Source organism: Rhododendron vialii, chromosome 10a, assembly GCF_030253575.1.
Source record: "Rhododendron vialii isolate Sample 1 chromosome 10a, ASM3025357v1".
NCBI classification, from domain to species: Eukaryota; Viridiplantae; Streptophyta; class Magnoliopsida; order Ericales; family Ericaceae; genus Rhododendron; species Rhododendron vialii.
This window is the reverse complement of record NC_080566.1, coordinates 32065066-32135778: the sequence shown is the minus strand read 5'-3', so window position 1 is coordinate 32135778 and position 70713 is coordinate 32065066. Positions and strand designations below refer to the sequence as shown.

Here is a 70713-nt window from a genome sequence, read left to right as displayed (position 1 = left end):
TTTTTTTTTAACGGCAATATATAATTAAAGGATTTCGTGTTAATGGATATGCTCATGTTGTCATGGCTTATATACCTGTAAAAGAACGCGTATATGACGTACTTGATCGGTGCCTCTATTATACTCTCATTCACATAGGCAGAGTTCGATTCCCCTAAGATAGAGTAAATTAGGTTTAACGAACGACGGAAAAAAAATAACTTGTTCGTCAAATTAAAGAGTGAAATTTTGTTCTCATTACCCTCTTTCTTATTGGTTGAAATGATATAGGTTTCGCATGCGCAATACACCTTTTGATAAGCATGACATTACTTTGTGGCGGGATCCATATATTTTGTAATGAAATCCACACTATTTCAACCAATAGAAATGAAAGTAGTTTGTATGACGTGTACGCCATTCAAACCAAACTAGAGAGATCTTTAAAACTAAAGAGTGGTGCTAGTACCACACCCATTTTCACAACCAAACACATACTCATCACTCACATGAGTGGTGAGTCCTACACACACTACACATTCTTGTGTGTGTATGGGGCCCACCACTTATGTGAGTGTGGGTGTGTGTTTAGGTATAAAAATGAATGCGACACTAGAATTATTGAAAACTAAAACGGTCCCACTAACATGTGCCCCACAGGCATACTTTAAGAATATTTGACTATTTTTTCCCTCCTTGGCTGTCCTTTCTCTCTGCACGCAATAAAAACTTTATTCATTTTAATGGCAAAGGACAATTTAAAAAATACATCAAACATTTATAGCAACGAAAAGTCAAGACTTAGGTTTAGAAGGTTTGGATTGAAAGGTAGGGTGACTTATTTTTTTGTTTTTATTTGAATTTTTTTTGTATTTGTTAATTTTGCATCAAACTTTTGTGACTTATTGATTCGTCTCGACAAAAAGAATCAGAAAAGTAAAAAAAAAATTGATCGAAACTTATAATTTTTTGAATAAAGATCAAAATAAGTCAATAAGACAACTCTTTTTTTACTTATTCTTTTTTTTTTTAATTATGAGTTTCGATCAAATTTTTTTACTTTTCCGATTTCTCTCGCCGAGACGAATCAATAAGTCATAAAAGTTTGATACAAAACTAACAAATGCGGAAAAAAAATTTGAATAGAGACGAAAAAAGAAAGTTACTGTTTTACAAGAACACTACAAAATTGCACTTTAGCTGAAATCAAATTGGAAAAAGTAAGCGAAATACTCCATTTTAAGCAGAGAAGATCATAACAGCATGAATCGAAGAAAGAAACCTTACCTATCACATTTAAGTTGGCTCCAAGTTTAAAATGAATAAAAAAAATCTGCATAAATGAGAAGCTGTTGCTCAGAATAAAAAGAGGTAAAAAATGGGGAAGGTAAAAACTGTAAAATACTAGAAACAAAACTCACCTACCAATTGGGCACCTTCAAATCGCGAAGTTCGAACCATGCTTCCACTTAGGGAGACGTACTAACTGAACTAAGAGCTCATTGGTGATGTGTGAGTGTCGGAGAGACCAAGTGAAGGCAATAAATGGTTTACCCTTGGTATATATTATATTAAGGTGTCGTAGAGTGCACACCCAAGTCATTTTAAAAGATCAATTTGTTAGAGAATTAAACTATTCAAAAGTCCACTGATCATATCCACCCTAGTAGAACCCTTCTTTGTAAGAGCCATTGATAATTTATCACTACGCAATCTGTCTCCAATTCCCTTGAAATTTACAGTGTTGAACTGTTCTTTTGACTCTATTTTTTATTCGGGTGCCTGCACAAGCTTACGCGTAAACTTCATTTTATAGAGTTGATCGCTTCCCAAAATACGAACTTGGAAATGCGCGTACCTATATAAATACCCAAAACATTGCAAACAAAACTCAAGCATCAAATCCACTGACGGAAAAGACTATTTGGCTACACCCCATTTCATTCAGTTCAATTTTAAAGCCATGGGGCATGAGCTTAAATTGGTGACTCTGTTTGTCTTCCTCTCTTTGCTGCTCTCTGTTCCTTCTGCAGAGGCAGCAATCCGGTATCACAGGTGGGAGGTAAAGTATGAGTACAAGTCTCCGGATTGTTACCAGAAGCTAGCAATCACCATCAATGGGCAGACACCGGGACCGACGATTAAGGCCCAGCAAGGCGACAAGATTGTCGTGGAGCTCAAGAACAGCTTGGCGACTGAGAATGTCGCCATTCATTGGCATGGGATTCATCAGGTAAGTTTGATCAGAGAATGGAAAAATACAAGATAATGTTTTGCAGGTTACAGAGTCATCAACTATTGACTTTCCGAGTCAATTTACGTTTACCTGTAAACGATGTTGCGCATGTCAATATTACGAGATTAATCTCCTCTCGGTGGTGAACACGTTTCAAATCAGACCCACCTTTTAAAACGTGTCAGACCCAATTTAATTTTGGCTCAACATTTGCCAAAACTCACTTGCTCAGACCGTTCACTTCAAATGAATGAATCGGAACCTTACATTTCTCATAAAAAAAAATAAATTTTATGGCTCGTATTTAGCATTGGTGTAGTGTAAGATACACGCTTAACATAACTATGCACCCTACAACTTTTTGCGTAGCTTTTTTCGTTCCAATTTTGTGTACCTAGAATTTTTGTCAGTCATTGTAATTTTGTCGAGGCAAGAGTTCCTTCATGTTTGCATAAGCGTGTGAAATGGCTGTAGGGATTAATTCGAAAAAAAAAAAAAAGCTCAAATAAAGGTTCGGAATAGAAATACTGCCAAGAAGATAGATATGATTACAACAGCAGAGAACGAGTTCAACAGAATCAACACTTTTGATTGGAAATTGAAACAAACCCATTCTTGTTTGCAATCTAAGAAGCATGGATACAGATACGGGATATAGATACGATACGGATACGCAGATACGTGTTTTTTCCAAAAAGAAGGATACGATACGTTGGGGGATACGTTGAATATAAAAGTAAATAAAAAACATATTACATATATAATTTACCCCCGTGAGTATCCAAAACGTATCCGAGTGTATCCAATAAGTATCCGCGTGTATCCGAAACATATCGGGATACCAAAAAATAATTCTAAATGCAGAATACTTTAAAAAAAAAACATATCGGATACGTATCCGGAGAGTATCCGAGAGTATCGGTATTCGATACGGATACGATACGTGATACGGAGACCAAAATAGAATATCCGTGTTTCATAGTTTTCAATATTATGTTTATTTTCTACTATATTTTTATACTACAAATTACAAACACAAACTAGTCGTATAATTTCCAGCTCTTGTCATTGACTCTAAACAATGATGTTTAGGATTAACTCATTTACGTTAGTCTTCATTTACAATTCGAAGTCATATTCATTATAATGATCTCATGGGAATCTTCACAGAGATATTGCTGTACTTGGCTCCGTTCCGTTAAGATTCTTATTTTTTAAGTACTTATTATTTTTTTCACTTTACGAAACATATCGTTCTTTCACAACACTCCCTCCGTCCCATTTTTGTAGTCCATTTTCGTTTTTTGTGCCGTTCTTTCAACGCTTATATCTTCCAATATGAATCTCCAAATATATACAATATGGATCTTATTTGATAGTTATCGATTAGATCTACAATACAAAGTTTTCAAAATTATGGAAAACATTGTAGATTGAGAGATATAAGCGTTGAAAGAACGGCACAAAAAACGAAAATGGACAATAAAAATGGGACGGAGGAAGTATATCACATTTAATTCAAAATATAAGTAATTATTTAAAAAATAAATACTTATTTTGCTAATCAAAAAATAAATAAATACTTTTTTTGATTAACGAAACACACCCTTCGTGGCTTCTCAAAGTCCAAAAGTTTTTGTTTTTTGTTTTTTTTCGCATAGGAAGCGGCTCCTCTCAAGCTTTACTCTCCCTAATCACTGTTCAATTTTCACTTTTGTGGGCCCATCCCAGGCTCATAACAATAATTGGAACCGTTCATATCATAGATTTCGTCGATAACTTCAACCTCACCAAAAATCATGTTGACCGGATACCGTTTGATACTTGATCGGCACACATTTACATTGAAAACACGCAAACAAATGGGTTCGAATCCAATGTGAACAATATATTATATTCAATGTAAATTGTGTGCCGATCAAGTATCAAGCAGTATCCGATCAACATGATTTAAATACCAATCCCTCTCCACCCATGATCGGCCAGTTAAATAAGTTTGGATATCAATACAATATGCATATAATGCCAACAACCGTCCACTAGATAGTGAATAATAATATGATATGCATATAATGCTAAATAAGTTTGGATATCAATATACTTTTACGGATATCAACACACTTTTCTCGAGTATCATTACACTTTCTACGTATTATCCACTGCGCGCCCTAAGCGCCGTAGTAAGCATTTTCGTTCTTTGTTTGCAGAGAGGAACACCTTGGTTTGATGGAGTAGCAGGGGTGACTCAATGTCCAATTGTGCCAGGAGACACCTTTGTTTACAAATTTGTGGTAGACAGGGTAAGCTTAAAAACCCACCCTCTGAAACAGAGCTTTTCTATTCCAACATTTTACAATCGACATACTTCTGAATATTTTGCATTTGAAATAATTAATAATCTGCAGCCTGGAACATATTTGTACCACGCACATTACGGCCTGCAAAGAGCTAACGGGTTGAATGGAATGATCCAAGTATCGCTTCCGCCGGGAGTTTCGGAGCCCTATACCTACGATGATGAGAAAAGCATCATTTTAACGGATTGGTACCACAAAAGCACTTTCGAACAAGCCACTGGACTCTTGTCCATACCCTTTGGTTGGGTCGGAGAGCCTCAGGTACAATACCCAGTACTGCACATCTTTCTACAAAAATTGGCTCGATTTGTAGCATTACCGGATACGTTATATATCATGTTGATCCTAACGCGTTTTATTGCTTTGCAGTCGCTTTTGATACAAGGAAAAGGGAGCTTCAATTGCTCAACTCCAGGCATAGAAGCCGGTCTTTGCAATGCCACAAATCCCGAATGCTCTCCCTATGTTATGACCGTGGTTCCAGGGAAGACGTATAAGTTGAGGATTGGTAGCTTGACATCGCTGGAGGCCCTTAGTTTTGAAATCGAGGTAACTAGCAACAGTTTCGTTTGCATATAGTATATAGTAATGACTTCAGAAATTAAACAAGTGACATTTACTCATGAGTACTAATATTAGCTTAGCTTCAAATGTGCAGGGTCATAATATGACTGTTGTGGAAGCAGATGGATCTAATGTGGAGCCATTTGTAGTCAAGAACTTGTTTATTTACTCCGGTGAAACATATTCCGTCCTGATAAAAGCAGATCAGGCCCCTACGAGAAACTACTGGATAGTTTCAAAAGTAGTCGCTCGAAATAGCACAACTCCCAATGGCTTAGCCATTTTCAATTACCACCCAAACAATCCCGCCACAACATCCCCTCCCACGGTTCCACCGGTAGGCCCGGCTTGGAATGACGTGGAGCCACGATTAGCCCAGTGTCAAGCGATCAAGGCCCGACAGGGTTACATCACCCCTCCTCCCCGGAAGTCGGACCGCGTCATAGTCTTGCTAAATACTCAAAACACGATCAATGGTTACATCCGGTGGTCTGTCAATAATGTCTCCTTCAACCTTCCCAATACCCCTTACCTGATCGCGGTCAAGGAGAAACTGCACCATGTTTTCAACCAATCCCCTCCTCCAAACGGCTACGATCATCGACACTACGACATCTTCAATCCCCCGACGAATCCCAATGCCACTACTAGCACCTCGATCTACAAGTTGGAATTCGATTCAACAGTTGATATTGTCATTCAAAATGCCAATGCTTTGTCAGCCAATGACAGCGAGACGCACCCTTGGCATCTGCATGGGCATGATTTCTGGGTCATGGGCTACGGGAAAGGCAAGTTTGACATTCACAAGGACCCCAAGAAGTATAATTTGGTTGATCCGATACTGAAGAACACAGTGTCGGTTCAACCTTACGGGTGGACTGCTCTGAGGTTTCGGGCCAATAACCCGGGAGTTTGGTACTTTCATTGCCACATTGAGTATCACTTGTTTTTGGGTATGGGTGTGGTTTTTGAAGAAGGGGTTGAGAAGCTTGGCAAGTTGCCACCATCTATTTTTGGCTGTGGTGATGCCAAAGTCTCCCCATAGGTCATGATCACGTTGTTAATTGGTTTTGGGCCAGAATGTCTTCAAATTCTAGACAAGCAAAGAATATTTGCTTGTCAAAAAATGTATGCATGACATCACTTTGTGGTGGGATCTACACCATTTCAATCACTAAGGGGAGGGTAACATTCACCCTCTTTTTAGGAGGGTGAACACAAAATTGCACTCGTATCAAGCAAATAGGAATAGGGTAGTGATTTTCGCACTCTTTTTTTATTAGTGCACTCTATTTTTTGTCATTCAGTGAAATTTAATTTTATGTGTAATTTTTTTTCATTAAAAGACAAAAAGTGAAGTATAATTATAGTTATCAAAAAAGGAAATGTGAAAATCATTTCTCATGGAAATACACCTTTATCAATAAGTAGTGTGTACCATTCCGATGAGAAATCATTGTGAGTGAGAATGAGATCTCTATTCTTCTCATTCTCTTGCTTTGCTTTGAGGTAGACTGCTAAGACTAGTTTGGGGAATATATAAAAAAAATAAATGTATTCTTTACTATTCGAAGGTTATTTTTTTTTTTTATCGGCAATTTGTTTTATTAATCTTCGAATTCGAAAATTACAAAGATTAAAAGGACAAGGACAACCGAAAGAAAATATTTCTAACCTAAGGCTGCCCGAGACTCATATGTTGGTAAAATACCAATAAAAATGGGCCAAGCCCAAACCCCCAACAGCACCCCACACCGGGTTCAGATCCCGTCCAATATGTTACCCTCCAGTCCCGTTCAGTTCGGCCTTTTGTGGGTCCTTTCCGGGCCTACAATAATGATCAGAACCGTTCACATTTTAAAGCTCGTCGAGACCAACGACCATACCAAAAATCACGTTGATCAAATACTGTTTGGTATCATTTCAAAATGCATTAATGTTGTCTAAAAAAAAAGGTGAGAAACACAGGATTACAACCCTTCAACAAATTTTTTCGAAACTTAATACATTTTGAAATGATACCAAACGGTATTAGATCAACGTGATTTTTGGTATGGTCGTTGGTCTCAACGAGCTCTAAAATGTGAACGGTTCTGATCATTGTTGTGAACCCAAAAAGAGCCCACAAAAGGCCGAACTGGACCTGACTGGAGGGTAACCCCATACTGGATAGGATCTGACCCCCCCCCCCCCCCCCCTAGAAATAAATAAAAAAATTGTTGGGAAGTCCACTATAGCATATTTGTAACCCACTAAATTCACTTCTAAATTTCATAACCTCTCTAGTCCACTAATTAGGTTTTGGTGAGGCCTTAAGTCCAATTCAATTAAAAAAGGAATTAGTTCAGGACCAAAATACCCTTACCTTTAAAAACTGTTAATCTGATATATCTCACTCCTATAAAATCTCTCATATCCCACTCCTATAAAATCTCCCATATTCACGTTGTTCCCATATCCAAAAGGGAAACAGAGTCCAAACGAGAGAGAGAGAGAGAGAGAGAGAGAGAGAGAGAGAAGATTACCCTTTCCATTCAAATCCCATATTTTTAGCCTATTATCCGTTCTACGTTTGAAATCCCAGCAGTTACGTTGGAATAAAGCGACAGAAGATTCTCCTTTTCTGATACACTGTATATAACGTAATTGTACATATATAACGTTATATACTCATTTATCAGTTCTCATTTAACGTGCGATACTTACATTTTACATTATATACTCATTCATCGGCTCGCATTTAACGTTATATGAGTTTTTGAAATCTTTTTTTATTATAATACAAGAACATATAACATTCCACGTTTACATCTTAACGTACATATATTAACATAAAATGGTATATGTTTTATAATTTTTTTGGAGTTTCGCTGCACAAAAACTCCCATATAACATTATATTTTTACTTTATTGAATTGGTTCGCGCAGCGGCCTCAATGACTTGCTTCGAGTAACAATATATGTTCTTTTTTTGTTGGGAGGTACACAAGTCAGCAGCTTTCATATAATGTCATATGTTCTATTTTTTTGGAGTTTCACAGCATAGAAACTCACATATAACGTTATATGTTTTACTTTATTGAATTGGTCCGCGCAGCGGCTTCATTGACTAACTTCTGATAACCGTATATAAATAATCTTATATATGTTTACAATGCAAAAACAAACAAAGAACTTTATATGTGTATTATTTTGCCACATAAATAAATACACACAAAAAATGTAATAAGTGTGACAAAAAATAAACATATAGCCTTATAACATTATACATGAGATTCTGTCCTTTCTAACTCTAAAAAAAATGGGAAAAAAAAGAAGATGAGATCTTGTAACTTCTTTCCCTTTGTCGCCGTCGCCTTCTTCACGGTCGATTTCACATGTAACTTAATACTCTTCACCCCTTGAACAACTGCACAAATAATAAGTCAGTAAGGCCGCTGCGCGGACCAATTCAATAAAGTAGAACATATAATGATCAGAGTTTGATATAATCATATCTACTCGCAATCAAAACCCTAACTTATATATTATTAACTGTTCAATTGTGCTTTGCTAATGAGTTCCTATATATACCTTGAACTGGACTCAGTTATCAACATTGATATAACCATATATAACCCTATATATTTGTTGAACAGAACATCATATATAATGTCTCACGAGATAGTAGATCGTATATAACGTTATATAAATCAGAAACTATATATACATATATGCAAAAGCGACAGAACATCATATATAATGTCTCACGAGACAGTATATTGTATATAACGTTATATAAATCAGAAACTATATATACATATATGCAAAAGCAACAGAACATCATATAAAATGTCTTACGAGACAGTAGATCATATATAATGTTATATAAATCAGAAACTATATATACATATATGCAAAAGCGACGAAGGGCGACGATCGACGACGAAGGACGACGGCGAGGAGGAGTGCGATGTCAGCGACGAAAGGCGATCGACGACGAAGGAAGTCTGGGACGTGGGTTGATCTCTGTTTTTCGTCCGTTGATCTCGTTGTTGGAGTGACGACGGCAATCGAGTGCTTGACGACGGCGACGGAGACGACGCCGGTATTTGAGTGCTTGAGGAGTTCATCTGTGGTTTCTAATGGGAAATCATCTGGGTTTTGTTCGTCTGGAAAAAAGGGAAAGGGGGGCGGGGGGGGAGGGGGGAGGGGTTTTATAACGGAGGAATCTGAGAAAAAAAGAGGAATGGAGGAAAAAAGGGAGAAAAAAACGGGAATGGAGGAAAAAATGGGATAAAAGATTTTTTGAAAGCAGGGGTATATTAGACTAACCAAGGTTATGAGAAAAAAACGAGAATGGAGGAAAAAATGGGATAAAAGATTTTTTGAAAGCAGGGGTATATTAGACTAACCAGGGTTATTATATCTTTACTAATAGGTTAGTGGACTTAGGGGGTTATAGAATTTAGAAATGGACTTAGTGAGTTTGGAAAGTGGTATAGTGGACCTGGGAAAAATTCTCCCAGAAATAAACCATACACCATCCAAAAGCCCAAATGCACCCTAAATCAACCGCCGACATAGAAAATGCTTCGCCACCACCTCCGGAACCCGGGGAACGAAGGTTGTTGATCAACCTTCAACTTTTCAGATAGGGATTATAAATTTGAAAGGTTGGTTATTTTTTGAAGGTTCTACTAGGGCTTCTAAAACATAATTGAGCCTTCAAATCTCTTAAGTGTTTTATGTATTTGCTACCTCTGCTCGAGATTCTAAGATTAGTTTGAGTAATCTCTTTTCTTGGTGAATAATTTGAGGAATCTCAAACAGGGGAGATGAGTTTGGGCTGGGTCCAAAATAAAACCAAATATGAATAATGAGTTTGGTCTAAATGAATTCTTTTTAAGATAGTCAGCATTATTTGTTTTTGTGATCTTTCATCTAGTTTTTTATCAGAATTCTTGGGATTAATCGTTCGTCTAGACGAGAGGATCAGAAGAGTATAAAAATAAGAACTGAAATTGAAAAAATTGAAATATAATCATTCGTCAAGATGAGAGGGTCGGAAAAAAGTTTAGAAGCTCAAAAAAATATTGGAAAAAGTTTAATTATGATCGACAACAATAAAGTGAGTTTGTTTCAAACTTTATTTGTCTATAGCGAATACTTGCTTTTGCTTGTGTTTGTAGTTTTTACTTCTTAGATTCATCACTTTAAGGTAATTACAAATCCAAAAAAAAAAAGAAAGAAAGAAAAAACTCAATGCAAAAATTCAAAAAAGACGAACAAAATAACAAAACCTAAATTTAGGCCAGATAGGTTTGAATGCTAGAGTAAAAGCCCATGAAAAAGGTGGGCCTGAAACCGGTGATGGGTACGCTTCTAGCCCAACCAGTTTTTTTTTTTTGAAAGCGGCTTTCTGCTGTATACTCCTAATTAGCAAAAGAAAGCTGCTAATAAATAAAGCAATTATTCTGTTCAAAAAAAATAAAGCAATTATTAAAATTTTTTTAGAAGATTAGTTTTTCTTTTATTTGCCTTAGAAATATTAGGAACAAATCATATAACCTCAGAAAGAAGGTGGAAACGAAATGAAAATAGCTCTTTAAGTAAAATTTCTCTACAAGTGAAGCATATATTTATAAGTTTTACGAACAAGAAAAAGACACACATCTTGACCAATCCTGAGAGCTCAGTGTTATTGTTCACTTGCGGGGAGCCTAATTAAAGACAGAGCAAAGCTTCATATGAGCTCACCCCAAATGAGTTGATAACACCTGGGAGGTTACGAACCTGAGACCTTAAGAAAGAGTATAACTTCTAAATCTTAGGTCTTAACCACCAGGCCAACCCCTTGGGGTTTAATGGGATTTGATTAACACTTACATAGATTATTTAATAGTTTAACTAAAACCAAGAAAATAATAAAATGTTGCGCTATTGAATAATCTAAGTCGTTCATCTTATAAGTCTCAATTTCTTTCAACCATGGAAAAAATCAAGTTAATTAAATATCAATAAATCTTGGTTGAACTATGTTTGTTAGATGACAAAGAAAAGATAAAAATTTGTCCGTCTATTTCTATTGTGACAAATACTCTTCTTCATATGCATACTGATGTAAGATCAACTTGAATTTTCGCACAATTGTTAGAAGAGAAACCAATTATAAGAGTCTAGCTGCCTATTTCTCTTGTTATAAATACAGTTCGGTCATGGATATTGATGAAAGAACGACTTGATTTTTTACCTAAATGCCAAACACGTTTGACTTGCAAAATGAACAGCTTAGATCATCATATAGAGCTGTACTACGTCACATGAATGATCATCATTAGAGAATTCTTACCCGTCGTTTGCGCATCTAATGATTTTTAAATTATATTTACAAATTAAGTAATAGTGCTCGTAAAAAGACAACATTGTAAATTTATTTGTTTACTCTTTCACATTTGGAAGGACAATTCTTTAAACTCACATTACAAGAAGACAAAAAAAGAAGAGTGTTGCTACAGGGACCGATTGGGGGGACCGAATTCGGACCGACGGCCGCCGGCGGGCCGTCTCCGGCCACCGGACGGCCGATCTATACACACGAAAAGGGGTGCTCCGATCAAGCACCCTACACACCTCGGATGACGTTGATTCCCGCGTAGGGCCCCTCGGTTTTTTTTTTTAAAATTTTTGGACGGCTCGGATCGGCCGTCCGGTGGCCGGAGACGGCCCGCCGGCGGCCGTCGGTCCGAATTCGGTCCCCCCACAATCGGTCCCTGTAGCATTTTTGAAAAAAGAATTGCGGTTATAAGAAAGGGGTTGTGAAAAATTAAAACCACTACCGATGAAATTGTAAATAAAATCTAACAAGTGGTTATGTCTTTTTTATTTAGCCAGATTACACATCATTAATCTGATAGTACTCTCGTTGACTTCGACTTTACTAATTTTGATAATTTTTAAACTTTTCCTATAAAGAGATAGACTCGAAACGATATCCGTTATGTCAATGACATCAAAGGGTTATTAAAGAAAGATTACATATCATTTAACACATTAATGATAACGATTGGTAGAGATATAAGACAGTATCCAGCTATTTATTAGTATTAGCTTTTATGGTGGTCGAGCAACTTTGAAAATCAGGGGAACCACTTTTCAACTCATTAAATTTCGAGATTAACTAGTTTATTTTACGAATAATCTTGAATAAATTTTTAAAAATCCCAATTCGAGTTAAGCGTTAACTGTTTAGGCCCCGTTCCACTAAGGTTCATATTTTTTAAGTACTTATTATGTTCCATTTTACAAAACAGATCATTCTCTCAAAATACACCATCTTTAGTTCATTAACGGCCCTATTATTTTAAGTAATGAGCTTTTCTTTTCTTTTTTTACAAGCATTGGTTTTTTTTTTTCCCTGAAGGACGTGTACTATAAGAAGTTGATCGTAGAGCATAATGAGTCCTGAATTGGGATTTGGGGGGCTGCTGTTCTGGGGCAAAACAATACCGTCCCGAGCCCAAAACTTGATCTGAAACGTTCACTTGAAAGATCTCATCACGTACTATGGCATTGCAAAAAATCGAATCAATTGAACATCGATAACTTAGTGAACAAATCCTCTGTTTTACATTGCTATTATCAATGTCCAAAATATTAAGCTATACTAAACCCTTCATTTTATGCTCTGGAATTGTCCTGTTAATGTGTGTTACGGGGGGCATAAATTGACCTCGGATTTGGCTGCAAAGAATTTCATTCATTAAAAATTTAAGGTAATAGACCAAAGAATTTCGTTTCGGTTCCATTAATTTAACACGAACTGCTCATCTTTACTCGTCTCAATGATTTATTCATTAAAAAAATTAGATTAATCAGACATCAAAGCTATTGTGCTCACGATCCAAATAAAATGGCTCACCATCATGCAGCAAAATCTTCCCCGCATGGAATGCAAGTCTATATTATTGCAATGAAAGAGCCAACGTCCAAAAGGGTTTGGCCAAATGAGTATGAGAAAGCAAATTAGCATTTGTTCTCCATGAAGTCGTGGGTTCAAATACAATGGAGGCCAAATATTATAAACCTTGAAGCTACTGGAGGGTTTGCCTAGTCTTTTACTTCAGAGTTCCGGAATTGGCCAAGGTGCACGCATGTAAATTGGTCTTGATATCCGGTTATCAAAAGAAAAAGAAGAAGAAGAAAGAGCCAACATCGATCTACAAAATCAATACGAAAAGTGAAAAAATGGTTAATGGTGATTTTTAAAGACGCGGCAGTCATGGTGATGTGTTTGCAATCTTGATGCATTAAATCGAAGATCTATGAGTAATGCAGTATATATAGGTTTTCACCTCTCTCTCTCTCTCTCTCTCTCTCTCTCTCTGAGACACACACACACGTACACTAGAGAGAGAAGAAAGGAATACAAGATGGGTAGGAAGATAGAAATGAAGAAGATAGAGGACATAACAAGATGCCAAGTGACATTTTCAAAGAGAAGAACCAGTCTCATGAAAAAGGCTCGTGAAATCTCAAGCCGTTGCAACGCCGAGGTCGCATTCGTCGCCTTCTCTCCCTCCGGCCGTGTTAGCAAGTTTTCTAGCCAAACGAGGTATACTCTTTGATTAATTTCTTCTTTCGTTTTTTTTTCCCCACTACCACGAGGGTTGGTAGCCATCCTAGTGGCTCATGGCTCACTCCCATTAGATTTGGGTGGTTAGGAGGTCATAGGTTTGAATTGTGCTAACGACGCCCTCTCGAACTTGGTCCTCCTGCGAAACCCGGCTGTGGTTCTGTGGTCCACCAGCCCTTGGTGGGGCAAAAGTTGCTATGGCTCTTTCGTTCTCCGAAGCCCGCCGTGGGTTTGGAGTTCCCATGATCACGCCCAGAAGAAAGTTGATATGCCTGATCGCCCTCTCCTCCACCCTATTGGCTTAGCAAAGTATTATATCGATCTTTTTCCTAATTTTTTGAAGTTGTTTTGAGTTTTTTATCTGCAGGATAGAAGATGTGATTCGTCGTTACTTAAGTTTACCAATCGGCGGGAGATACCCGTACGTAGAAACTATCCAAACTGCTCATCTTGTTCAATACTAACACTCGCGATTATCAAAATTTCAATATTCCTAACTATTTTTCCTGCCGTTGGTTCGTTTTGTCAATTTTTCTCTAAACCGCGATCGCTTGGAACGTGGTCGGGGATGGTGAATCGATCTGATGTAATTTGGCATGCCTAAACAGCCATATAAAGAATGTTCAGGTACTTTAATTCGGTTTCGATTTTTCTAAATTTGCTGTTGCTTTAAAATTCATTACACTTGCTTGATGAGTACAGACTATATATACGGTTGAAAAAAATTCTTGTGATACAAAACGATGAATGGGTACTGGTCCAAATTGAAAATGGTAAAATAAAAAAACACCTGGAGAGTAGAGAATAAATTGTTATCGCGATCGCTCGTAAATTTTTCTTTGAATATCTATCCGCATTTTTTTCAGTGCGTTTGTAGTATTGCTCCGTCATTTTAGTTCAATTCTGTAAGTTATGCAGGAGAAGAAGGAGAAGCTGCGACAATTCGACCACATTAAAGGCGATACCGGCAAGCTACTGTATCTTGATAAACAGTTCTCTCTCTCTCTCTCTCTCTCTCTCTCTCTCTCTCTCTCTCTCTCTCTCTCTCTCTCATTAACTTATTAATTTCAAGAGTTTTAGTAAGATTTTAGTTAGCAAAAAAAAGAGTTTTAAGATTTCCTAGTTAAAATGATTGGGAATGCATCGTCTTTGTTTGACAATCTAGAAAATCAACTCTCATGATTTTTTTTGTCTTTAGGTAAATTATTTTCATTTTTTTCTTCAAAAATTTAGGATATGAAAAAGCACAAAAGTAGGGAACTTTCTCATGAACTTTTGATCCAAGTATTTATCACACTGGAAATAAATAAATACACAAACAAGTTATAATTTTGAATTGGAACTTTTTTCTTTTACTTTATTTACCTTTGTTTGCATCTCTAAGACTAACGGCGTAACAGGTTCTTTGAAAATAGGTCCATAATTCTATATTTGTTCTGCTCCTATCATCGATGCGAATTTTTTTGTGCTTTTTCATGAATTTTGTTGTATTTTTGCTGAATTGGAAAAATCCTTATCTTGCAATATTTGCTGGATTGCTGGTGTGATCTGCTTCCAACTGCATTCCGGAATCGCTGAATCTAGAATTGAAGTAAGTACGTAACTCCTTACAAAAGCACAAACAAAATACCTGTAAAATTGAGACAAACATAATCAGTACAGTATTTTATTTTATTCGTGTACATTTTACTGTAGAATCTCGAGCTACAAATTAAAAAAAGCACGCTTCAATCGCAAATTCTGGAGATCGAAATCAGGTAACGTTTCACAATCTTTTTACTATAGTCACTATTACTTTCTGATATCGATTCGATTTCCGTGTTTTTTTAGGGATTTTGAACCCCTCCCAGAGCAAAATCCCTCTCTACATCAACTCTTGTGGTGCCAGAGGAACCTCAAACAGTCTTTGGAAAGAGTGGTAACAAGAAAGGTAAGACGCGATCAATGCCTATGCACTATCTGAATTACTAATAAAAAGATAAGTTTATCAATATCTCGAGAATTCAACTCCTGCCGTCTTGGGATAAGTCGAGATACACGTAAGCTGAACACTACACAATTAGGAGAATGTTTATACAAAGTTTTTCAACCCCGCTATAATTAATCACCTATTTATCTATCTACTACTTACAAACCAGAATGCATTGATTGGAAGGCATCCTTCATCACAAAGCCACCCCAATGTTCAGGTATACAAGTACAAACAAAGAGGAATCGGGGGATAGTGTTGGTGCACAGCACAGTGTGCACCAGCAGCACAGCACGCCCCCTCGGATCCAACAAAGAGCATTTCCATTCTCTGATTAGCTGAAACTGAAGCCTATATTATAGTACATAATTTCTAACAACAAAATTCCCTATTTTGGGCCTAATTAACATCAGTCTTCATCATCAGGTGGGTTTGGAGAACCGACACAGCACCCCAAATTCGCACGAATATGAAGAAAAGGGTCAGAGTTTGGCTCCAGAAAACCCATCTGCGGGCAAGCTTATGATGCAACTGGATCCCTGGATTAGTCCATACAGGTTTACATGTTATGACCACATTTTTTTAACTTTTTGGTGGAGAAATGTCAAGAACTTCTTTAGAGCAAATAACAGTTATGTAGGAGATAGATTAGCACTACAACAGAACAACAGAAAACACAACTCCTCCTTGAGGACTCTTTTCAAGTTCCGGGGGTGACGGCTTGGATTAGAGGAGCTCAGATTAAATCCAATCTGTTCATGCTGAGATGATGGCTAGATCGGCCGCACTACACGGTGTAGTGCGGCTGGTGCACTATAGCGTTTCCCATTCCCTCTTTTCACTGCTTTCCAATCACTACAGCTTGATAACTCTTTCAACTCTTTTTCTACTGACAGTGCCAAGGTAAGGGAGAGCATAATTCAAAGCCTTGTTGATCAATCAAACAGTATACCAACAAGTATTCAATTACCGGCGGTTCAGGTGACAGTTTCTTCTGGCAAACTTATGATTAGCTAAGCATCTTATAACTAATATAGTCACTAAATCCTACAGTCTTAATATTTGCAAGTACAAAATCATGGCAGCAACCCTCGGAAATCAGTATGTTTCACATATCAGTTCATCAAAACATATACATCTACCTAGTTTATCCTCCATTAGAAACAGATATTATAAATTTGCATATGCTAATTTATATGTGATACCTCGGTATTCGGTTCGATGAACCAACTAATTTGGGACCAATCCCAGATTCTCACCGTCGAAAGCTGGGGCAAAGCTTCTAATGATGTGGCCCAGCATATCCTAATTTATTCATGTAACTTCAAGTCCTTACTCTTTGAGCTTCTTGACTACAGGAAAGGGATATCGGATAGATTGCGCCTTTAGAAGTTCAAAACCATAACCAAACTCATAAATATTGCCATCACGCTGTTCTCTTCATTCTTGGATACGCTTATGCTGACTTGTTCTGTTTATTTATTTTTTTATTAGATTGTGTATGGGCATTAGTAACCATTCACATTAGAAATATGACTTGCATAAGAGTGGGTACGGTAGGATCTAGTGAATTTCCTGCATCTAGTGCGTCTTCTGGGCTTCTTCCCTTTTCACTTTACACTAAATTTGGGCTATTTTGTCAATTCCAATAGAATGCAATCAAATCAAGTATGAGTTAGCGATCTTTCACCTATGCTTGTTCACTGCCTTACCCGTTGCCAGAAATGTTAGCTCATATGTTTCGGGTGTTCGCACGACAAAAGGAGAACTTCAATAGTAAAAAATATGATATATGATCCCAGCGTAGAACGCAGGGTTTCCGAATCGGTCTATTCACCGGGACGAACCGCCCGATATAGTTTGGATTGGCTGGTTTTTGAAATCATTAAACCTAATTCGGACTTCTGTGGTATACTATGCACAATAATGGGGCCATGTTTTTTAAATCAGTCATTTGACACGGAATTATTCCCCAAGATGTTCAAGTAATTACATCGAGATTTCTCACAATTTTTTCTTTGCAGCAGAACTACATGAAGCAGGATCCTACCATATCAATGCCTCAATCGAACTCAAGCACCAAACATGCAAATCTGTTCCCTAGCTACAATCATGTCCCTCATAACAGAAATCTTGAAAGGCATGCTTTTTCCACGTGCTTGTGGTTTATAGTAATTTTCTGTTTCTTTTTTGTTCTAATAAGCCGTGTAAACTAGTGGATCTCTACAATACAATTAGATTTGTTATGTTTCATTTTCAGGAATATACCTCTTGCTGTTAATGGACCTTTCTCAACCTTATCTACCTCCACTCCAAAAGGATTGGATTTCGAATGCTTGGGGTCGCATCAAGCCCAAATTGGGTTGGATCAATGGCAACCTGAAAACGACAGTAATATAAACGAACCTGTGTTTTTCAACCCAAAGCCAACTCTTACCCAACACAAGAATGTGAAACAAGCAGATCAACCAAACTCAGAGAACATCCAAAGCAACAGCAGCAAGAACAATGAAAGTGGTTGTGCAAATGAGCACCAGTCAGTGCAGTCACCACCAAAAGTCCTTGAAGCATCCTTATGTGATAGCCTTCCTCTTGAGGTAAGAATCATAAATACAATCCATAGATAGAAATCAAATAATCTGACATGACAATAGTCTTTTAGGAACAACTGTAGGGTTACTAATTAGTTTCACTTTGGCGTTCAGCAGGATAATGTGGAAGACAATAAGTTGTGGACCAAAGGAATCGAAGAGAGTGGATTGTGGGAATGGGATGACTTGGTGATGGTCGATAATATGAACTTGGATGATCTAGAAAACTTCTTCTGAGTTAATCAGTTTGCCATGGCTCATAACATCTAAGAAACATCATAACAAACCTAGTTTTCTTTAGATTGCTGGTGTGACCTCAAATACAAAGTATATCATCTAATATTCATGATTATTTGATTGTATAAGCAGGATATTATATGAGAAATAATTGATCTCTTGGTTTGAAACTTTTGCTTCAAGGATTATTTTGTATGTTAATTGTGCTTGATTCATTTCTAGGTTTTGTTTTCGATAATAGGATCTGCGGGCCAACTTACCCACACCTCGACCAATCCCAAACCCTGAAATTAAAGACTGGACAAATCTCCGGTGAGCCCAAGGGTTTTTTGTTGGCAGTGAGAGTCGAACCTGCGACCTAAATATTGGTCATTAGTTGTCGTTTGGCATGGTATCTATTGGTCATAAAGCTTTTTGGGTGGTTTAAACATATTCACAATCAATTTAAACCTGACCCACAACCGCCTACAGTTGATTACCTTAACAGTATTACAGTATTACTTCCATTTGTAGGCCACTGATGTAACTTATTTAACACTAGAGCAAATATTTTGACTCTTCCTTTAGCTACCATCAGCTATAAGTATCATTGATCAATTTGTCAAGTCAATCAATATGTCTTGCTACTTAAATCTTAAACCGTATTTTATATGTCCCCATGATATACATATTTACAAGCAAAGATGAATATAAATTGTGCTGCAATTTGGCAACATCAAACTGATGAACATATTAATTAAAAATATATTAAGTTTTGAACTTTAGGAACCACAAAACAGAAAGGAAACCACAGAAAGTGGAGCTTGAAATGCATAGTTCAACCAGCTAGCACCATATTTCAAATAACAATATTGTAGAACCAAAAAGAGAAGAGTTGTAATATTTGTCTAACCGTACTTTACTATAAATCCTGAATGATACAGAATTCGAGCAATATCTCTTGCCTAGTTATCAAGTTTTCAAAAGAATTAACAGTCACACAAAGTTTTAAAAAAAAAAAAGGCATCATCAAACAATTTGAAACAATTTCAGGATCAAGAATATAGTTTCTAGATGATACTAAGGAAATACCTATAACTAAAAGAAAAACAAATCATACCATAAACAACACAAATAGAGAGAAAGGAAACAAGAAAAAAAGATTCCCCAACATTTATCAAAATGTTGCATTAGAGATAAGAATGCTTTATCTCTAATGCAACTGTTTGATAAATGTTGCATTAGAGAAGACTTAATAGAGTTGGTTTATGCATTTAATTCATCAATTTTCCTTTGTCGTCTTTAATTTAATCTTTCAAACCAAATCCAACATATCTGATTGTTTATAAGATCACCTATATCTGGAACTAAGGAAATACCCACAACTAAAAGAAAACAAATCATACCATAAACAACACAAATAGAGAGACAAGAAACAAGAAAAAAAGATTCCCCAACATTTATCAAACAGTTACATTAGAGATAAGAATGCTTTAATTACAGTTTGTCCTTCAAGGAAGAAGACTTAATACAGCTGGTTTATGCATTTAATTGATCGATTTTTCCTTTGTCGTCTTTAATTTTTTCTTTCAAACCAAATCCAGCATAAGTGGTGGTGTTAGCTCTTGTTTCTTTCTTGTTTACAGTTTGAAACTCACTTATGGAGAGCCCTTTTCGGCAAACTTTTTTTTTAAAATGGAAACCATCATCGTTTCATATCTTTCTAGAAAAATCGTTTTGTAAGTTTCAACAATGCTTTTTCCATGTTTATTGACAATTAAAAAAGGTTCCTTTCCCAAAAAAAAAAACTATCAAAAAACAAGTTTCGAAAAGCGTACAGTGCTTTAAATTGTCAAATGAACTTTTGACTTGTTAGGCAGTGAGTGTGTTCCTTTTTATTCCTCAATTTACGTGTCTTTATCAAGAACTAAGGTTTGGACTTTCAATGTCCGATGTATCTTCGATCTCCTAAAACCTTACTACTTCACTTCTTTCTTTTCCTTTTATTTTTGCCATCTTTCATCAAAAGTTCCATGTTAGTAAGTTAAAATCACATCCATTAGTCATGCAGTACTTGAAACTAAGTGTTGCCTTCTCAGAGTCACCACGAGCACACCCGATTGCATAACATTAAGGTTGTATAGCTTGTATCAGAAAGAAAAGAACTTAAGGGGGAAAAAGATAGGATTTAAAAAAGGTGTACAAGTTGTGTTATTTGCAAGTAGTAAATATTTGACACAACAGATTTTTCCCAATTTCCAACTATTATTAGGTAATTTATTGCATGATGATGTTAGCGAGAAGCCGACAATTATATTTAAAAGTACAACAAGCTATAGCCAGAGATACGCGAGAAAGTTGTTTTGTGTCGTGAACGATACCACATATAGCATGCAACAAAATAATCATTTGTCGCCAACAATTTATCTCACTTAGTTTCACTGATGAAGTAGAATATAGGAAAATTAGTACAGCTACAAACATTTAGGATAGACCAAATCAAAAGCACTACTCAGTACTCACAACCAATACAGCGGTCTTTGTTCTTTTGGTACTACGCATATATTGGTCATAAGCTCCATATATTGCTCACCATGCCATCTACTTCACGTAGTTTTTTAACTTTTAAAACAGATAGAAGTAATTACAACTAAGACTAGAAAAGGGTGTCAAAAGTAATCTACAAAACACCAAATTACAATAAAAGATTAAAAAAAACAGAGCAACCATGCAAGAAACACAAGATTTAAATAGGTCAAATTAAAGTAAAATTGACTACCCACTGCAGTTCAAAACAAAAAAACTACCCAACACTACCAGCAAAGATCATGCAGAGGAAACTCATTGTGAAAGACTACCACCTAAAATCCTCTAGCCTGCAAGTATCCCTTACATATGCAAAAGGTCTTACACAACAAATCAAGCAGAAGAAAATCTATCATAATTATTTCGGTCAGACGTAGTAGCCAAGGTTCGGTCCCGAACTCTGAGCTGATCCCTCAACTCAATGCATAAGGAAAAAGTCCACGTCCGTGGTATGCAACTGTCATAAACAATAATTCACTTGATTTTACACTCTTCCACAGCTTATGTTACCTCTTCAGAAAATGCCGCCACCTAACATCACTTAATTCACCTCTAGTACCTGTAAGAGGCCCAAGCTGCCACACGACAATTATAGCTAAACAACAGTGGGTTATAAGCACATCCCAAGTTGCTTATAAGCACAACAGTGGGTTATAAGCACATCACTCTAGTACTAGAGTAATCTCTGTCTCTCTCTCTCTCGGATCCATTCCACCATTTCTTCCATCTCTATTTCTGATCAGAAAAGGTATCATGGTTGGGGAGAAAACCAAGAGAGTGTCAACTAGATCAGGGGCGGGTGAAAGTGCTACAGCCATTAGTGCTAGAAGGTATAGAAAGCTACTCCACCAACCATTAGTTTCATATAAATTGTTTTCCTTCTTTATAGTGTTAAATGTTAATAGCTCTTGAATATAAAAATGAGGAGAGCATCCCCAACTGTTGACATAAGTATGGAAGTTTGTACGTAGATTATCATTCACATTTTCAGGTTAACGAGAAAGAAAGAAATCCAATCTGCACTAGAACACTTGTAAAGAAACAGCTAGATGCAACATCAAAGCAAATCAACAGAGGAGAGAAAAAAAGAGGGAGAAGGTGTACATAAGAATTGATGGAAATTTTGATAGGAAAACTTGTATTACTTCTAAAAAAATTAACTCCACTAATGATGCCAATTATATGAATCTGAATAGCTTCGTATGCATTTACGCAACAAACCAATTAGCTTATTGGCATCTTGTATTTAGCTAGTGTCATGATATTTCTTATATGAAATTCATAGCATTATCTTTACTTTTTACTCAATGTGTCGTGAAATAAAGTTCTGTAATTGAAAATCTTTTATGCAAAGTACAATGCTTCTTATGCACAACATCTTATTCGTTAAATTGCCAGTTTTCCTAGTCCTACTATGTAAAAGTTTCACAATTGTCCTCTAAAAACACAGCTTTAATTACGAAGAGTGAGTAATTAGGCAACACAATGACAAAAAAAACTGAAGTTTAAAAAAAAGACAAAGAAGAAAAGAAAATGTAATCTTAATGAGATAGGTAGCCATTAGTTATGACAATTAAAACGCCTCTGAAAGTGTTTTTGGTTGTTTGTGGATCACCTTGGATGATCACTACTGATAAATTCAGAATCCATTGTGTCATCATTTTATCTGTACCTGAGGGGAAAAACAAAAACAAATGCAGATACGTACAATTTTGTGTTGGTTTTAATTTGATGATTTAACAGTTACTAAGTTGGGTTGGTAATGGAAGATTAACAACTGGGAAAAGTTTGATTAGTTTTCTCAACTTCTAATTCCTATTTCGGGTTCAAAATGCAGAATCACGGAGGAAAGTGATGGTTTAGACACTGAGACTCTCAAGAGGGAGGTAAACTCTCTCCTCTCTCTCCCTCTCCCTCTCTCTCTGTCTATCAATAAATCTATCTATCTAGCGATCGATCAATTGATCTGCACACACACATAGTTGCTTTTCTATTTTAGAAGCAAAGAACTGTCCAAAAAAATTCGCATAACTAATATATAGCATTAACCTCCCATGTATTTTCTCCATCAACTCTTATAAATTTCCTTTTCATGCTTTGTGATCTTCCTCCAACACTCTTTCATGGTTTATAGGCACGAAATTTCGCTAGAAAATATTTCTCAGATGAGCATTTAATGTTTTTTGCAGGAGCTTTTGTACGAGTTTGCACAAAACCCACATTGGCAAGAGAGGGCAAGACTTGCATGGTTCCATGGCTATTTATTTAGCTATTTTCAGTTTAATTTTTCTCTCTCTCTCCATGGCTATTTATTTAGCTAATTCAGTTTAATTTTTTCAAAAAGAAAAATTTACTGTAACTGTATAAATATACTGTTAGGTAACTTTTGTAGTGAACTATTAAGCTAAAAAATGACAAATATTCCTAAATTGCTTGTTGCATCTATTAAAGCATTTGTAAACCAATTCTCTACTCATGCGTAAAAGAAACAATTTCAGGATTTCTCATTTTGAAATATTAGTTTAGAGAGTTTTACTACTTAAAGCTCTTTTTCCCACACATTAGTCTGAGCAACATATTGTAGGTTATGCATACTTTAAGACATCTGTAACTCTAAAACATCAAAATGGAGACTCAAACTACACCATTTGGTCTATAATTTCTATCTAACAAACAGAAGGTATTATTTTGAGATTCTACATTTGGAGACCAATCACAAGTCATTATCAACCCAATTCTCCATTTGAAGAGACTCAAAAATATTCTACTCAAAAAGTGGTTGGAGAGATCTTAAATATTCATACTAAGTCCAATTAAACATCTTCATTCTCTTAAACACTCCACACCACCACATTTACCTCCAAACTATACTTGGCCATTTTTAGAGATAGAAATCGGAACCCACCAGAAGAGATTTAATCTCTCAGTTTGGGATATTTCAAGACTGGTTGAAGATACGCTATTCTACAGAATAAAAAGAACCGTTTTGCATGTACATGTATATGAATTACTTCCATTGTAGATTTTAAGTTGGACAAGTACTGATTAGTACAACTTGTTTCATTGTGCATGTACCTCTCCTTCATCAACTTTCAATGTATTTGGCCTTTGCAAATTTAGGATTGAGGTATGGTGTCAATTGCCTTATTCCACATTGAGCTACAATTCGTTTGGTGTCTGATTATTTCCGCTTAATCTTCTTTCAGTCATTCGAGAAAGAACTTCATCAGGTGAAGCAAAACTTAAAGGCTGTCGAGAAAGCACTGGGGTATCTTTCACTACTCAACTTGAACATAGTTTACTTGGATTTTTTTTTCGTTTACAACAAATTTAAAAAAAATGGCAACTAAATCATGTTCAATGACTATTTTCGTATGAAGAAAAAGGGAATCAATGTTTCAAAATTTCCAAAGTTAGTGGAAACAAAAGTGAAAGGTGTACTTGCAAATATGCACCACCTCCTGCCTCTGTCCTCCCCTCCCCAAATTACAAACCAAGTTTATGAACACAAAGGCATGCCAAACATGTTTAAAAAATGCAACGGAGGCAAACAGAAGTGCACATATCCGAAGACTAGATGTGAGATGTGTCCGAAACTATCCGATGTGTCCACACACGTATGATGATTCCGGACACATTTGTGTCCGGATATGTGAACTTAGGTTTGTGTCTGTGGACTGCAGCATTGTTGAACATGTTTCCCCCTTTCTCCAGCAATTAAATGTATGAAGGGAATTTCAGCCCTAAAATAAGGAATTCTTTTAGTAAAGCTCAATTACCCAATCCATATCCTGTATTAATGGTTTTGGTTCTTAAACTTGGGCAGAAGGAAAAAAAAAAAATCTATTCCTTTTAAGAATTTGTTCTACGAATTTCCCCTTTTAAAGCTCCGTGTACGCAAGTACAAGTAGATACATCTTATATGTCATGTTGTTGTTTATTTGGTTTTGATGGTAAGGGTGCCCAGGCCAGCTTACGTGCACCGTAACTAATCTCCTCCCCGGTCCAGTTAAAGGCAGGCCATCCATGCTTGGACTAGGGAATTCACAAAAATTTACTTTCTTGCGGCTTGACCCCAAGAATTGAAAATTTGAACCCTGGTCAATTGTGTGAGAAGTAAACGCACCAACCAACCAGACTAACCCTTGCTTATATGTCATGTAAATAGCTTCAAACAACGCACCATTCGTAAAGACATAACACAACAAATACCAGTCAATCGAATTGCTCACCCTCCTCATGCCCAAACAATGAAGTTTCGCGCACAAGATTAAAGAAACTTTAGGTATAAATGGGCAGGGGGAAAGAAAAAAGATAGAGGGAACTTCAAAAATCTACCTTTCGATCTACGGAATCCAAATGATTCTCCCAATAACTTTCCAGCCATTAATGACGGTGGAACTTCCTCTTTCAGGAGGAATCCTTGTCTGATTTGGCATGGCTGCGAAGGCAGAGAAACTAGGGTTAGAGAAAATCGGAACGGAAAGGAACACACGCAGAGAGAGAGAGAGAGAGAGAGAGAGAGAGAGAGAGAAGGGAGCAAAACACATAGCACCAGGAAATCGCGGCGGCGGCGGCGGTCGCTCTCGTAGCAAGGCCGGAGAGGCGCGCCAAAAGTATCCGCCTTCCTAATTACGAAAATGACACCGTCCTTTTTTAATTCTATATATTCACCTAATCATATTTTGATAAAAAAACAAGGCGACTATTCGCAGCCTCGTATTTTTTTCCTTCGTCCATTAAAATTTTTTAATTATACTTGACAGTTAGTTACCGAAATTAAGATATATTTTTATCATACAATTTATCGAAACATAATATTTTTTTCAACAACTATTTACCCAAAATGTATGTTCGGCAGTTGTTTTCGACATGTAGTTACCGAAATATAATCTTGTTTTCAACGGCTATTTACCGAAATGTTATGTATGATTTTCAACAATTATTTACCGAAATGTAGTGAACTAAGGAAGAAAATACGGGACCTAACAAAAAAAAAGATAGAAAATACAGTGCTGCAAATAGTCATCCCGAAAACAAACCAAACACATGCATCTCTTCCTTCAATAAATTAATTAAACAAATCATTCATATCATATTCCCCCTATATATACATCCGTCCTTTTTATCATATATTATTCTCTCAAACTATATTCACCCAAAATTAATATGGTCGGCAAACGATCCGTAAAAAGTACTAAAGTGATTTTTTCACTTTCGTATTTTGTGAAGAAAAAATTTTCATTTTGCCCCGTTTTGCTTAACTTTTTCTGTTCTTATTTGAACTTTTTTCGCGCTTGTTCGTTTTGCGCCAAATTTTTTATGACTTTCCTGAAAAGTAAAAAAAAAAATACTTTTATCCGGATATTTTTATCAAGGACCACTTTTAAGTTCAAAAAGTCAATTTTTTGATGTTACAAGTGGTCCTTAATCAAAATATTTGGCTAAAAATAAAAATAAAAATTTTTGTCAAGACAAATCAAAATGTCAAAAAGAATTGACACAAAACTAAAAAGGAGAAAAAAATTCAAACAAGAACAAAATAAGAAAAAACTCAAAAAGCACTTAATAGAAACTCAGGAGCACTTTTAGGAAACTAGCTAGCCTATGGTGAAAGTGGGGTTTGGGTCCTTTTTTTTATTTATATTGTTTTGCCTAAAATATATTATAATTGCTTAGCATTGAAAATTACGCTAATTTTTCGGTTTCAGATGATTTACTACTCTTTATTTAATTCTTTTTTGTTATTCTTGACAAGTTTGAAATGAAACTGTGCAGGAACAAGTCCAAGTAATTCCATGATGCCAAGGAGATGACCAAGAGAGGTGATCATGACCGTTAATCAAACCCAAGTGCTACACTATATGGCTACATCCTATCTACTAGCTTAATGTGTTTCGTTTAAATTTCTACTACTGTATTTTTGTGTGTTTGTAGTACTCTTGTTATCAAGTTTTTTTGCAAAGATGTAATCTTAAATCGTACGTCTATCTAAAAATACTCCTTGATCTAAAGGCAACTATCGTAAGTCTCCTTAGAGAGCAAACTTGTTTAGCTCGAAATATTATGCTTTCATGTTTTTTGGTTTATATGTGCCAATGGCATTGTACTAAATTTTGAATGTATTGTCATTAAAGTCATCTATCTTTTAAAACTATTGCAAAACATGTTAAGAAATTAAGGGTATAAAGCTCAAAATATAATATGGTGATCGAGAAATAATCTACATAGAATCAGTCCTTATAGAATTAGTAATAGATAAATAATCCAACTAATATGACCACAGAGTTATGACATGGCAAATTATTATTTTTTTTTTTTTTGTCGATAATAGTATGGCACTTTCACATTTATCTCTAAATCTTGAAATGAAGTTCATTCCTAAAAATGAAAAAAGAGAATGGCAGTGTTTTTATTTTTTCTAAAACCAAAATTTTACATATATTTTTTTTATTTTCCTCGAAGGAAAATTTTGAAAAATTAAGATTGTGGCCAAAAGCTTAGAGAGGATTCAATAAAGGAAACAAGTCAATTTTTTAGTACTTTTTAAAATTATCGATTCAATTTCAAAATTAATCTCTTTATTTGATTCTTCTAGTAGAAATAAATTCAAGAAACTTAATTTTTAAAAACAAAAACTAGCCAATTAAGTGCATTCACATTTTTCAGGTTGAGTGGAAATAGTGGGGTGGTGGTTATGATAGGTGGTTTTAAATTGATTACTACTTTGTTCATACCAATTATTCAATAGCAAATTAAAAATAGTCATAAATACATTAATTTTTAAAGGGACAATTATAAAAATCACTTTTGTAACCGTGCTTTAAAAATGGGAGACTCAATTTAATATTAGAGAAATAAATTAAAAGATTTCAATAAACAAACAAACGAACGAAAAAAGAGGTAACGATAAAACCCTCCAAACCGTTGGAGAGCGCGCGACTCCATATCCACAACAGAGAGAGAGAGAGAGAGAGAGAGAGAGAGAGAGAGAGAGAGAGAGAGAGAGAGAGAGAGAGAGAGATTCTGATACAGCCATGGCACTCTCCACCATACCCACTCTCAAACTAAACCCTCTCATCCTCCCAAAACCCGCTCCCAAACCCTCCAATTCCCTTCCTCCTTCTCCTTCTCCTTCTCCTTCTGCTTCTTCATTTCGTTGTTGTTCCTCTCCGAAACCGAATCCTCCGACCAACACGAGGCGGGCATTCGATCTGGGAATCGGTCTTTTCGCCGCTTCGGCGGTGGGTTTAACGCCGTTCGATGCCGTTGCAACCAGAATCGAGTACTACGCCACCGTGTCGGACCCGCCGTGCGAGTTCAATTTCGCCAAGTCCGGCCTTGGTTACTGCGACGTCGCTGCTGGGTACGGCGAGGTCGCCCCACTCGGTGAACTTATCAATGTGAGTTTTAATCACAACTGGGAAACTGGGAAGAGATTCATAAGTTATATTCATGTTTGTGCTTTCAATTGAGTTGTGTGCAATAAGGTTGTGTTTGGATTATTGGGTTCGGACTTCGGAGGGATTCAGTGGAACAGATGAAAAGGTCTAGGAAGAGATAAAACAAGGTTAAATTAATTAGGTCTCGTTCCGCTAAAGTTCTTGTTTTTTAAGTACTTATTTCTCGTTTTACGAAACATATCATTCTCTTACAATCCATCACATTTAATTCAAACATGAATAAATTCGTGAGAGAAACCAAAGAAGAATATATTAACATAAATCAAAATTCGAAAAACATCCAAAGAGAGGGAAACGTCACTTTGTTACTTATCTTTTTTGAATTTCTTGTGCCTCTTTGTTAGTTATCTTTTACTTTTAAATTTTGTTCATTTTGACGAATGTTTAATTCAGAGTACTTGGCGCGAACCTGACAAAAATTAGAGAGCAAAAAACGACCTACGAGTAGTGACAACTATACAGATTACCTATTTGCAAACACACTTTAGTATATTCTCTTGGCACACAACCTTCTATCTTACAAAACCTAGCCTAAATTTGTCCATGTAATTTTGATAAAAGAAGAAGTGGAACGTATGTTGAGTTGTAGGCTAATATGATAGACATGTCTCATCCGAATTAAGTACATTTTAACATTTGAAAATTCGGAGTTTTCAGAGAATATCTTGCTAAAGAATGTCATTTTCTTAGTCATTTTTCAGAGAATAAGTACTATTTTTGCTTTGTTGTTCATTTTATTCTGCCATATTGTTGATAGAACTCTACCAGAAACACCATTAGCTTTTTCAAATTCCATAATTCCTCATATCTAGCAACTCTGTACACGGGGACGGGGATGAGGGCAGGGCAGATATGAGGGGAGGCATGTCTCCCCCCACCTCAGCCCAGAAAACTCTCCTTCCGAAAACATGGACATAGGAAGAAGCAAATAGTCGTTTCATTTCACATAGGACAGTCGGCTTTGGTGACTCTTTTCAATGGGGCATTTTACATATAGTTCCTGTAATATATTACAAGGCTGCCCCTTCCCCACAAGAGTTTTTGGTGTCTAAGAATCACCTGTGAAAACAATAGAACACCTCATCTGGCAAAAACCCTGGCTCAATATGTTTCTAAATTCGCTTTATGATGCTGAAATCATTTGATGAATTATTTGGCTGCATGATGAGAAAACTTGCTCAATCCTTATCAGGACAGGTTCACAGATTTCACATCCTTCTTTTGAGAACAGTATAAGAGCATATTTTGCTTTTACATGAAACATAAACCCCAAGAAGAGCACAAATGAACATATAGGCCTTCCTTTGCCATATGGCCCACATCACATTGCTCGGCAAATAACACCCTTCTATTCGTTATAGCCTTTATTACCCTCTTCAGTCTCTTGTTATTCTTTTTCATATGGATGACCCTTAGGTGCTATTAGCTACTATTAAACCTACAAGACTAATGATGTCATTATCATATTTTGTGTTATTAGGATCGTGGAATGTTTTTACATTTATGAGTTATAGTATATGTACATGACGCGATCTTTGTATTGGTAAAGTATTAGGTAGGCTTATTCAATTCACTGGAAATTTTCGATAGCTTCAGTGTGATGATATTTTGTCACATGCTTTGAATATATACTATTGTCCCAGCACGTAGGAGACAATATAATAGTAGAAGCGGAATAGCCAAATTGCCAAATAATTAACATATCTGAGGCACTCTTAGGATTCAATGCTTACAATTGAACCCTCTTCCATGACTACCTTCGTTAGAAGATGAAAATAAATCAATGCGTGGTGTACCTGCCCTTTGATAAGTTCTCCACCATATATTATTAATCATATTCATGGCACCCCAAGCTTTTAGGAACTTCCATAGTTGTATGCAGTATTGTTTGTCCAACGTATCTGGATAAGTTGAAAAATGCGCACGTAGTTTAGTACCCAACTGCCATTAATAGAGGCCTGGAGGGGAAGATTGGGTACACCCCTTACCTTTCACATTATTTGCACAAAGTGGATATCTGTTTAAAAGACTGTTTATATTTACAGTTCCAATCTTGGGAGATTTTCTCCTGTGTTTTTCCTTGTTACAGGTTCACTACACAGCAAGGTTTGCTGATGGGATAGTTTTTGACAGCAGCTATAAACGAGGTAGATACCTGACTATGCGCATCGGTATTGGGAAAGTAAGAATTCTTGTAAAGCTTAATTGTCATCACAATTTTCTCGTATCATGACAATTGTTACGACATTCATATCATACACGTCTAAATTTAATAAATTAGCATTGGATCAAAACCATGAGTAGAATACGCCGACTTCTCTCTAGACTCTTAGAAAATTCTCCTAATTTATTGTCTTCGTTATCCTATCTATTGTTCTTAACTTGTTTGTTGCTTAGGCACACATACATATGTGTTTTCATTGCCAAACCAAACAAAACTGTTTCCCATTTAGTTGGGTTTGGCTACATGAATTCTTTTTAAACCTTCCACTCTGTCAACAGCTATCTGGTTAGTTCAATGAATTCATTTCCTTTTCCACAACATCTCATCTCCGTTTAGGTCTGCCTGGAGCCATAGTGTTTCCACAAACACTAATTTTATGGCTTACTCTGCAACGAAAATAAGTTCTCTTGTAATCTTCTTTTTATTGTAGTCAGTTGTCAAAGAATCCTCTGAAGTATTGTACAATGGAAGCATGCCGATAAGAGTTGAAAGGATTACTAAAATGAAACAACTATGAGACCAACTTTGTTTTCTGAACACTGAACAGAATGCCGTGTAGTTAAACAATATGACCATAACATTTCCCCAAATAGAGGAAGCAGATCTATATCGACAACCCCACAAAGTATAATACAAAGGCTTGTTGAGTTCATTTGCATAGTGAGAGTGTGGCTGAATTGCTGATTACTAGATAAAATGAGATGATAACGACCAAATTTTTGGGCCATCTTACATCGTCAAAATATGTAATGGGTGGAACAATGGGGAGCAAAATGGCTTTCATCATAGCAGTAGATGAAAGGATCTATTTACCTTTATGTAGCATTTCGAATGGCTCATTTTCTTGCTTATATAGCCACCAATTTTAGGATTGAAATGACGAACTTCAAACTTCATGTTTATAAATCAGTGAACCATGAAATGAAATGACTGTAATGACGGCATAATGAATAGTTTCATGACTTTAAATGAGATGCCAAACAAAATGAAATGATTTGATCCTCTGTGTATTTTGTGGACTTCTAACAGAACCAACCGGTGGAAAAATTTTAAAATTGTAACAAGATTGATGGGCTTAGAACCCTTTTCTTATATTGAAAACAATGAGCTTACATTCTCATGAACATGAAGAGGAGGACAACTGTGTAAAACAGTGGCTGCAAATCATGCATGGGATTCCTCCGGAACCTAGTCAAGTTAGCTTCCTTTTTTTCGTGTGTGTAGCTGATAAAGGGATTGGATCAAGGCATCGCAGGGGGTGAAGGTGTACCCCCAATGCTAGTTGGTAAGATTTTTACCTTAACAAGTATGCTTCTGCAGTTGCTTCTCGTTCTACTTGAGATTTCACTCACTTTCACACAGGTGGAAAGCGTAAACTTCAAATTCCACCGAAGTTAGCCTACGGGCCTGAAGCTGCTGGCTGCTTTTCAGGTGGGTTGTGTGATGGCAAAACTGAAGCCTCATATTGTGCGAAATCTTGAAATACGATAGCCGAATAACCTGAAGTCGCCAATTGATTTGCTCATTTGTGGCAACACTATCACTTATTGCATAAAATGAATTAAAATATACAGCGTCCGTGAAGTCGCCAATAAACGACGATTGAAGGAAAAAAAATTGTTTGATGGATATTATCAAATAACAGCTCTATGATAATTGATAAGTCCTCGTTTTTATACATAATAACAAGTGCACACCTTTGGTACAATTACTGCTTAAAGAAACATGTGGTATGGTATTATTGCTTAGGCAATTTGAATGCTGACACTTTCCCTCTCCTATTTGTATTACATAGGTGACTGCAATATCCCTGGGAATGCAACTCTGGTATACGATATCCACTTCGTTGAGGTCTACAAAGGAAATAGGGCGAGGTGAAGGAGATCCAATTCACGTGTTAGCAAATACTTGATAAACGCAGGACAGGATGTTCAAGTAAGTCTCTTGGCTACATATCCTGTGAATCAGATCCAATTTGTTTTCAAACTTCAAAAGCTCATGGAAACTGAGATCATTTAGTGGAAGTATTGGAATTCTAAAATTAATTTGGTCCATCCTTTTGTCATTTTCCATGTCAATACATTGCGCTCTTTTGATCATTTGATATCACCATGAGGTCATTTGATTTTTTCCCACTGAAATGAGACATCTTCAATATCTAATTTGAGGTATATCATGAAGTGCATGACAGTTATTGACATCTACGAAATCTCCTCTTTTCTTTAGCACCTTTTGATATTTTGATTCTCTTTCATCATCAAACATGTGCGACAACTGATTTTCCAAAGACAAAACCCTCATGCTTTTATTCTGAGTACCCTCATTGAGGTACTGATTTTGATTCTACGTCAAGTAGATTTAAAAGAGGCATGGTGATCATGCTGTCAATGTAAGCAGGGAGGGCAGGTTTACGATGGTCCTACCTGAGAGATCTCTTATGCTAGAATGACATACATATGCTTCGATGATTGATTTCGCTGGACATTAGCTGATATCAGCGCTTGGTCTGTTTGGAATTGTTTTCGTTTCCAACCAAAAGGGGATGGAAGGTAGAAAACACCAACTTGTTTTCATCACTGCGTGGAGCTAGTTTTCAAATATCAAGAACATTTTTTTGGTCATATCTAGGAAGAGGGTCGTTCTCAAACAAAAATTTCCCAGAATCAGTTTTTGGAAACAGATAGCCAGATAATTCTCCATGTTTCCCAGAAACGAAAACACAAAAGAAATAGCTCTTTCTGGTCCCAATATCATGCACTTAAGTGAGCACCTCTCAAGTACTTGGATATTTGGTCAGATTTTTACGAAATGAAGATAGCACTCTTGTATAGTTCTATCCATATTCTTTGGCTCAGGAAACTGCCCTCAAGCTATAGCATGGAGCCAATGGATTGTGCAGTTTCTAGCTTTTCTTGATTTCCAGTTCTTGTAGTTATCTTGCCTTTTCTGTATTTTTTTTGGGTAAAACTTGTCTGAACTTAGTTTGGTTTTGACACTTTGGAAGGTCTAGAACAACATTGCGCTGAATAGTTTCTGAGCCTGAATATGCCAGACCATCATCAGCAAAAGCATTCACATTTATCAGAAGAATGAGAAGTGCATGTTGCTTCTCAGTTCAGCTGGATCGCTTGGAACCAAGAATTCGTGCTCTTAATTGTGTCCTTCACCGGTTGAAATGTACATTATGCGCATATATTTGTAGAATTCCAGATCCAAGTTGGAAATGATTGTGCGACCTGTTTGATTTTTCTTCCTCTGTATTATATTTTTTAGCTTCGGTTGAGGCTCGATTGTCAGCTTACATTTACATTTTTAGGTGGTACGAATCGAAGATTTTGTAAAGCCCAAATAGTTCCATAATTTTGGAGCTAGATCCTTTCCGGTCCACTTGATGGACTGGACGATCCAGTTTCGACTCATTGTGGGAAGAATGTTAATCAAGCTAAATGACACACAAAAAGCTGAGGCTAAAACATCAGTCCCTCAAGTCAATTGTTTGGAGTTGGATCTTCGACCCGTCCATTTGATGGAATGGACTGGACAATCCAGTTTCTATCCATTGCGAGCCTTTTTTGGGGCCAACTTTAATGATCAAAACCGTTCACATTTTTAAAGTAAATCTCTAAACAAATGTTGGGTATTGAACAAATCAGAGCATTTAGCTCATACAGCTACAACTGATTTGACGCTGGCTTGCAAAACCGTTCTCTGGAGGAGCTTTCAAAGTTGACATCTTTTTGTCTTCAAGCCGGGCCCATAAGCAAGCGCTAGCTTTTTTTTTGGTCCATTTTTCACAATTTACGGGGAGTAGGTAAAATAGCAGTGAGGGAGTTGTAGATGCATACGCTGCACATTTCTGTCATCTTTTTTTTTTTTATAATCGGATGTTAGGGCTAGCATGCGTGCAACTAATTTTGAAATCCCCTGAATACTTCTGTTAACTTACTATCTATGTTTTTATTTTTGTAATACTCTATAAACTGTCCCTTTCATAATATTATATACAATGCGCTTTCTTTTTTGCTTGTTATTTTCCTCTATAGAAGAAGAGCAATGCTAGGTGCCCCGAAGTGAGAAATCAATAGTCCAGATTTACCTTTAAATCAATCTGGACCATTGATTTCTCATTTGGGGATATTTTCGGGTATGCTTCGGAGTAATATAAAAGCTGGACATCATATCATTACCTGCCTTGATATAGTATGATGATTTGAGACCATTCATTGGTTTACATTTTCTAACTAACCCAATTTCAATTAATTTGACAATTTTGTACATGGAGATTGTGACTGCCAAATTTATAAGCGGTCCCACCCACTCACGAAGGCAGATTTTAATTGAATGTTGTGACCTTTATTATTTCCTCAAGTCTTGATTTGGTTGTCCAATTTCAACATATGCAAACCCTCAAAAAATTGTATGTATTTTGCAATTTAATATAATTTATGACTTTTTAAAACTTTGTCCAATAGTATTAATTACTCTCTCCGTCTCTAAATAAGTGTCTAGCGCTCAAACTTAGACCTTACAAAAGATGCATGTTTTTAATCTATTTTTTTCACTATCTAATAAAACTCACTACTATCTATTCATTTGTGCAAAAATATAAATTTTTTAACGAAACAAATGCATCTTTTTAAACGTCTAGGTTTACACACTAGACACTTATTTAGGGACGGAGGGGGTAGGATTCAGCAGAAAAGATTAAGGCCCCATTCCGGTTTCTTGAAAAAAAAACTTTTAGAAAAGGAATATAATCTTAAGTTCAAAAATCATATGTTTATACAAATAATTTTCCTACCAATATGATTTTGTTTGATAAATTTCATTTAGATCTTTTTAAATGGTGCAAAAAAATTTAAAAATTATTTTTTATTCCATTATATTTGAGTTTGAAATTATCTTCTTTTTAAAAAAAAAAGATTTAAAAAGAAAGTGGAACGACAATTAATCTCGCATACAAAAAGCATTGTAAATCAAAATACGTAGTATAATTTTTGAAAAGCCTTGACAGTGCAAAGATGGGTATGTGGGGCCCATTTGGGTGTCTTCTACAAATGATTGAATTGTTGATTGAGAGAAGGTTGCTTTCAAGCTTAAAACCATTTGAAACGGAATTGCTACTTTTTTTCTTTTTCTTCCTATTGATAGAGATTGGTATTCTCTGTCCCTGTCAAATCAAACAATTTTTAAAAAAATTAAAAAATTTGGCTCAATCAAATAATTGTATTCCCATCGTCCCAAATTGGATGTCAATTTTTGATATTCGTGCCAATTTCAATTTATTATATCTTTCAATATAAATCTTAAAAAATATGCAATATAGATCTTGTTTGATAGTTCTTGACCACCATAAGCGATGTAAAATGACACGAGTTTCAAAAAAATTCATCCTTTTTGGAACAGAAGTAGTAAGTGTTTTGTTCAATATTTTAATTTTCTATTCAGAATTCAGGAAATTTAAATTCTGAAGTTAGAAAATTAGATGAAGCATTTACTATTATTCGAATTTCGATGGAGCTGAAAAATTTCGAAGCAGCTCAAAAAGTATTTTAAAATGATGAGCGGTTCAAATTATTTGTGTCGGGCGTTGAAGTAGGCCGTAGTGCACAGTTATCGGTGGCATTCGGGATGGAGAACTGGGAATATGTCCTTTTCATTTTTCAAAGAGCCTATAAATATAATTTTAAAACACAACACTGAATATAACTGCATTTAAAGTCATTTGATGCACATGAATCCTCGAATGACTCCGAACTCTGTTGTGTTAAGAGTTAATACTTTTATTAGTAGTAGCTTTGCTCTGGTCAAATCCTCATTGTGCACATTTATATTTCCGGTAATGAAGCTTTGAATAATTCATTACCCGATAAGGGGTTGAAGTCAATCACCAGAATAGGTGACAGCATGCAGCAAGATTGAACTCTAAAAGGACTAAAGGAGCATATGTTTTATGGGGAAGGTACAGGCTACAGCTGTGTACAGACCAGACCAGAGCTAATTAAGCCAATTCCGATTCCCAAACAACAAAACAGAACCCACAAATATAGCATGCACAACCAGCACGCATCCATTTCAAGCATGGAAAAGAGGAGTTCTTCAAACACACGTTAGGCTTGTTCGATTTGAGTTTTGAAAGAGATTTTAGGAGATAATAATTAGAGAGAGAAAGAGAGAAAATCTCTTGAAGACTGTGCACAGAGAATGGAAGTTGGGTTTTGAAACACAAAACAAAAATATTTTACACGACATGACTATGTGACAGTGTCTTGTTGGTAACTAGAAAGAGAAATGTTACGTGCAAAGAAAATGGACAAAAAATTGACCCTTAAAGTGTATTTGAATGGTTCAGATGCACTGCACAGTGAATCTGAGCCGTTCATGTACACTTTAAGGGTCAATTCTTTGTCTATTTTCTTTGTTCCTAGCACTCTTCGACTAGCAATCTAGTCTCTAGTTGCCAATGAAACACCATCATATAGACATGTGCCAAATCTTGTGCATGTTTGTGGGTTTGTAGACTTTCTCGTGGGAAAGTATGCGTACACAAATTTTTGTGTGCGCATGAAATATTCGGTTTAAAGACGTGTTATGGACTCTATAAAAAAAACGAGCTCACACGCGTTGAATAGTTTCGAAGGAAGAAATTTGTAGTCGAATTTCTACACATAAATCTATGTACATAACATTACTAAGCAAAGCTACTATTATTAATCCACTCCCAGGAAGTTAATGGGTGTTCTGTTTAAACCCTGATTTCAATTTTGGAAATCGGAATGTGAAATCAACAAAATTGATGTTTCTTAAAAAAACAAAATAGTTTATATACTTGTTTTGCCCATAGCTATACTAATTTGGTGTCATTTTAACACTATCTCAACTTGAAATAATTGTATTCGACTACATCATTTTGTATGCCTATTCATCGGCCGGCTTGGACAAAGATGGATTCGTTGTTTTTTAGCAGCTATTTTAACTCATCGGTGGACGTGAATTTTATAAAAGAATATGTCCGAAGTTACGACATTAAACCCCCAATAAAGCTAATGGGGTGCAATTACTCCAAAAAGACCAATTTTATGCATTCGTCTTCCACGAAAATTCTCAAACTTACTACGAATTACTAATTTGCAAATCCCTCTTGCAAACTTGGTACATAATTTTTATTTCTCTAATTTACAAGAACCAAAATTAAACCAAACTCTATCTAAAATAAGTTTATTCCAACAAAAAAGACATGGGTTGTCACCAAAACCAACCTCTTTCATTCATCATTAGACTAGGATCCCTATAGATCAGATAAAGGAACCAAAAAACAAACCAAAAAAACATTTCCAAAAGTCCTTAAACAATTAGGGTACCCTACCATTTTTCCCAAAAGTTCCTACATAACAGAGCAAGCATTAGGGTTGTCATCACTGAACATGGTGGTGTAGGGGTCCCCTTGATCATATCTGACCACACTCTGGTTTTGAGGGTTGTTATCAACCTTTCTGACATAGCCAGGGGGTGCCTTCTTGTCATAAGCTTGTGCAGAATAAGGCTGCGACACTAGGTTGTAGGGCACATAGGGCCATATCTCTGCCTTCTTCCCTGTTGACTTGGCCTTCTTTAACACCTTGTTTGGTTCCACATAACCTGTTACTGTCGCCTTCTGCTGCTTCCTGTTTATTTCCACTGACTTCACTCCTGCACCCAAACACAAGATAGCAATTAATTTATCAGGTCAGTATAATTTGTTCAAAATAGATGTTTTTTTCCCAATTTATATATCTAAGGTGGTTATGTTAGAAACTTTGAATCTTTGAAAAGAACCTAAAAATTAGGAGTAATTTCTTTCTAAAGAAACTTTTGGCTATATCATTGGTGTACAGTATATATACCGAATTCTGTCGAACCCATCTACGAGTTCCGCACGGATTATCGGAGCAGCTCAATTTATTTAAAACATATTTTTTCTGCGTTATTTAGGTTATTAATTTTAGCCTCTAAACAGAAGCATGCACTTTCAAAATTCTTTTTCTTTAACAAAAGTGAAAAGAAGAAAAGTTCAAATTATCGTGGTAAGCCACACAATAAACCACCCCACAGGCCACAACCCGCATAAAAGGATGGCACATTTTTATATGAGAGATCTACTGAGGTTCTGTTCCGCTAAGATTTTTATTTTTAAAGTACTTATTTTTCATTTTATAAGACGAGTCCTACTGTAATAACACGTCACCTTTAATTTAAAAATATTTTTCTTATTTCTTTCAGCAGAACGAAGCCTCGTTAAGGGAAAAAAATATGATTGGTTGTATATATGGAGTACATTTTAAAATACTGAAATCTGATTACTGGTTTACGAAAAGAAAAAAGATATTTCATCTATAGTTTTTCGTATCCTTAACCTATTTCATTTCACTTTTCTCGCCCAAATCAACAGAAAAACTAATTTTGTTGCTCTAGATTTTCAACCTTAGTTTTCCAAAGGAGAGAGAGAGAGAGAGAGCATATATACCACTCAATGAATTGAGAGCATTCCTGACTTTAAGCTCGCAGCCATCACAATCCATCCTTACTTTGAGCTCCACAGTTTGAAATTGCTTCCTCTTCTTTTGCTTATGCCCGCTGCTCATCAACTCTGATATGTACTCCAATGTTCCTCCAACTCCCATTTAGATTCACTTTTCTTAAATTCTGCAAATATATATGCTCTTGAGTTTTGACTTACTAAAAGAGAAATTGGTTTTAAGGATATCAAGGTCTCAAGGGAGAGAAAAGACTAGATGAAAGATATGAGATGTAAAGTGGTCACCAAAAACCCAACAGAGAATTTAGCTTTGGGGAACAGAGTTTTGAATGGAGAGAAGGACACTAATGGGTTTGATGAGATATGATGTGGGAATTTATACCCAAAAGAGAGAGAGAGAGAGAGAGAGAGAGAGAGAGAGAGAGAGAGAGAGATATTTGAAATGAGGAATGTGAGGGGAGTTTGGAAGAAACTTCCCTCCAAGAGTGCGAGGATTCCTTTTCTTGCCTTTGAACAAAGTTAAGTGAAAAGGGGGGATGGGATCCAAAGGCAGCTAAGCTCACTCTCTCTATTATTCCTAAACTTTCTTTTGGTTCCTCATGAGATCTTTTTTCCTTTACACTGGTCTACTCCTCCTTATATAGGCCTTTTCCATCATGTTCAAACATGGCAGAAAATGGGTGGCCCCCCATCTTCACCACTAAAACAAAAGAAAAGTTTTGAAAGGCATCAGCTCCTCGATCACCAGTCTATGAAAATGTACTAGATTGTCCAGTTTGTCCATTTATGGTCTCTATCCGGATTCATTTTGATGATCCAAATCGTTCACATTTTAAAACTCGTTGGGAACACCAATCATGCGAAAAATCAGATTGATCGGATATCATTTGATATGATTTCGGAACATGCATATTTTTCTCAGAAGATAACAAGATTATAACAGGATCCCATTTAACCCATTTATCTCAAAATAATTCCAGAAGTATATCAACCATTATTTGATCAATCTGATTTTTGATATGGAAAGCGTATGTTGTCGACAAGTTTTAAAAAATGAACAGTTTAGATTATCAAAGTGAACCCGATAAGGGTCCACAAACCGGCAAACTAAACGGTCAATTCTATTTCTATGGACTCCTCTGTCAAACTTGGTTGTTTTTTTAGCTGTTTCTTGTCTTTGAAGACAGAAATATATCAGGTACATATAGAAAAAGGGAAATATTATTCCCAAGGCACTTGTGCTCCATATCTCTCCAACACTATATCACATGGGATCAAAACAACACACATTCACGGAAGACCACATTCAGCCTTCCAACACCACACATTTACATGGGACGACATGTGAATCGAAGGCTTTCAGCACAATGTGTATGCGCGGACCCATGTGAATGTATGGTGTTAAAGGGTTCTTGGCACTAAATAATTACTCATAGAACAAGAGTCAGCATATTTTTATTTAAGCTATTATAATCATAACTTCACTTTTTAAAAAAAATAAAGCTATAATTTGAAAAATGTTTTGGCAAAAAGCTCTGTTTATTATTGTTGACAAAATAAAAAGGTCATCTATTGTGACAAATTTTACTTGGATTTCAGTTTTTAAGATCCGTTACATCACTCAAGTTAATTGATTTGTATGAAAAATGATATGAGTTTTATTTGGTATGGATTTGAAGTGTGCCAAAAAGACACCAAATTGGTACGTATTCCATGACAAGTCATTTGGCCACATCAGCACAACCACTTTGATTCGGTACGTATTTCATGACATCATACTAAGCAGTTATGACACTTGCCTTTCACAAGGTAACTTGGAGGTTAAGCCACGAGTCCTACGTAAGGTAAAGCAACCTAACCCTAGGAGATACACCGCATATACTTGCCTAAACGCTCGGCACTTTATCTTCTCCAACAAATGACATACTTAGCCAACATAGCGTCTTCCTCATCGTCACCGGCCGGTTAGGCACTAACAGTGGTTTCTGCCTTGTAGGCTTAGTTCTAAAGGTGGAATTCAAGCCAAATGCGCATCAGAAGCTCGATGTAGGGACACAGGAAGAACACAACCCACAAAACATTTAGGGTGGGTTTTCCTTAGAAAAAAGTTGTCTATAGCTTACGGGCTTCAGACAAGTTGTTTATGCTATTTGGACTTTTTAGTGATGCAAGTGAGCAGAATGACCTATCTTAAAATTTTTTTTTTGTGAACTTAACGCATTTTTTATCATCTCGTTTCCACTAACAAAAAAAATTTAGCATTTTACTATTTCGTTTCCACTAACAAAAAAGTTGTCAACAAAAACTTTTTTTTCTACAATAATTTTACTCACAAACTCATCAGCAACTTATTCACTACCGAAAACAACTTGACATTTCGCAACAAGTTATTCACTACCAAAAACATCTAACAACTTCTCAACCACAAATAAAAATTTACAAATTTTTCACTAACCTTTGATTGATAATCTGGTCCATGAACCTTGCACCCGATCTTTTTAGTCTTCTAGTTGAGTTTTCGTGAGACATGCCAATGCACATTTGACGAATAAGAAAATGATTCCAATGCACATTTCACACGTAACATCTTATTTATACTTCCATGCTTTTAGATGCTTTTTCTTGTTCTCAACACACTTATAATTAGAAAATAAAAAATAAAAATACCACACTTATTGATCCTAATTAAAACACACACACACTCTTCGATCTTTAACACTTTCCCTGTTGCAAATTGAACATATATAAGTTTTTTGCTCCCCGTTTCGTTAAGATTATTATTTTTTAAGTACTCATTCTTTGTTTTATGAGAAAAATCATTATTTCACAATAGATTCAAAAAATAAGTACTTATATTATTACTTATTTTTCTTTGTGGAACGGGGCTTAAGTTTACATATTTCTATAGGCTAAGGGTGTATTTCCACTATGTTATTGAATTACAAGTTAATGGAAATAATCAAGTTGTTTCGGCTTTTTTAAGTATTTATTTTTCGTTTTACGAAACAGGTCATTCTTTCACAATATATTATCTTTAATTCAAAAAATAAGTCGTATTTAGTAGAACATGGCCTAAAAGTGTTTTTTGTTATAGTGTTGGGTAGCATTTTCGCTAAATTAAATATTTTTACGAATTTTTAGACAAGTCATTTTTCTGGATATGTAATATGTATATAGGTATTAATGTTGAGAATAAATTATTCCATGGGACTTCTTGTCCTTTTATCTCAGAGGACAACCACTGCACTGCGTACTAAAGCTCATAGTTTTAAAAACATCACTATCACATTAAGATTTTTTCCCTATAAAGTTTCATGTTGAAATTATATCTTTCATAAATATCACTATCACATTACATTTTCTTAAATTTTTAATTACTCATTTGTTTTAACTTTCACTTTTTAAGAGCAACTTTTTGTACCGGTGCAAGAAAGAGAGGGGGGGGGGGGGGGGGGGGGGGGGGGGGGGTACATTTGTAGCTACTTGTATGTGCTTTGTTATACCTTATCACCAATTTTGTTCATATTTATATTTTCAGATTTTTCCACCTCACCCACGGTTTCGCACCCATTGTAGGCCACATTTTGTAGGTCCTGTAAAATAGTATATATATACCTAAAAAAATCGGCTTTATCAGATGTCGGTAGATATATCAAAAGTTGAATTTTGATTTATAAAATAAATAGCCATGGACAATATAAATTTAAAAGTATTGACAGAATCAGACCGTCAATTTTATAAACTAAAATTTAATTTTTGATACACCTATCGATATCTAATCAAATTTATTTTTGAGGAAACATACTATCCTGCGGGCCCTATAATATGAAGAGTTCAGATTACTAAAACAAATGCACCGTGAAATCCACAAAAATAGTGGTGCGAGGAATTGTTGAATCTCCACCTGAGGTGGACAAAAAATCTAATCTCTTTTGTTTTATACCTAATTACCTAAAATTTCATTGAAATTTCTACGTAAAAAAGTGGCCAAGAAGTGCTGAAGACTAGAGTAGATTCCATACTAGTATACGATAAGACATATATAACCTCAAATAGGTCGCATGTTTGAATTCTATGGAGGTCAAACATAAAATTTATGGATCAAAAGAGGGTTTGCTCGGTCGTTAACTTCAGTGTTCCGAAATAAGTTAAGGTTCACGCTAGCTGACCCGGACGTCCGATCATTAAAAAAGGGCACATGTAATGAATGTGATTCACAAATTATTTTAGGTACTTTTTCTGGACATGTATAATGTTGACAATTAAAAGCATATTAATGTGGACAATTACATAGGAGTGGACAATTACATAGGACTTTTTGTCCTTTATCTCAAACGACAACCACCGCACTTCTACAACTTTTTTTTAGTTATCAACCCTAAATAAAGCTCATATATAGTTATAAAATCATCACTATCCCATAATTTTTTTGGTATAAAGTTTCATATTTAAATTATTTCTTTCGAAAATATCACTATCACATTACATTTTTTTCAATATAGTTTCATTTTTTAAACTATTCATTTGTTTTTACTTTCACTTTTTAAGTGCAACTTTTGTCCCTAGGTCCAAGAAAGAGGATGGCAGCTTTTTGTAGCTGCTTTTTACTGTTTAGTACTCCTTCCGTCCCAAAATGATTGTCCGGTCCGCAAAACAGAATGATAAAAATAAGAGTACTGCTATATACACCGACCAAAACATACCGAAACCGTACCGACGGCCGCGCGCGGCAGTCTCCGGCCACCGGACGGCCGATCCGAGCCGTCCAAAAATTTTATAAAAAAAAACCGAGGGGCCTCACGCGGGAATCAACGGCATCCGATGTATGTAGGGTGCTTGATCTAAACACCCTATTTTTCGTGTATATTTTTTTTTTTTAAATTTTTGGACGGCTCGGATCGGCCGTCCGGTGGCCGGAGACGGCCGCGCGCGGCCGTCAGTACGGTTTCGGTACAAAAATGGTCGGTACATATAGGATTTTCGTAAAAATAATGCAATTTTTTCAAAAAAAAATTTAAATTTTTTTCACAAATTAAAAATACTCATTGATATCTAGTAAGTTGTTAAAAAAATTTTGATTTTTTCTTACAAAAATTGCATTATTTTTAACACTCCGTTTTGCGGACCGGACAAACATTTTGGAACGGAGAGAGTATATACAAGGACAAAGCCATGATTTTATCTATGTAGTGACAAAAATTATACTAAATACTAAAAAGATGGACCACAATATACATATTTATTATTGACTTATGAAAAAATTAAAATATATACCATGCTAAGATTATATAAATTATGTTTGTCATTTTTTTTTCTCGGCAAAGAGAAAATTTTATTGACTCGAAATGGATACATCGAGAGAGGAACTCACTAAGCACACACGCTTACCGAGTGAAGAAAACAAAGCGAGAAACAAGAAAAAAACAAAGGACCATCCAACAGAAAATTGGATCGCCCTCATCCTCACTGCAAGCTTCACTTGCTACACTTTCTTCTTTCTCATTCCATCAAGATAGCCCTTGAAATCTTCCACCGAGTGCACCTTAATATCGAACTTCACCTTAACCCACATTGCTACTCTAGTTTTGATTATTTCCCCAAAATCCTCCACTCGCCAAGACGCATTGTTGAAGACAACATCATTCCGAGCCAACCAGATGGACCAAATTGTAGCATGAAATGTCATTTCCCACAAATATTTCTCAAGATTTTTGAATCCATTACCAAATTATGCTTGTCATTTGCATGGACAATATCAAGAAAGTGTAATTTTAAATAGGCAGTGTTTTTTTTTTTATAGGGCTAAAGGGGCTGATCCTAAATGGGTTTATTTCCCTTCGTATTTTGTAGAGAAAATAAGTCCCTTTAACCCGTTTAGCCCCGTAGGGAAAGGAAAATAAGCTTAGTTAGCCTGTTTAGTCCCGTAGGAAAACTAGTCTTTAATCAATCTATTAAAGTACGACATCTTGAATTGTGATGCTTTTTCATGTTATTAAAATCATTGATAACAAATGATTAAAGACTTTCAATATAACAAAAAATAATGAAAAAATCTAGTGATGGCGAGGTCTATATAATGTAGGGACAATTTTTTTTATTTCAATATAGTAATACTCCATTTGTCCTTAACGCAAACCTAAGCTTTTAAAAAGATGCATTTTTTTCGTAAAAAGAATCAAACTTTTTTCATTGATCAATAGATATCGATGAGTTCTTTTAAGTTTTGGAAAAGATTTCAATTTTTTAATGACAAAAACACATATTTTTAAAGGTTCAAGTTTGCGCGCCACACATTTATTTACGGACGAAGAGAGTAGTATTTTTTGTAATCGATATGGAGGTGGTCCTAACAGACGCCACCACTTGCCCCCGGTTACATCTTCATTTCCAAGTTCGTAATTTTAAAATTGTTGGAGCCGCCGCCACTTATCCCCGGCTGCATCATCTTCATTTCCTAGTTTGTAATTTTGAAATTGTTGGAGGCTAATCGTTTCGTGCGGTCTGAAAATTCAGTCGAAACGATCGTAAGTGAAAAATCCTAGCTTGCCTAGGTATTTAAATATTTGCTATTTTTATCTTTTTAATAAAACAATCCGCCAATCGATAAATAAGCTAATCACACGAACGAGAAGCAATAAAAAGATGAACACCAAAATATACGTGGAAAATCCTAAACGGGAAGGATTCAAACACTATAAAACATTGTGCGGTTACAAGTAATAATCTTACCCTACGATTCTGAATCCTCACAAATCGCCCTAAGACTTACTTGCCGAATCCACGTTCACCACACCCAGTGCTTGACCGCCGCTGCCTTGAATCTACAAGCCTCCCGTTTGCCTTCCAAAATCCACCGAAAGACTTTATAACTTTGTTGGAATAAAGTTGTAAAATGCTTCCACGTTTCACCATTTAATTAGCCATTCCAAGATAGCACATCACGTCCTCGTAGTCAATTTGCAAACCCAAGATTAAAGGAGAACATGTTTCTGGATTGGTTTTCGACAGCCCGCAATATTCCTTGACTGCCGTGTATCTCTTCTTCTTTTTTTCGGTCAAAGAAATAATAACAGAAAGCATGTATTTATAAGCCTAGCCTATCAAATACGAAAAGATTCATTACCTAAAGACTCATCATATCAAATACAAAAGATTTGATTTTCTTTCACTCCCTAAACAAACTCCAGAATTAAAATAAAAAATAAATTACAACTCAATTAATAGGAATACAAATAAATGTGTGTTTTGTCTTGAAATTTGTCAACACAGAGAGACTGTGGCCCGAGGTCCTAACAGTAAGCTGGTCCGAAAGACGCCCGGAGCCCAATCACAAAAGCGTGCAACACTTACTAAAAATCTGGAGGCAAAGCAAGTAGTAAAGCATGAGGCCCACAGTTTCACAGAACCACCAATAATACAGAGAGAAGGCGCCACGTTTCGGTGGAGGCGCGGTACACGTGTCAAGACGGTACTCGTCGTACAGAAAGAATCCAACGGTGGAGATGAAAGCTGGCTCCCTCCAGCTGTGGGCTGTCGCCTGTCGGCTTGTGAGTTGTTCTTGGGAAGCGCAGAAGAAAGTGATGGGAGAAAGAAGGCAACAATTTTTCTTTGTTTCTTTCTTTTTACAGAAAAAAACAAGACAAGAAAAGAGAAATAAGAAAATACTCCCTCCGTGCTGCAAGATTAGTTCATCACGAAAAGATATGCAATTTTTTAATTAAAAAATGAAGTACTTTCCTGTGTGTATAATTTTTAAATCTTTTTGAAGGATTGTAATTTTGGTATTCTAAAAATTGATGGAGAAGCTTCAAAACTGACCTGTGTTAATTGATACACAAACGACGTCGTTTCGGAGCTCCTCCATCAATTTTTGGAGTGCTAAAATTAATTTCCTTTCCTGAAACCAAATTATGCGAGAAAGTACTACTTTGTTTTTAAGAATCTAGGGAACATATTTTTTTACCGTACTATTTATACTAATATTTTAGATTTTTTTACATATATATCATTGGTATATGCTAGTACAGTTAAGATAATTTTTGAACACCCAACTAAAACTTTCCTGAGCCGTCACTGAAATCAAAGAACTCATTTTTTTTTTTTTTAATACTACACCCTGCCTAGCTACCGCCTACATAACGGGGAAAACCGCAGAGTGCTACATGCACATTCCCACGGAGACGCGTTTAGTTGGCGGTCACATAATGCAGCTGGATCACAAAGCTGGTTTTATCAAAGCAAATTATCTCTCTGTGTTCCATAATTTTGAAGCTTCCATGCAAGCTCCATCCCTCCGAAATAGCTAGCTAGCTGTTTATCAAAGCTGGTTTGCACTTTTCCATAGCTAGCTAGCTGTATATACAATACCTACAGTATGTGTATATAATAAATATAGAGTTTAGTACATTAATTACACGTGCATACCAATATTGTCTCCTACCAAACCAAAGTTTATGTTTGAATGTATTAGTAATAAAGTTGAGATCACATCAATGATTAATTTTGTGTTTTTGGTCATGGAAAGCGCGTACTATACTGTTAATCCTTAACATTAATGGCCGGAGGTGATCAATCCTGTGTGTGAAAATAAATACTCATGACTAAGGGCAAGTTTACCAGCGTAGGTAAACTCCTGAAACAAGCTATTTTACATATCTAAAAGGAGAAAACCATCCATTTTGCTGCGGTTGTTAGCTTCTTTTACCTCATTACTATTCACAATGTACTCTATATTTTATTGTTTCCTCCCCCCCCTCTCTCTCTCAACTGTATTTTTGTGGAAAGAGAAAAGAAAAAGAAAAAGAAAAAATAGTATTTTAATAGATGGGTAGGTAAAATAGATAGTGTTGGTGTAGTTGTGAAAGAAAAAGTTGATAGCTAAAATAGAATTGGGGACTGTTCACGGGATAGTTTACCTTTACACTGGTAAACTTGCTCTAAGAGCATCCGCAATGGGAATAATCAAAATCAATAACCAAAATGTGTCACGTCAGCATTTAATTATCTATTTAATTTATAATCAAACTTAACAATCTTTACCTCCACATTGGTTATTTTTGTATCCCTATAAAAAAAAAACCCCACAATACGCAATGCACCTATGTCCAATAGCAAACGAGCTCCAATCACACACCCGACCACACCAAATTATTCGTCTCGATGAGACGATTCTAATGTGGGGTATTTTTAAGTTATTGAGTTTTGAGTTTAGTTATTGGGTTTGGTTATTGAGTTTTGGTTATTGGTAAAAGTTGTTAAGTTTGGTTATGGAATGAGTGGAATTTGGTTATTTCACTACAAGAAAATCGTTCTATAGCAACGGTTGAAAGCGTTGCCAAAAAACTCAAAAACCGTTGGTAGAGACCCGTTTAGGCTATACCCATGGTCGGAGAACCGTCGGCCAAACCGTTGCAATATATCCGTTGCTGTAGAGATATAGCAACGGTTTTGACGAGCGTTAGAACAGATTTTTTTTTACCAACAGTTTCATTAACCGTTGCTACAGGCAATTTTTATTTTTCTAAAAACCAACTATTGTGCGACGTAAGCCTCCACGTGGCAATGACGTGGCAGCCACATGTCACCTGCGTGGCGCCCTCGTAGTGGGCGAAATATTCTTGCTCCTCCTGAGAATCGAACCTCCGACCTCGTGTGTGCGCGCGCGTGTGCGAACCAACTGTGCTAGCCCATAACTTGTGAAAAATCATACACCTTTTAATATTTATACTATACTAACCGGATTTTTTTAATCCTTTTTTTTTAATCCGGTTTCTACTAACGGATAATGAAAACCGATGCTATAGTCTAGTTTATAGTAACGGTTATTGGAAACCGTCGCTATAGTCCAGTTTTTAGTAACGGTTAATGAAAACCGTTGCTATAGTGTTGTAATCTACTAACGGTCACATAAAAACCGTTGCTATAGTCCCTTTTCTAGTATCGTTTTGTAAACCGTTACTATACACCATCTATACCGACGGTTTTTTCAACCGTTGCGAAAAAAACCGTTGGGAGATCCTGAATTTCTTGTAGTGTTTGCTAAAAGACTTGTAACTTTACTTATTACAATGTAAAGTGTTTTTTTAATATTATTGTTAAATTTACTTATCCATAAAAATTTGATTATTACAATAGAGATGCTCTAACGTACGTCAAACCTTGAGTACCTCCTCCGCGACAACACCGGCCTCCATTCATTCCCGGCCCCGTCTGTGTACCATCTAACAGATTCCCCCTTGCATGCATACGTACGTAATGGTCTAGTTTTAGACCGTTTGTGGCTCACTTCGACCCATGACAGGCTAGGGATCGAAACTTTTTAGACCGTAAGCCTCTCAGAGAAGTAGGTGCATTAATGTAAAAGAATTAACCGAAGCGGATATTGATAATTATATCAACCGTACGTTCACATTTTGTAAATAGGAAAAAAAAAAATTTTAATAACGACGAAATATCTGATTTCAAGACTTCCACCGTCCATTTTGTCTTTCAGCTTAACTCCTCTTTTTTTTTTTCCCGACAAATCTTCAACAACTATTGATCTTTTCTCCCTCTCTTAATATCCCAAGTATAGTCTAGTCCAACATGGCTCTCGATTTCATAAATTAATGGAAACTACTCCATTTTTTGTGAGATAAGATTCTCTAACACTGAAAATCTAATTCCATTCGTTATATACTCCTTGCGATATATACTAAATTATATCATGATTTTATTATCGAATGCAATAAAATATTTCTTCTCTCCTATTTAACACATACATTGTGTTGTACGATAGTTGTAAGAATCTACAAACACAATTTTCGGACACAACTGCATTTGTAATCATTCAACGTACATGCATGAACTCACATGTACCGAATGGCGCTGGACGCAATTGCGTTTACATTACGGTATTATACTATAACTTTAGTAAGTACTCCTAATAGAAACTGAGTGGATGTTTAGCTTTGTCATGAAACCCAGAATTAAACAAATAGTACAACACATGCATGTCATTGTCACGTAGTTTTCTTGGTTGGGACCCACCACTCTGTCCATGCAATTTTATTATAGCACCGGCAGCACCCTCGTCCTCCAAGTGGAGTTGAAGCAAGTTGGTTACCCCTCTAGAATACGAACTCGGGATGGTGTTGTGCGGGTGGTACACAATACCGTGTTGTGTACTAATTTGAATCGTTCGTTTGACAATTTAAGGATTAAAATCTCATCTTCATCACTTCAACATTCGAGCCGTTCATTATCAAAATGAGATCTGGATCGTTGAATTACCGAAAGCACCACCCACACAGCACCATATATGTAGCAATTATATTACTTACTGGTTCAATAAAAAAATGGACCCGTTTATATTTTCGGGACTAATAATAGTGAATGGAAATATACACTCATCATAGAATACAACCTCGTGGTGCAAAAATATTAGTACCAAAAGTTATCAACTATCACACTTATCTTCGATCATTGTATATGATTATAGAGACATAATTACATAAATGCATATAATATGTGCTCATATATATTCCAGAATGGACGAGAGATGGATGAGTTCAGACTACCCACTTACCTATGAAGAAGAAAACAATACTTTGTTCTTGACGAAAGCAAAACTTAATCCATTGACCTCTTATGAAGTAGTACCGGTATGACCAACTAGACCTCTTATATGAAGTAGTACCGGTATGACCAACTAGACCAGCCCTAGTTGGTAAATGATATGTAAGATTCCCGAACGTCAAGCAAGGCGTGCACATTCCAAGGACCATTCTGTTGAATGAGAAACCGAGTAGTCCACATGTAACGTTGAAGCCAAAAACATTGTTTTCGACTCATACCCAAAGAAAAGCTTAAGCCTTTTAAGGTCAAAAACCATCAAAAGTCCAAATAATTTTATGTAAATTTCTAAATGGGCTCACAAACTAAAGTAATTATTGTCCACATGCATTTCCTATTGCTATGAATAATTTGATCAAATATTATTATGATAAAAAAAGACCACTAATCCCAATTCATGAATGACTCTTGCAATGTGCCTGAAACTAGAAGCTTCTTTGTCTTTTGTCACGTACCCACCCTTTACCCCTATAGCAATGTGCACATAGGTTCTTAAAATAAAGGGTAGCTAGCTAGGGATCCTTTTGGGTGAGTTCTGTTTTGAACGTACCCATGCGAACCCAAAGGGACAAAAGAGAAAAGCAAACCACACTTGTCCTCTCTTTACATTTTAAAAAGGTGTAGCTTTAGGAAATGGAAAAGAAGAGGGTGCCATACCCCCACAATCATTCACTCCTTTGCCAACCCAATAATTGTTTGGTGTGTAAAATGTACACGGGATTGTGTGGCATCTGCCTCAGGGTCTGATCGTACAAATGATCTGAGACATTCAATTTAGTTAAATCATGTTTTAGAGAGTCTTTTTCAAAAATTCACATCATTCGGGTGTTTGGAATGGCCTTCAATCTTCATTCCTAAATTCGCAGGGATCAAAGTTAAGCGAATTAATCAAAGGAAGAAGTTTCTGCCAAAGACAGAGGCGAGGAAAGCCTAAACTGGAACTGACTCTTGCAGATATTCGAATGAGTTAATTTTGCAAAGACCTTTAAAATAGTACCTCAAACAAATTAAACGGCTTCAATCATTAGTGTGGGATCCCGAAATGAGTCCCACTCAATCTAGTGTACATTTTGCGTACACCAAATGTTGTACCCATTGTTAGGCTCCATTCCAAAACCCTCCAAATTAAACCACCCACTGAGCCTATTTTAAGGACAACTGTAAAGAGTTGCTAGATTGCATGTTTACTACATTAGGTTGTCCCATTCTTTTAGAAGAGGAAAAAAGTGAGTATGCTACATAATATCAACCAACATTAACACATAAACAAATGTTGGAAGGTATTAATAAGTACAAAAGTGTAAGCAAAAACTTGTACTAAATGGGGGTAGGGTACATGCTTTCACATGACTTCTGCTGCTCTGCACATAGTAGTATTAATTAAACCTTAAGCATCAAGTGGCTATTGATTTTGGCACTCCATTTTTTATCTTTTTCGTATTTGAAATTACAACAATATCCTTCTATGTATGCGAAAGTGGATGGATACTAACAAAATAAATGGTAATTTGGTAATAGGATAAAAACAAAAAATGGAGTGTCAATTATTAGAGTGCCAAAATCACTTTCCATAGTTTTATGGTCTTTGCACCTAAACCTCCACTAGGGATGTAGACAGGAAGGACAGTACCAAATTAGAATCTTGTCTTAATGTGTGACTATTGTGGCAGTGTAAAAAAGACACCAAAGATTATGTTTATTTTTTAGGAAGAAGAAACATATCTTCATTCATATACTAATGCATAACAGTTCTAGCCAATGCATGCGCACTACGAACCTCCCTCCTAGCCACTTTGATTACAGACACATAATCAAAACTATTAACAACATGAATAACATCAAGCAAAATAGGCCTAAACAGCACTTCTCCACATCTTCACCCTGAACTGGACCGTTGGAATCCACCACGCACCAGGCGGATTCGAGCGGTCCGGTTCATAAATTTAATAACGATGATGTTTACGAAATCAATTGCATTGCTTTGGTTGCAAAGTGTTTTGCAGTGGGTGAAGCAAGGATAGATTGCTAATGTAGAAATGGTAAATCAAACAAGGGAAATGGAAAACGTTGGAGTTTTGACACTATCTAATAAAATCTTTTCTTCTAGAGAGAGAGAGAGATTACACTTATATGATTCAAAGTTTTTTAATCATTTGGATATCGGCCCACAAAGAACTAGAACCACAACCTTATAAAGCTCACTCACCCAAACTTCCTAACGTAGAAAGCCCCGCAGGCCCATAAGAGGAAAGATCCTCACATGGCACGCTGGGCGTCTGGTGTTTTTTTCACAAGGCGTTAAACCAGCACCAAGGGTTTTTTGGGTACGCCACCAAGGGTTAGTTCAATTGTTCGGTGAGTTTGCTCCCCACAAAATTAACTAGGATTCGACTCTCAGAGTCTGGCTCCGAGAAAGCAATTTTTGGTTAATCCCCTAATCTCGGCGTGAGTAGCTTGGCATTGACCGAACCATGAAAGCAGTGGTGTAACCAAGAATATACATCAGTAGGGACATTATAAAAACAAAATCTCTAACGATAGCGAACTCCCGACGACATCCCACCGACCCATGACTTGATGGTTGTTGGTGATGCGGCGTGATTTTCGTGTTGGTTGTTACATCATGTTACAAAGGAGAGTTTTCAAATTTTGGAGTACTATTTCATTCACTCCTGCACCTGAACACTAGGTGAACATGTGCGTATTACTCACTATCTATACTTGGTGAAAATTACTAACTCTTCAATAAATTCACCGAATCTTTAACAAATAAGCTCCTTAAAATCAAACTACCAATTTCAAAAAAAAACAGGTGCGTATTAACCATGATTGCAGACATGGTTAAGTTAAAACATTAATCGCAAAAGGCCCGTTTAACCCGTCGACTCTGTTTCAACAAATCGAACGAGTTTTGAAAACGGTCCCGTCGACTCTGTTTCAACAAATCGAACGAGTTTTGAAAACGGAATTTCCAAGGAGTAACTAGTGATAAGGCTTCTCTTTTACCAAGATTATGTCCTGGAATGGAATCAATTCTTATCGCGAGGTTCCATTCCCCCTCCAAAATTAGATCTAGAGTACATTCTTACATATATGCTTGGGTGGGGGGTTTGTGAAGGACATTCATCATTCAACAAAACAAGATCCACAAACAATCGAGCCTCATTAGTCATGGCAACTGAACTTCTTCGACCCCAACTTTCCTTCCCGTGTAAAACTTTGATTCGGGCTATCATCCATACATACCCCAAAATACTAATGGGTGGGCTTGAAATATATCCAAAGGAGTGGCCCAGTGAGGTTCAAACTTTGATTGGGGCTATCATCCATACATACCCCAAAATACTAATGGGTGGGCTTGAAATATATCCAAAGGAGTGGCCCAGTGAGGTTCAAAATACCCTGCCTCCGAAGGATTTCTGGTCTTAAAATAAGAGCATCCATACCGCTAGCCCATTTTTTGCAATATTCCTTGCCATATCTCAAAAATGGCACAAGAAATTGCAAATTGGGTGCCACACCCACAATGCCAAAATTATCTCAAATTTGGCAAATACCAAATTTTTGGTCATATATGGCAAAATTGCCCTTTTTGAGATTTAGAAAGATTGAAAGATAGAAAACATGGGTTCAGAACACCTTTGCCTGTTCTTTTTTTTGTGCAAAACAACACTATTCATTGTCCAAAAATGAAAATGGGGCTAGTCATGGGTGTGGATGCTCTAAGATGACATAAAATAACTCTTGCCCCTCTCCCAGTGAAGCCCATATCCTATTATGTTCCATTAAAAAGAACCACCCATTTTGAGAACAGTCAACACCCAAGACATTCAAACTTGTGAGCAATTTCATCACTAACTATTGCTTTTAACAGAGTAGAGGACAATATCAAACGACCGAAGTCTAGCTAGTAAATTTCAGACATACTCCAATATTAAGACGCGACATTACATAATGAGATTTCTCTGTGACTCCAGTTTCCACAGATTCCCGGAAAAACAGGTCCCGGGCTGTCTTTTGGAACTATTCATGCATCAACCATATACTTATAAATAACGTTGTTCAAGGATGTAATAAAAGGGCCTTTACTCTTTAGTAACAGCACCCACCATTTCTATACTTTGGTACCTAGTGTCAGATGTAAATATGTACTAATAGATGTTCAAGCATCTGATATAGATCCAGGACACGGAAATATGAAAGCTGGCACTACAAAGGCCATACAACATATATTCATATTTCTTACCTAAGCAACGAAGGAAGTTTACTTTATTCTACGTGTTCAATTGGACATTTACACGGCACCTAGGCACTTTCTAAACCAAGTTTACCATATTAGAAAAAAAAGGAAAAAGTTTACCATATAAAGTGTATAACTAGGGTTCTTTATAATTTCCTCACTGTTTCCCAAGCATTGAGTGTTGGGCGTGAAAATTACCTCTCTCAGTAACTTTATGATGGTCCAACTCTTACGAAACAGGTTAATTTAAACGGATACTTATATATAGAAAAGCCAAAAACTACATATAACGTGGAAAGGGGAAAAGAAGAAAGCAAAAGGGAGGATATGACATGGGTACACAAGTCCAGGCAACAAAAAACAGTTTGATGACTCAAGGTGGGGTGGGGGAGGAGGAAATGAAAACAACATAATTGACAAGTGCTCATCGCGGATGGGGGAAACAGGATTTACATGTAAACTACACCAATCCCTTGGACAATGCAAATGTCCAACTTAGAGACCTGAGGCAAGTGGATGCAAAAATAGTAGCACCAGCTGCAGCAGCAAGAACAAAACTAACCGCGAATCTGATGGTAGATGCCAGGGTGAGGCAGCCGACGATTTTGAGGGAGTCCTCCCTGCAACAGCAGGAGCAGTTGCATTCGCCTTAGGTGCGCTTTGCTGTTCGGTTGTTGGCAATGGGTTTGGGGGGCTAGTTTTTGGAGGAGTCATCGGCATTCTTGAAGCATCACTAAGATCTTGACCTGACATAGACATTTAAAATTTGATAAGATTGGAAAGTTGATTTATCTGCTTCTAATGAACATGAAACAGCACTTCAAAAAAACTCTGGTCAGAAAATAAAGAAAGCTACGGCCTACGGGCTAGAGAAAGCAAATACAAAATGAACTGAAAGACAAAGAAAACTGATATGACTAAAGCAACATAAACAACGGAGGCAAGTTTTCCATTATCCATTGGCATGAAGTTTTAAGGTTTGGGTACAAGTTTCAAGCTTTGGTGCCTTGTGAATTCCACTAAATAACAATTCCCACTCAAAGTTGCATTTTAGTACCTATGTAGACTAAGCTAAGCTAGTGGAACCAAACAAACCATCTCCAAATCAGTACAGAGTAAATCAAGTGGAACCAGATAAACATTCAAGTTACCAACAATGTGGATCTCAAGATCTCCCCCATTATGTGCAAAAAGGATAAAAGCCACAAACATGTACAAGCCATGTTCGATCTGGGACATGTCACAAAACATATAGTAACTTTTTCAAAGGTCATGTACTCACAATTGGAACGTGACCAGCCCAGCTTCAGATTTTCCCTATCAAATACCATCCGATAACCAGTCATGAAGTTCTCTGCGCAAAGTGGCTTGAGAATTTATAAATTGAACCACCAAAGGATTTATCCAAGATAAAGATTAGCTAATCGGTAACGCTTACGTCCAATTGTTGCAATATCTTCATCCGTTGGCTGTATGGCTAAACAAAATCCCACAACCTCCTGCATCGAAGTTAAAAAATACAATCATTTCCTCTTCTTCTTTTGGCAAACTAACATTCAATCACTTCAGTTCGCCTTACCGACCAAAAGTTTGAATTATAAGTAGAAAATATCAATTAGTGCTGTGACCTCTCATAAACGAGTTATAAGTAAAAGGGTAAATTTCGTTAAGCCCCCCTCAAATATGACCTTTTTTTACTTTACCACCCTAATGTACAAAACATAATACTTAACAACCCCCTTCAACTATCTGAATCTAAAAATCAGTTAACGACGTCAATGGAAGATGTCAATTTACATATACACCCTCAAGCATTAATCTGCCATTCATTTTCTCCTCATAGGCAAAAACTGCATAGGCTTTCACCACTTTATCTTACAACTAACATAGCACAAAAGATTACCAGCATATCATCAATCCATTCCTCAGTAGTTTAGAACTTTAGATAGCACACCAAAACCCAATTCAAATCACTTGATATACTTGAATCGGTGCACAGTTGAGAATTGGGGGTTGCTGGAGAAATTTAAAAAGATGGCGGCGGCGTTTGTGCCCGACGGGTTGGCTCGGATAACGAGCAGTCGCCGGAGCTGGCCGACGACGGGCACTCGCCCAAGCTGCAGGACCACGAGTTTAAGGGAAGGGGATGTTGGACGTGTTCGAGAGGAACACCACACGGCGGTGGATGATGAGTAGGAGCAGAAGTGGGTGGCAATAGAGCGACTGCCGACATACGATTCCGAATGAGGAAAGGGATGTTGAAGCAGGTGATGAGCAATGGAAGGGTAATTTCAAATCCAACTCAGCCTTTGTAAGATTCCAACTCGGACTACGAATCAGAGGAGACTGAATCTGAAGACATCCAGAAACCCCTCACACGCTACACCAACAACCACCTAATCGACTTCGTCCTTGCCGTCACACTCGCCGACGCCGATCTCCTCGCACGCATCCACACCGCTGACACCACTCACATGTGCTAGTCACATGCTATTTGCCATCCAAAACCCTAACAGATTCCTAACAGAAGTTTGTGAGTGAAAATCAAGTAGCTTAAGAGGGTTAAGTGTCTAAATTTATACGTTGAGGGGGCAACTCGAAAACGGGCCATAGTTTAGGGAGTTTAATGAAATTTACCCCAAGTAAAAACCCAGTAAGAGTTGTCACTTTTAAATTTCAGCTTATGGTGAAAAAACATCAAATTTAAATATAATGCGTTCCAAAACCTGATTCTTAAGTTACAAATTTAAGATACCAACCTGATTGCCCTGGACGATGAAAACAGGATCATGGACCACAAAGCTGTTGTTAACTGCAAATTGAAGTGCCACAGGAGGAGTCTTGGGCATGCCTTGCGAACTGTTTAATCATAAGTGTTACGATCTTATCACATGTAACAAAAATACTGAAAAGAGGGGATCATCCAAAGCACTCTTAGTTCAGTTCAGTAGAACGTAGGTACTCTGAATCAGAAGCAAATTTACCTGGAATTATAGCAATACTCCCAAGGGTATCCTTCATAGCTAGTTCTAGAAGCATTTAATTGTCTGTCAAACTATTAAAAAAGCTTTGACATAAGACTGAAGACAATGTAAAATTCATGTCATGAAGTACAATGAAAACATAATATACCTCCTCAACAACCCCTTCATATGCTTCTTTTGGGAGAAATGTAAATGAGGCCCCACTATCAACCAGTGCTTGGAAGCTTGTCTTATCAAGACAAGAACTCCCAACACAACATGCCTTGACCCCCACGATGTAGGTTATACTGGACCAATAGAGGGCCGAAATATAAGACAACGCAATTATGAACATTGTGACAAATGCGATACTAACGGTTAAAAATGACTGGAAATGTCATAATAGCGAAGAAAGTATCTAAAAACAGCCTGAAAGTACATACTATTTTCCGCCTGAAGGCAGGAACGGAGTAGAATGTTGACCAGCTGGTCCCTGGTCCCCAAAAAATAATCTCCCAGAATCATCATCGTCAAAACACAAAGAGAAAGAGTTCCGCACCAATCCTGATTTTGCAAGAACACTCGGAACAGAAACCTTGCCTAGTCCAAGACCCATAAGACCATCTGGAGCAACTCCATCTAAGTAACCGCCACTCTGCTTCCTTCCACATCTGAAATCAAAAAATAGCCGGCGAAAATAAACATCAAAAATGGTAATTACTGAGGAAAGCCAATGTGAGTAATCTTTAGCATATAAAATACGTAAATATGATGTGGTACAAATGCATGAATCAAGCAGACCCGATGATGACTGGAGCTTGCACAGAAATATTGGACGTATCACCGCTTCCAGCAAGATGCAATGTATCCTCCACCAGAAATCCGGAACTGGATGTATCTTCTGAGAAGTAGTTAACTGTGTAAGGGCATGGCTGCTTAGGACTCTGGCAATTTGGACCCAGTTGACATAACTGGTCACCGCAAGATAGATGCTTGCTAGTGGTTGATCCAGATGGGTCATATTCATTTAAATCCCTATCCTGCATAATAGATGCCCCAAATACCAGGGAGCACCTGCCAATCAATCATTGGAAATAAGCGCTAAACCTGTTACCACATCTTAACAGAGACTCTGCAAATCCTTTATCACATATGCCTGAAGAATACTTTTAAATATATTTGCCCAAACTAATCACCCTGAACCAGGAAACACTCACTAATCATAATCACATATGAAGGAAAGACCAACTACCAAGTCCTAGTAGACTAGCTGCATGCAATATCAATTGATGGACGGATCTAATTTGCGTATACACGATTACTTAAAAGCGAGAGAGAGAGAGAGAGAGAAAACATTTCTCTCAGAAGTATTTTACAAGAGTGCACAAGGTTCAAAGTTGAAAGCTCGTGAGTAGCACACTAGTACGCTTTTTTAGTCTGAATTTGAAATTCATCTATACCTGCTTCTTGCCTTGGACAAGTGTTTTGACAGAAAATTTGAGGATATCATTTCATGGTTGGTGAATACTATTTCAGGTGGCTACATTGAGGTTAAATACAAATTTAGTCAACATGTAATTCCAGCCAACCAAAGAGAAAATTCTCTTCAAAATACCAGTCACGTGCTAGTTAGCTGCCACCATCAAATTACGTTCAAACAGTCTTGGTATTTTCAACATAACTTTGACTCGTAAATCATAAATCAGATAGATGTGAAATTTACAGCATGTGTAAGAAGACTATAAGCTCTAAAACTGTCTGGAGAGCAATTTTTTTATTTGTGGGGGGTGAATTTATATAAGCATCTGTAAGTATGAAACCAAAGGGGATTAAGAGGAACACGACCAAGCAATTGAGCAATTGCTCGGCCGCGATCCAATTGCCGGAAGACAACCAACCGAGAACAAGTTTTCAGACGACCAACCGATGGACGAGAGGGTGGCCCCGTAAATAAAGAGCAAGAGGACTACTTGTAGGGCCCGTAGAAGTGAAGGGCCGAGGATGCGACCTCGGCGCCTCACAACTCAAATCCAAGCCGAGAGGAAGCCCTCAGCACCAAGTGTTCTAAAAGTCAGCCACCTAGGAACTAGGCCCCCCCAACACCTAGATTGTAGGGTCTAGGCGGTAATTAGGTGTTTTTTTACATTAGTCGGCAATTAGTCGCCGACTAATCGGCTAGGTGGCAATTAATTGGTGGGGTATATCTTGTAATTTTGAAAATATTTTCCATAACATGTATAATAGTAAAAAGTACATGGTGCTAAGTGTTATTTTAACAAAATATATACTCCGTATATGATATATACATAACAAAGCCATAAATTAGCTAACAAAAAATACACACATACTATATAACAATATATATATATATATATATATATGAGAATTTAGTTGTTACTTTAGTCTTAATTCATCACTTTTTGATCTTACGTCATTTCTTCTTCAAACTTTGGGAGACATGGGAAATATTTTCAAAAAACTGGAAAAACTGGAAAACCAACTAATCTCTAGGCGTCCCTCTTCTGCCAGAGTAGCACCTAGAAATTTCATTACATTGCAGTAATCTATGTTTCCAACAGTACCAAGGAAAGATCATACCACCTCCCAGTCCGAGAAGGACATCTCAGACGGAATAACAGAGAAAGGGTAGCACACTGGCAGTTACCAAGAGGAATTATGTGCGCCTCTGAAATGATCACTGTAAGTCACATCAACCGATCCAAAAGGAGCTGAAATGACAGGCAGTCGCATTGGCAAACCTGAGCCACGCAAAAATATCTAAAAAAAAAGGACAGTGTGATGACCCTTGATTATGGTTAACAAAGAGGTAACTAGCTTGAGGGTGGTTATCCCATTCACCTATAAATAGGAGAAAAAAGACGGAATAAGGAATCAGAAGGAAAAACATACACTCTCTATAAGCATTACCCTTTCCCGCTTTCTCTTTTCTACATTCAAGTGTTCTCAAACAAGTGAGTTTTGTCTTGAGATTTTCCTTTGAGGGGAAACAAATTTGACCGTTGGAGGGCATTCCGGTCAAACCCCACCGACCAAAGTGTCATAGAGGGAGAAGAGTAATTAGTGGATAATCGCATCTTCCAAACCAGCATTACAGTAAATCCCATCATTAGTGAAGCTATAAAAATCTAATCGAATTCTTTACAGGTTAAAACTTAGTAAGTTGACCCAAGATGGCCAGTCAAAAAGTTGACCAAAATGTGAACTTCGAGAACTTTACGTAACAAGATTCAAGTGCTGCCACCTAATTTTAATTACTTTAATTGGACATGGGAGCAAGTCATAGCACAGGAGCTCTCTTTTAATGTTTCAAAGCAAGGAAGGTCCACCCACTTTAAGTTGGATCCCGATAGAGCAAGCAATCAAAGGAAAGTTGAATAAGATTAGAATGCATTAGGATAGGAGAGCTACCATGCCGAGATCTGACATTTTTGCACAGAACAGACATTCACCATATTGGACTCGGTCAAAAGACTCAAAACTAGATGCATTGGAAAACCGGTTAAGAAGGCAAAAACTTTAGGGTTCACAGAGACTTCCGAATCCCGGAGTTTCAAGGGTCAAAATAGGTAGTTGGTAAGGGCTGGAAAAACTGTGATTCTGGTTCCTCGACTTCCTCTGCAGGAGGAGTTTTGTAAGCGGGCAAAAGATAGTACAAGATCTAGAGGCATCTAGCACATACCAAGGGAAAAGGAGATGCAAAGCAACACGGTGCGAGGAAGAGGATTTCAGCGTTCAGACTGCTTATTAGCACAATGATTATGAGGTTTTATTTGACAACCATGCTGTGCTAATTTTCTATTTAGGGCTAGAGGTGAAGCCTAGACTTTGTTCGCTTTGGTTTTCTAGAACCACCCCCTCTCTCTCAGCACAGTCCCCAACAAGTTCTCTCTCCAATTATTCATCTCATTTCTATATCTATCTCTCCTCACTCATTACACCAAAAACCTCCCTCAAAACCTAAACCAAACAAAGTACTATACCTGGTTTGGTTTGAGCTTTGAGGGAGGTTTTGGGGGTTAATAGTGGAGAGAAATAGATAGAGAAATGAAAGTAATAATTGGAAAGATTCGAAAGAAAACTTATTGGGAACCGTGCGTAGAGAGGGGTTGGCTCTAGAGACCCAAAGCAAACACTGTCCTAGTGTTTCTATTATGTCTTGTGTGCATATCAATGAGGTATTTTGTGGATTTAGGGTCGAATGGCTAAGGAAACAATTTAAAACATTCTATGCTGGTAAGTTTCTTATACCATGATATGATTTGTTGATATAATGATTAATGACTGCATGAGTTCTAGGATCCGTTACTTCTTCATAAAAATGGCAATTCTACATAAATTTTTACCATTTCCCATATATCAACCACCTCATACTCATCGAAGAAACTGTTCCGTGAGAGGGAACGCACAATAGGCAATCATTTTGACACCCCAACTCTCACACACAAACACAAAAAAAGTCACTTGTAAAAACTAGCCCAACAAATTAAAAATGCATTACGAAATTTAGCATTTAGCAAGGCCAGAAACTCAAGTTCAAAAAGATTGTGGGCTGGCTATAGTCTCTACCATATCAAGCTTCCCAATTTCTTCCAACAATGTGTTACTAATCACTGCCACTCATCTATGGTTTAATTGGGCTTCAAGCGTAAATTTTGATGTCTCCAATTAGAATATTTTTCCGAGGTAAGAAAAATGTTTAATGACCCGTAACCCTAGCAACTTGCCCCTCCTTCCAAAGGCTAGAAAAGAGCACAGTTTCCCCACTCCATTTCTCAATACCGAGAGACTCAACCATTGGCTATATAACGATATTAGTTTATTCAATTACTAGTGACACCTCATTAACCAAAAGGCGTAACAGTTCAATTGAAAATGGGCTTCCAGAAGCATGACATAAGTAGCTTTTACTTTTTCAAATCACCAACAACGAAAATTTGAACGGAAAGAAATGCAAGGAAGAAAGGTCCGCCAAAACAAATGAAACGGGAAAATTATATCTCTGCTTCTCACACACCATTCCAATTTCTACAACTCAAAAACGAAAGAAGCCCCTAAAAGAGGTGGATACTGACACCTGAAAAAAAATGAGTTTAAATTCAATCCCACATTCCTCTCATGTTATCAAGTCATTCCAATTCGTTTTCACTACAGCTTCAAATTTGCAACAATACAATTGTACCAAGTTTATGGTTTTCATTTTGACTAAACACTCCCCTTTCTACAATCCACACTCCCTTTTTTGTCTTTATCCACATGAATTACAATATTGCCCTTTTTCAATACACTTTTTCACACATCCAAGAGCAACATTGTAAATTCATGTGGATAAACAAAAAATAGAGTGTGGATTGTAGAAAGCGGAGTGTGAAAATCATTTCCCAGAACATATTAGAAAAACAAATTGCAGAATACATGGGAATGTTATTCTTTACTCTTACCATATATTCTTATCTATATAGTTCCTTTCCAGAAGTTTGTATCTGCCTTATTATCTTAAGTGCTTCCATATTGTGGTTGAACCCAATAAGATGTACAAGATCGACTAGCATCTATAAGCACAGGACCACAGGTACCCCAAAAAAATGGTCGTACAACTACTGGGCAGTGGCACGGCTCTGTTACGACAAAATGAATACTGTTATGCCAAAAACATATCAAGCATGCTCTCATTTTCTGAGTACCGCATCGGCATGTGATGGGTGCTTCTATGGGTACGGCTCCAGTACGCCGGAATTTTTCCTTTCTATCATCCATCATATGAATTAATAGATACTTGCTAATTGGTATTAATAGCTAATACTTTTTTTTCCTCCAACCCCAAGTTCTTATTTTCTGTAGTTTGTTCATTAGATATCTCTATATTAGCAAAATGACTAATTTCAAGTACCCAAGCACACGTGAAACAAAACGAGCGCAGGATATTATATTCTGGTTTCATAAGGGGGGGTGGGCCTTCCATGAAGAAGATTATGATGCTTCTTGGAGTTACGTTGTGCGGGGGGGGGGGGGGGGGGGGGGGAAGAGAGAGAGAGAGAGAGAGAGAGAACTTAGATACCTCCTAGGTGTCACACAACGGGGGAATAAATATTTGAGGGATCACCAAATTTAGCAAGCGGAGGAATAACCAAATTCAATTGAACACATGAGTTCTAGCATAGGAATCTGTATGAGAAGTGGAATTTGCAGAGCTCCTTTATTGTACAGTTTACGGGCTTACAAAACTGCTTTGCAACAAGTTTCCGAAGTAAAGTGGCACATTAGTTACAAGTTACAACAATTTTCCCTTAGGTGAAAGCACGTACTTACTGGAACTAATTCTCCTACCTGAAGTGATACATGAAGTAGCAACAAGTAAATGAATGTTGGTCCCTATACAAAATTGAAACCCTAAATACATCTAGTGACACAAAAAAGGAAAAGGATAACTGAAAAAAACAAACTGCTACAAAAAGTTACAAAATATTGGGAAGGCTATGTAAAAAAAGTTAGAAAAGGCTGGCATACCAGACTGCTATAGTAACTGGCAGATAGGGGGGCACATTGAATACAGTTACATGGAACCCAGAGTAAGTCACTCCCAGCATCCAATGCGACAAGAAAAGAAACACTTGGCGTCCCTATATCAATCCAGGAGTAATGCAACCTGTGCAAAGCATATACAAAACTCAAAGTAAGATGCACAGTTCCACAGAATATATAGAAAGTTATAAACAACTTGGTCTTTAAAGTTCCAAAAATGACAGTGAGCGAGAAAACTAATTCATCAAACTTTCCTATGAGCTCTAATATCACACGTGTCTGACAATTAGGGAACTTAAATATCCTGCTCATGAAGGCAATTACTTAAATGGCCAACTGCTATATTTACGAATGTTATTCAGAAAAACCATCATGTAGTTCCTTCCGAACGACCAGCTCTCACCAAATGTGTAACATCGGAGGTCTACAAAACGTAGAACCAAAATATTCAGATACATATATTCGACCCTGACCAACTATAAAATCAAAATTTGCACTGGTAGCTAGCATGAAAGAAATGATAACCCTACGGGGTTGGCCCGGTGGTCAAGGCCTGGGACCTCAGGGTTTGCTCACTCCCAAGTTCTCGGTTAAAAACCTCTCAAGTGTAATCAACTCCTTTGGGGCTAGTCCATACGGAGCTTTGCTCCAGCATTACTTGGGCTCCCCGCAAATGGACTATAGGATTGGCCCCCAGTGTTAGTCGAGGTGTGCGTAAGCTGGCCCATACACAAAAAAAACTGAAAGAAACAATGGGATCTTATTTAATTTGCCATAATAGGACAGAATGGTGAAACAAGACGTGCATACATAAACTAAAATAGTCGGAATACCACTAGATTGAATTGAGTCGACACAGCGTACATACTAATTAATGCTCCTCCTCTTTTGGCTGAATCTAGATTTGACACGGAGGAGATTCGATCCCTAACTACCGGCAAGGTTAAGAGAACAACCCAGAGTGGGGTGCTATTATGCCAATGGCTATTAGGTCACATGTTAGCGAGCAGTCATCCTTGTTTCCTTAAAAAAGATCATTACTCAAAAAGGACACACTATTATCTACTTATGTTTTCTCATTCATTCAGTTGATATTTCGTGTAAAATATTAACCCAAGATTTAGTGCAAATTACATCATATCAACTGCAAGAACCATTCTCTTGCTGAAGGAATGTAATCTTTCTTCCTTTTACAGTTTTACCATAATTTGTAGGGCTGCAACAAAAATCAAAGAACCGCTGAACCGGTCCGAAGTCCGAACCAAACCAAACCATACATTTTGGTCTGGATCCGTGGATTAATGGTCTAGACACGGTTTGAAAATTTTGAGAATCGTGGTATATGGTTCTGTCCATGGATTTTGCTCATACATATTTATACATATGATATGGGTATACATTTATTTATACTCACAAGATACATTAAACATATATACTTAGTACATCTTATTTTTATTTTCAAAACTTGAAAACTTTGAGGAGTTTAGTGGGAGCATATGCCGATTAGAATCGAAACAGAGCTTTACCTAAAAACACAAACAACAGTGGCATTAATTGAGATCTATCTACAAGATTAGTGAGCCATGAAAAACAAGCAATTTGACTCTAAGATATTATCAGATTTTAGCATTTGGTTTGGCGTCCCATGCCAAAATGTCATCGACCCACATATTCTCAAGTTTTGGCTCAAAGCTCCATATGATTAGCGAGCAAGGAAAAACAAGCAATTGACTGTTAATTGAGAGCCAACAGAAGTAGGCATAAAACCGGAACCGAACCGTGGTTTACGGATTGGTCCGGTTTGGTCCGGACACAGTTCTCAATTTCTAAGAACCGTGAACAACAGTTCAGTCCTCGAATTCCTATGAAACTGCACGGATTCAAACACAGAAACATGGAGCCAACAATATCCACTCATGATCTCATGCCTTCCGACATGTTTAACCATTCCACCAAGTTGACTTTTTTTATCTAGAAGTAAGTTGACTTCTTATCAGAACAAGCCAAACATTTATACCCATACTTTGAGCTTCCATAATTAAACTTATATAGACTTTTCCAACTCTCATATGCATTTAGTCAACACCACTAAAATATTTCAGAAGAGCCTCCAAGTGCTGAATGTCAAAGTTCCCATAGAATTTATATTGCCAACAAATAGCGCTAATTCCGGCTACAATAATTTAGGAAATTTTAAACAGTAACATCACCATTGCAACGGTTGAAGACTCAAAGCTAAACTTCCAACACAAATGATAAATCCACAAAAAAAAGTTAAGTGCCACTTAAAAGAGCAAGGGTTTAAATATCAGCCATATTGTATAGGCCCATACGCAGCGGTTTTTGAGCCCTCCATTATTATTACACCCCGACAGATACCAGTAAGATAAAAAAAAAAAAGAAAAAAATATATTCACATGCGTATCTGCCTGTTACTGTTATGTTTCCGTCATTTTCCAATTAAGATACTCAACTGTCACGGGTTATTTCAGCGCTTTGAATTCCATTTTCTTTGTCGAAAATGATTCTTAAAATTTCACAATCGCAACAACAGATTCTCGTTACGTCTCTCGAAACCGTCACACCACGACCATTACCCTGTCGATACAGTCACTTTAAAACCATGGGAAAGAGAGACAAATTCACTAGCGGACATGTAACGGGCTTTGAGCCTTTCCGATACCATTACAACCTGATATAATGGTGAGATGGAAAATTGCATGCGCATACGGGCTTTGAGCCTTCCGATTTTATTTTTTTTTGATAAGCGCCTTCCGAAATTATTACAACCTAATATACCGGTGAGATGGGAAATTGCATGCGTATCACAGGTTCCCGTTTATGTATCGCTCATTACCGATCACAATCCTTACTGATACGAGTTATTTAGACACTTCGAAATTATTTTTTTTCAAAAACTAATTTTTAAAATTTCACGACTAAGACAACCGATTCCGTAACCCCGAGACGTACTCCCGCTACTGTTACCATTACACCGCGCCCGTTACGGTTACGAGTCCCGATACGGTTATCTAAAACCCCTGATGGAAAGAGAGAGAAACTCACCATCCAAAATCGTTACCCAACGACATCGTTTGGCTACCTTCGGAGGGGAACAGTAGCTGGTACTTAGAGTCTACCCTCATCTTCTGCCTCTCCAAGTCACTGCTCGCTAGCAGCCGGTAGTACTCCAAGCTCCTCCGCTCCGGCCACGGAGCGGACGACGCCATTCCTTTCCTGGAAACCCTAAGGGCCTTCACTTCGTCGGAGAACCTGTGGACGAGCCTCGAGGAGAACGTCGCGGCCGCCGCGACGCATTCCGTCAGCAGGAACGCCGCCGCGAGAACCCCAAGGAGTCTCCGAGGCGACATTGCGGAGAGGAGTAGAAATCTAGGGTTGTTTGAAGTGGAGAGAAGGTTGCAGAGAGAGATCTGTGTTCGTAGGGCAGAAAGAGAGAGATTAGGGTGACGGAAGGAAAGAGAGAGAGAGAGAGACGGGTGGAAAGAGTATGACGGTGAGGTGTAAACTTGAGAGAGAGAGAGAGACGGGTGGAGAGAGAGTGTGAAGGCGAAGTGCGGAGTTGTCCGCAGGATTGGAAAGAGTGTGTTTGTAAAAATGGGCGCTATTAACCCAATTTTGGAACACAATACTAGTAAATAAAAATGAGTTGAAAACCGATGGATGTGTGTGAGTCTATGTACATCGAAATGAGTCAAAAGCTGGTGGATGGGTGTGAGTCTATATATATCGAACGATTTTGTTGAAAATAAACACAATTGTGGAGTAATTTTTTGATAATTTCATTCATCGTAGTTGTACAATATATATAGTACAAACATTAACAAGGAAAGAATACAAGATTACATGGAAATATTCTACACTTATGGCATAAAATAAGATTACACAATTAAGGATATTGACCAAATCAAATATTGACTAAATCATATCCTTAATTCTAGCACTCCCCCTCAAGTTGGAGCATGTATATCGCACATGCCTAACTTGTCTAAAGAGTGACTAAAAACACTGCTGGCAACAGCTTTGGTAAGGACATCGGCTAGTTGGTCTGCAGACTTCACAAACGGGAAAGCAATGATTCCGGCTTCAAGTTTTTCTTTAATGAAGTGCCTATCAATTTCCATATGCTTCGTCCGATCGTGTTGGACTGGATTATGAGCAATCTCTATAGCAGAAGTGTTGTCACAATACAGCTTCATTGTCTCCTGAGAGTGAATACCCAAATCCTTAAGCAAGTTCCTCAACCATAGTAACTCACATACTCCAAAAGCCATGCCTCTATATTCAGCTTCTGCACTTGACCTTGCTACCACCTGTTGTTTTTTACTCCTCCAAGTCACAAGGTTGCCCCCTACAAAAGTAAAGTATCCTGATGTAGATTTTCTGTCGTCAGATGAACCAGCCCAATCTGCATCAGTGTAACCTTCTACCTTCAAGTGATTATTCTTGCTGAACAATAACCCTTTACCCGGAGCAGACTTTAAATATCGCAATATGCGTTCCACAGCATCCATGTGAGGTTTACGAGGATCATGCATAAACTGGCTTACTACGCATACTGAATAAGCAATATCTGGCCTAGTATGGGACAAGTAAATTAATTTTTCCACAAGTCTCTGGTATCTTGCTTTATCAGTAGAAGTTGCATGTAAACAATTAAACAACTTGTGATTTTGTTCAATAGGGGTATTTGCATGCTTACATCCAAGCATACCTGTTTCAGTTAACAAGTCAAGAACGTATTTTCGTTGAGACAAGAAAATACCATTCTTTGAGCGGGCTACCTCGATTCCGAGAAAGTATTTTAAATCTCCAAGTTGTTTCATTTCAAACTCTAAGGCCAAGTGTCGTTGTAAGCTCTCAATTTCTTCTTGATCATCTCCTGTCACCACCATGTCATCAACATATATAATCAAAGTAGTAATTTTACCCATTCGATGCTTTAAAAACAACGTATGGTCTGAGTTGCTTTGTTTATATCCGAAGCTCTTCATAGACTTGGTAAATCTACCGAACCAAGCTCTTGGAGACTGTTTTAACCCATACAACGCCTTTTTAAGTTTGCATACCATTGTAATATCTGAGTATTTTTCCACACCTGGAGGGGGATCCATATACACTTCCTCTGTAAGATCTCCATGTAAAAAAGCATTTTTTACATCAAACTGAAGAAGTGGCCAATCTCGGTTCACCGCCAAAGACAGGAGCACTCTAACTGTATTAAGTTTGGCAACAGGTGCAAAAGTTTCCTGATAGTCAACCCCATAAGATTGCGTATATCCTTTCGCAACCAATCGAGCTTTATACCTCTCAATTGTCCCATCTGCTTTATGCTTGACCGCAAAGACCCATCTACATCCCACGGTCTTTTTTCCTTTCGGTAAAGTCACAAGCTCCCAAATATCATTTTTCTCAAGCGCTGTCATTTCTTCTGCCATGGCTTGAGTCCATCTATCATCTGCTAGAGCCTCCTGCATTTTACTAGGAATAGGAACAGATGATAACTGTAGCACATAAGACGCATATGACTTGGACAGTTTTTGACAAGACACATAATTACTAATGGGGTATCTAACGTTGGATTTAGGATCAGGCTCATATTTAACAGGTGGTACACCACGATTAGAACGAGGCGGAAGACGATATTGAGACACTTGAGTTTCAGAAAAAAGATCATCACTACCAGTGGAGTTAGGGTTAGTGGATACCTCTGGAGGAATCTCAGAAGAAGACTGGCTCAGTGGTTGTGTTGAATTGTTGGGAGGCATTGTACTATCATGAAGAGCATTATCTTCAGTATGAGACGTCTCTGGTTCAACAACCGATAACTCTTCCATTTCATCTGAAAATTCACCCTGTCCTGAAGAATCTCCGGACGAAGAAATATTTTCTGAGGTAAAAAATGCTTCCAGTTCTGCATAATTTATCACTTCGTCTGAATTCTCCCCTGGAAATGGTAAATTAGGAATTGGCGCCCTGTAAAAAAGTTCGGTCTCGTGGAAAGTAATATCCATGGAAACAT

General features: G+C 37.0%; 4 protein-coding genes across 4 annotated transcripts; 2 read left to right on the top strand and 2 right to left on the bottom strand.

Moving 5' to 3' along the window:
- Positions 1–1862: 1862 nt before the first annotated feature.
- Positions 1863–6492, top strand: LOC131302438 (L-ascorbate oxidase-like). The gene is made up of 5 exons (XM_058329096.1): positions 1863–2212; positions 4423–4515; positions 4621–4833; positions 4942–5121; positions 5231–6492. The coding sequence occupies exons 1-5, from the start codon at positions 1943–1945 to the stop codon at positions 6182–6184; spliced, it is 1710 nt and encodes a 569-aa protein (XP_058185079.1). The 5' UTR covers positions 1863–1942; the 3' UTR covers positions 6185–6492.
- A 21567-nt stretch (positions 6493–28059) lies between these two features.
- On the top strand, positions 28060–34151 carry LOC131302437 (photosynthetic NDH subunit of lumenal location 4, chloroplastic). Its single transcript, XM_058329095.1, has 6 exons — positions 28060–28518; positions 30668–30760; positions 32027–32087; positions 32165–32233; positions 32598–32737; positions 33807–34151. The coding sequence occupies exons 1-5, from the start codon at positions 28153–28155 to the stop codon at positions 32678–32680; spliced, it is 672 nt and encodes a 223-aa protein (XP_058185078.1). The 5' UTR covers positions 28060–28152; the 3' UTR covers positions 32681–32737; positions 33807–34151.
- Positions 34152–37892: 3741 nt separating this feature from the next.
- On the bottom strand, positions 37893–39948 carry LOC131302436 (heavy metal-associated isoprenylated plant protein 23). The gene is made up of 2 exons (XM_058329094.1): positions 39306–39948; positions 37893–38491 (listed from the first exon to the last, which is right to left on the bottom strand). The coding sequence occupies exons 1-2, from the start codon at positions 39460–39462 to the stop codon at positions 38187–38189; spliced, it is 462 nt and encodes a 153-aa protein (XP_058185077.1). The 5' UTR covers positions 39463–39948; the 3' UTR covers positions 37893–38186.
- A 15463-nt stretch (positions 39949–55411) lies between these two features.
- LOC131302435 (aspartic proteinase-like protein 1) lies at positions 55412–68302 on the bottom strand. The gene is made up of 10 exons (XM_058329093.1): positions 67740–68302; positions 64659–64797; positions 58935–59173; positions 58577–58804; positions 58303–58441; positions 58155–58225; positions 57930–58029; positions 56609–56669; positions 56453–56524; positions 55412–55916 (listed from the first exon to the last, which is right to left on the bottom strand). Exons 1-10 carry the CDS (start codon positions 68042–68044, stop codon positions 55666–55668), a joined length of 1605 nt encoding a protein of 534 aa, XP_058185076.1. The 5' UTR covers positions 68045–68302; the 3' UTR covers positions 55412–55665.
- Between the last annotated feature and the right edge of the window lie 2411 nt (positions 68303–70713).

Coding starts and splice junctions, on each gene's coding strand:
- LOC131302436 (XM_058329094.1), bottom strand. CDS start 39,462: ATGGGAGTTGGAGGAACATTGGAGTACATATCAGAGTTGATGAGCAGC. Junction 38,492..39,305: donor TGCTCTCAATTCATTGAGTG/GTATATATGCTC, acceptor GTTTGGGTGCAG/GAGTGAAGTCAGTGGAAATA.
- LOC131302437 (XM_058329095.1), top strand. CDS start 28,153: ATGGCACTCTCCACCATACCCACTCTCAAACTAAACCCTCTCATCCTC. Junction 30,761..32,026: donor TGCGCATCGGTATTGGGAAA/GTAAGAATTCTT, acceptor TCGTGTGTGTAG/CTGATAAAGGGATTGGATCA. Junction 32,234..32,597: donor AGCTGCTGGCTGCTTTTCAG/GTGGGTTGTGTG, acceptor TGTATTACATAG/GTGACTGCAATATCCCTGGG.
- LOC131302435 (XM_058329093.1), bottom strand. CDS start 68,044: ATGTCGCCTCGGAGACTCCTTGGGGTTCTCGCGGCGGCGTTCCTGCTG. Junction 59,174..64,658: donor CCAGTTACTATAGCAGTCTG/GTATGCCAGCCT, acceptor TCTATTATGCAG/GATAGGGATTTAAATGAATA. Junction 58,226..58,302: donor ATGAAGGGGTTGTTGAGGAG/GTATATTATGTT, acceptor CTTTTTTAATAG/TTTGACAGACAATTAAATGC.
- LOC131302438 (XM_058329096.1), top strand. CDS start 1,943: ATGGGGCATGAGCTTAAATTGGTGACTCTGTTTGTCTTCCTCTCTTTG. Junction 2,213..4,422: donor ATTGGCATGGGATTCATCAG/GTAAGTTTGATC, acceptor CTTTGTTTGCAG/AGAGGAACACCTTGGTTTGA. Junction 4,834..4,941: donor GTTGGGTCGGAGAGCCTCAG/GTACAATACCCA, acceptor ATTGCTTTGCAG/TCGCTTTTGATACAAGGAAA.